Source organism: Orbicella faveolata, unplaced genomic scaffold, assembly GCF_042242905.1.
Source record: "Orbicella faveolata isolate gen_17 unplaced genomic scaffold, um_ofav_v1 contig_25, whole genome shotgun sequence".
NCBI classification, from domain to species: domain Eukaryota; kingdom Metazoa; phylum Cnidaria; class Anthozoa; order Scleractinia; family Merulinidae; genus Orbicella; species Orbicella faveolata.
Window position 1 is genome coordinate 10649449 of NW_028301553.1, and position 72089 is coordinate 10721537.

General features: G+C 39.2%; 3 protein-coding genes, 2 long non-coding RNA genes and 3 pseudogenes across 5 annotated transcripts in view; 4 read left to right on the forward strand and 4 right to left on the reverse strand.

The window, feature by feature from the left end:
• Positions 1-14097: 14097 nt before the first annotated feature.
• On the reverse strand, positions 14098-15401 carry LOC149108912 (trace amine-associated receptor 1-like; annotated as a pseudogene).
• An 8472-nt stretch (positions 15402-23873) lies between these two features.
• Positions 23874-24518, reverse strand: LOC149108913 (uncharacterized; annotated as a pseudogene).
• Positions 24519-25580: 1062 nt separating this feature from the next.
• Positions 25581-47330, reverse strand: LOC149108914 (uncharacterized). Its single transcript, XR_016208438.1, has 5 exons — positions 47242-47330; positions 27466-27616; positions 27111-27133; positions 26550-26627; positions 25581-25751 (listed from the first exon to the last, which is right to left on the reverse strand). It is a non-coding gene; the product is annotated as an uncharacterized LOC149108914 (long non-coding RNA).
• LOC149108915 (uncharacterized) lies at positions 28210-28850 on the reverse strand (annotated as a pseudogene).
• On the forward strand, positions 34192-36915 carry LOC149108916 (uncharacterized). Its single transcript, XM_089294565.1, has one exon. The coding sequence runs from the start codon at positions 34192-34194 to the stop codon at positions 36913-36915; it is 2724 nt and encodes a 907-aa protein (XP_089150691.1).
• LOC149108917 (uncharacterized) lies at positions 38164-39486 on the forward strand. Its single transcript, XM_089294566.1, has one exon. It carries the CDS (start codon positions 38164-38166, stop codon positions 39484-39486), a length of 1323 nt encoding a protein of 440 aa, XP_089150692.1.
• Positions 47331-61626: 14296 nt separating the features above from the next.
• Positions 61627-62687, forward strand: LOC149108918 (uncharacterized). Its single transcript, XR_016208856.1, has 2 exons — positions 61627-62250; positions 62631-62687. It is a non-coding gene; the product is annotated as an uncharacterized LOC149108918 (long non-coding RNA).
• Positions 62688-68818: 6131 nt separating this feature from the next.
• LOC149108919 (trace amine-associated receptor 6-like) overlaps positions 68819-72089 on the forward strand; it is a 3634-nt gene continuing 363 nt past the window's right edge. Inside the window, exon 1 of the mRNA XM_089294743.1 lies at positions 68819-72089. This exon is cut by the window's right edge and continues 363 nt beyond it. Coding sequence (XP_089150869.1) covers positions 69430-70620 — 1191 coding nt within the window. The 5' untranslated portion in view covers positions 68819-69429 and the 3' untranslated portion in view covers positions 70621-72089.

Below are 72089 nucleotides of genomic sequence, written 5' to 3' on the forward strand. Positions count from 1 at the left end.
TTGGCAAAGGTTTCCTGGGAAAACCGGACCTTTGTATGAAAAGTATTTGTTGAAATATTCTGTGTAAACAGTTTTGTTTTCCACAAATTCATTATGTACTCAAACTTAACAGCCAAACACATCACTAAATACAGTTTACTGTAACGATACTTCAGGAGGAATATTTCATATCCACTTTATGTCAAACAAAAATGTACCATTTTCTTTATTCCTTTTCGAGCAAAACAAGCCATGATCGAATATTATAGGAATACTATTAAACTTAGAAAACGCAAAAGAGGCTTCGATATAGAAATTGTCCACACTTGTACAAAAGGCTCTGTATCTAAATTGCTTTTGGACACTGTTTCCCTATTTGCTGCACCAAGTTTGTCCGGTTGAGGTGAGAAGTAATTCTTCCCAATGTTTACACAAGCTGGAAATGCCCGCACAACTACAGGAACACCTGAATGCCTTACTACTGTATATCCAACCATCGAAACTGTAGGAGGTAACTCTGTCAGACTTGTCATCTCCTTTGCCGTTACTGGCGAAGGGAACCTTGTTTGATCTGGAGGTGGATTTGTAGGAAATTGAGCTTTCTTCACCGGCTTCGCCTCCAGCGATTTCGCGGCAGATACCTCCTGAGTTTGATCTCGACTCAATCCCCGCTTTATGTGAATCACGGCGTTTTTAGATACCCCTGCCCTCAACTCGTCTTCGAGACTTCTAAGATTTCACATCAATTTTTTCGATCTTTTTCAACTTTGGGTAGCATTTTCTTGTGCAAACATATTACAAGTCCTCGTGGGAAGTTTTGTAATTGACCGCCTAAAATCTTGCAGAGTTCCTCGCAAAGCGCCCAAAAACCGTTATTCTATCGCTTGTTTCGAGAAATTCAGCGCAGAACAAGTACTGAATCGAGTTATTCTGAGATAAGACGGCTATCTTCGGCGTAAAAGTTACAAACATGGCTAGAAAATCTTTACTTTGCCAAAATCTGATCAAGGAAAAACCCGCTTGAAATTGATTTGTCGGCTTTTCCACGCTTCATTTCTTACGCGCGTCGTGATTGGCTCTTGCTATACAATAGGTGCTCTGACATCATGAACACGACCTCGCACAGAGTATATCAGATGGGAGAGAGAGAGAGGGGCCGCGAAAGACCTCGGACGTCTGAGAATCAGGCTGTTCTCATACAAGCTCTGTAATTTAACAAATATTTTCTTTCTAGCTCGAGTATTTGAGCTATAGATCTGACATTCATCTACATTATCTCTACTTTATTTACTTTAGAACTGTTCATTTTGTTTTTCGATTTGATATTTTTATAGCCAAGAAATTTATGTGAACGCGTCCATACATTTTTTGTAATAGCGGAGCATTTAGCATCCATTCCTTAGAAATTTTGGTAACCTATCAAGCCGAGTACGTCACCGTACGAGCGATGTCCGTCCATCCGTCCGTCCTTCCGAACAGACTCTTGGGGAGGCGGAGGGTAGTCTCAAGGTAACCCGAACGGGGGAGCTTAAGAATGCCATCTTTTCTTGGCGAGTTAATGAAAACTCATCGCTAGCTATATCGTTACGTCAGCAAACGATGGCGGAGTTTATAATATAATCTTTTCAAGAGAGGGTTTAACTGAGGCAGAACGTGGAAGAGAATAATCGGGGGCAAGAATTACTAGTAACAGGAAAAGATCGCGAAGGAGAGCAGGTGCGGCGAGGGCTAGAGAAAGGAGGCGAAATAGTACTGAAAAATGCCGTGAATTAGAGCGAGTCGGGCTGAGAGAAACGATATGAAACAATGCCATGAGGCAGAGCTAGCGAGAGCTTGATAAAGGAGGCGAAATGGCCGACAAATTGTCTCAGAAGCCTACAGAACTTCCCAAGTTAATTCGCGCGTCGAGATGTGCAGCCGTGCAAATCACATGATTTTTACTGTGTTTAGAGAAATTACAGAACGCTAAATACAGCAGAAAAGATGGTTGATTCGTTGATCTATCGAAAAGATTAGTTCAGTTCCGTCTTCACTACTTTTGCTGCAAGTTTCTGCCTGGAAGGCCTAGCCAGTGGCAGAACTTGCGGTAAGCGACTGATCTATTGTTGTGGTGTTTTCTATAAAAATTAAGCTTATCAAGTTGCCTCATCTTCAATAGGTATTTTTTAAAGTCTTTTTCACTTGAAGCCATGCTGCGCGACATTTTCTTGCTTCACTCCAATGTTTTCACATAGCTATCTGCGGTTTGTTGGAATCAATTATGAATTCAGGGTGACTGGCCGCGTCACGCGATTGTTTTCATTCCAACGGCGAATTTAAGGCAAAAAATTATGAGAAACACAGGCCATAGCGGCGTACTTAAAATCATTTGCCCAGAGAGATATATTTTGATTTTCAAACAGGTAGGTCTATAGTTAACCCGTACAAAGTGTTTTTATGGCATTTAAAGTTATAGCCCATAGCAAAATATGGCGATATTTTGGCGCTATAATTCGTATGCAACACATTGCCAAATTTTGCGAGTCTGTTTGAGCTCGTTTCGTTCTCAAAAATAACCTCAATTAACCCCTGGCGCGTTGTCGACTTTTCTTCTGAAATATTCCTTGCACAATCGTCTTTTGGAAAGTCCCTGATATATTGCGTACGTAATTTCTACAATCTTGGTTAGGCTTATTGGGTATAGTTTATCAAAATTTAACTGGAAAAAATAGCAAGACCACACGCCGAACAATTACATGATCATAATTGATCAATTTTTGAGTTTCTGATCCAAGAAAAAATAATTATCTTTTTCCTCTAAGGTCAGTTATTGCAATCAGGAGCTCCGCTTAACTTTTAGGATTGGCTAAATCTATATATTACACTGCGTTAAGGGTCGCAAATTCTCGGAGTTATCCGCAAAGAAAACGCAACTTGAAAGTTTATACAAATTATGTGCAATGTAATTTGACGCCTCGTCATTAGACTGTTCTTTTCGCAAAGGAGTTTATCATGATTCGTTTTGGCTCTCTCGAAAGAGATTATTCGCTTTCCAAAGGAGATATGACTGTTGAAAAGGGTTTAAGATCGCAACACGGCAAAGATGTTCAGCTGCACAATTAGTTCGGATAACCACGACCAGTAAACGAACTTCGTACAATTTCTGCTAGCATGTACAATGCCTGACAATGTAATCGCCATAAGGTTGTAAAAAGACCTGGAAAATTCACAAACAAATTCTCCATAAATGCGTAGACAGTTGTGCTTGATTCTTGGACCAAAATGGTTTAAACTTACAACTTGCGATTGGATTAGGAGGATACTCAACGAGGCAACTAATGAATAGTAAATATGTAAGTGGAGCTCTTGAGCTAAAATATCGTGATTCTTTCATTTGTTATTATTGTGTCCAATATGCGTACTCGTAACGAAGACCGAGTAAACGCTCTTAGAGCGTCTAGTTTTATTGATTGACAGGAACAATATTGAAAACTATCTAACCTTAATCACGTATCAGCTCCACTAGTAGAAACTCAATTGACCCTATTCATAAATGGCTGCCAAGTTAAAATTATTTTTTATGCATTTAAATAAGTCCAACTAACCTCGTTTGAGTGTGACTGAAAAATTGTTTTGAATTATCAACTCAAAAACGAGATTACAAAAGAATTTTTAACTCACAGCCATTTATGAATAGGGTGTATAAGAGACCAGATACAAATAAATTTGTCAGCTTCCCATCGAAGTAGCTCAATTTTGCAAGCCACACATGTACGCATTGCGGACCTATCTTTGTTAATTATTGTATTTTATTTTCGCCATTGAAACTGATTTGTCGCTTGGTCGTGTATAAATATTGTGTTATTTGCGCCCAACACATAGATTTTCGTTTTTCCCAAACAGAAATACTTTGAGATCCAGCATGAGACCTGTTGTATGTTTAATAATGATATTTTAAGGCTGTAAAGTAAAATAATCGAAAATTGAGGTACCGGATATATTTTTATACTGTTAAATATGGTTCACAAAACCACTATATGAACATATCTGTGATAAGTTTAAAACGAAGAATTAGTTAGAATGGCCGTTCCACATTTGCGTGAAATTTGAAGTGAAGTGAATTTATTTTAAGACTTCAGTAGCGCTGCGTCCGCGCACCTTATTTCGGTAACTTTATTACACGAAAATCGCACTTTGATTGCGCTTTCACGAGGGTTAGCCGAGTGTTTTAAACACGATAAAACACATGCTGTGAGTTTTTTGAACAACTTCAAAAACGTTTGTGGTATATCTACTCATTTGTAGAATAATCCTTGAGTTTATTATTGTTTTTGTAGAGAGAATCGGCTGCAAAATTTAGCCGTGTCTTCATCAAATTTAGACACTCATTAAGAATTTATTTGTTTCGTATTTCTTTTATGAATTATAAATGAGTTTTGAATGATTCTGTAATCTCCTTGCATTTATCGATTTTAAACTGTTAGGAATCTTAAAATTGACAGGTAGCCAATTTAGTTTCGTAGAAAAATTACCGAACTTCACTGATGCAAACGTTCCCAGCGAAATGATCAGAGAAGGTCAGCATCAGTATCACGTGGTAACGTGCAAGCCTACAAAATCGCTACAACGTAAGGCAGAAAATTATGACGGATTTAAACTGTTGAATTTTGACACCTTGTCTTAAAGCTTTCTCAAATTTATGAAGATATCTTTTTAGATTGCCCGTTCTCGCCCTAAAAATCAATTGCAAAAATAAGCACCGCATGAACGTGCTGATAAATATCACTTCTGCGTTGTAAGTTATAGATTTTTTTCCTTTCAATTATTTCCTGATTATCGATTCGGTAATCTCCTTGCATTTATAAACGTTAAGCTTTGCGCGAGTCATAGAACCGACAGGTAGCAAGCTTAGTCTTTTAGAGAAATTAACGAACTTCACTGATGGAGATTTTCCCGGTGAAACGATCAGAGAAGGTCAACATCAGTATCGCTTTTCCAAAAACAAACAAACAAACAAACAAACAGGTCCTGTACATATAGTAGAGAGATGAAGTAAAATGTCGCTAGTGAATATATGAAAGACCATATATTTGAACTGCGGAGAACAATTTTAAGACATGATTGATCATCGCAGTCACACACACAACTTAATCAGTTGTGAAATTAAAGCCTGAAAAAAACCAAAAAAAAAAAAAAAAAAAAAAAAGAGGCTTGAACGGGATTCGAACCCATGACCTCTGTGTGCTCTACCAACTGAGCTATCAAGCCAATTGGGAGCTGGTAACTTCGTAATATGCCCATAGATGGTGAAGATGCAGGTGAATGTATGAAGAGCATGTATTTTTACTGACGAGATTGATATGGAGACATTATTGATCAACGCAATTATATAAACAACTTAAGCAGTTGTGATATTTAACACCATCCAAGAAAACATTTTATCAGTCTCGCATAAATTTGCCGTGCTGTGCAACAACTTCGTACCCGGCGTCTTCGCTCCCCTTGACCAGCGGTTTGGGAAAGCAACCAACGCGCAATTAATTAGGCTCGGACCACTTTAGAGAGCAGTCGGATATCTTTGATCTACACACACTAAAATTACGATAAAACCGATTTGGCTAACATTAAAAATACGGTCCTGAATGTACAAATACAATGATCAATTGCTTTCTCATCCATAGCAAGCGACAACGCTTTTAAATTGCTATTGCAAACATCACTGCCATAACGTGATTCACCTAGCAAAATATTTTATTCCGTTTATGAAAATTTTTATTGACATAATCTGTCTTTACATTCGAGATTCCTTGTCGCAGCTGTTTGGTTGCATGAACTAAAATATTAAAAAAGTTCAATTCAATAATAAATGAAATCAAATGAATAATGGGCGGTTGTGATAAAATAATTTTGAATGCGATTCACGTAATAAAAAAGAAGACTTGATCGTTAGAATGAAGTTGAAAATTGTATGTGTGTGGAGATATCACCTTATAAATTCGACATTTGCACATATAAGATATTGAAGAAAAGCTCATTTCAAATGCCAAATGAAGGAGCTATCAAAACGTCCATCATGTTATAGCTTATCTAAATCCACTTATTCAAAAGTTGTCGAGTTAATCCCTAATTTAGATTGGTGATTGACTGCTTGAACATTATTACTCTGTTAAATGCTATGTAATTTTTATAGGTAATGGCATAATTTCGACAAAAATTTGTAAGAAATATCTCAAAAGTAAATTTTTAAACGGCTTACGAAATTGCACGACCCGTAAACACGAATACAACTTTGTAGAAAAAGTAAACTATTTATGGCCATCCACCGACTTCGAAATGTCTTGGATGACTGTCGTCAATTTAATCAAAAAATTGGCAGGTACTATAAAATGATTTTTAATATAAAACGAAGATGTAGATTATAACTGAACAGCCCGGAAAAGACTATTGTAGACTGGCTGTTCACGAAAGTCGTTAAATTTCTAAATTTAGGCAGGCCCAAATTAAAGTTTTAATTGTGTGCTAGCGGCCACAGTCCGTTTCCAAAAAGGAAGCCGTTTTTCCAATTGGTTCGACGACTTTTTTCACACTCAAAGCCTTTGGCACTTTCCAATTGTGCACTTCATTTAAAGCGGTACTTTTCGGCCTGTCTGATACCGCAATGGATATTGTAATAAAAGTGTTTTTACTTTTACTATTTTCCATGTCAAATGATAGAGAGACAAGTGGTCTTGTTGCATATAAAAACAAATGTGAATTTCTGGTGATACCATTAACTCCTAACAAGATAGCGGACAATTATTTGAGGCCAATAATTGTATCTTGCTTCCCGAATCTGAGGTAAGTGCAAATTTTCACCGGCAAATATAATTTCAATCCTTGGAAGCTTTTGCTTTCTTGCAAACAAATTTCTGATTCATCTTCCTTGTATTTTCACGCTTCTATTCTCATCCACTTGGTTGCGTTTCTCCGGTTTCCATCAACATTTACGGCAACAATTTCCATCTCTTCATATTAGTTGTTCGATTGCCCGAGCAAAATGCCAGTTTACTAAATAAAGATCAATAAATTGTCTAACTAAATTTCTATATCAGATGCAATAAAACGATATTAGCTCAAGAATGTGATTTAAAATATTTTCAATCATAATATTGATATTCTCGGCCCCCACAAATAATCACCTTTAGGAGATTTTCGAGAAGTTATTCCACCCCCTGCACGCGAAGATATCGTCTGTCAGGCAGAAAAACAAAATTTGTACACCCCATAAACTAACCCGCCCAACCACCGTGGCCAGATTCCTTTTCCATCAACAAGCATTGTTTTCCAATTTGTTTCAACGAGTTTTTCAGCCATTAAAAGATACTAGTACTTTCAGGTGTGTATTAACAATTCATAACGGTACTATTAGGTTTCATGAGGGTGTGATTGAAGTACACAGCTATCCTTCAAGTAAAAGCCATTGGAGAATTTGCGAGTTGTCCTTTTTTAGCTACCCTTCAAAAAAGTGTTAACATGATTCAGCGACAAACGTTACTGCTATGTGACAAAATAAGAACTAGTTTTTTTCTTTTTTCTTTGGAGCAGAATGTGAATTTCTGGCTATATGGACAATGCACTCGATCTCTCCAATGATTTTTCTTTTCTTTCGTGGAGGGCGACTGTAACACAGGTTACTAAAACGCAAGAGTTGTTAACGTCTGCCTGAGCCACTAACACATAGAAAAAATTCGGTTACGTAAGTAATTCATACGGTGTGTATGAACACAAAACAAAAGACTATGCACGACGGTGGACGTTCAAGATAAATCTTGGCAGCTCTGTTGGCTCCTTTGAAATTGGCCGGGCTTTATAACCATTCCCCTTTATTAACTCTCAATTAATTAACTCCTGACATACTGAAAACACCCTTTTATTCTCATAAAGTGGTGAAGATGGATGTTTCGATTAATAACACCAAACATATTTCTTGTAGACCTTTTGTTTACAAACAGTAAAAAGTGACAGAGATGCTAAAACGAAATTCTAAGAAAAAAGTCTTCATATCAATTTGTGGATTAGGCATTGCCAGAAGGGTCGCAAATATGGTAGAACAACAAGTTTCGTTTCCTGGAAAAAAAATCTTTTCATAGTAAAGTGGGAGGCTATAGAATCCGTTGAGTTTATTATAAGCGGTGGGTAAAATATGCAAATAAATTGTTTGGTGTAAAGTAAAGGGACCGCAAACTTACAAAAACACAAAGGAAATCCAGTTTTCAAGCAACGTAGATAAGTATTAAATTTAAAGATAGAAAGGTGAATCACGTTGTCCTCAAAAGCAGATGAAAGAGCTAGTACAGAAAAATTTCTAAGTTTGCAGCTAATTTTATTCTTCTTAAATGAGTTAATCAGATATCGGCAGCTCGTGCGTTGGCTGTTTGGTAAATTGAACATCACAAGTCCTTATAAGTACTAAGAGAGCGATTTACTACATGGAGTTATTAAAAAATTGATCATGACAGGTGAAATAAACTGACTAATATATAACATTGAATCGAAAGTGTAAATTATTAAGAACTTCACCGAGAAATTCAATATTTAACAATTATTTGCGAGCGTTGGTGAATTTTTACCCAGACGACGAAGTCGAGTTTACTGAGCCTGAGGCGAATAAATTGTTTAATTTGACTACAAAATAGCGGACTAAAACAAAAGGCCACGGACGTAATTGTTTGTTTTTATACACGTATGCAGCCGCTGTTTTAATTCTAAGCCTATATGTAAATCGATTGTGAATCGGTTTGCGCATCGAGTTACGCAGTAAAACAAACAAGCGAAAACCACGAATAATAAATTGATCCGGTACCTTTGATTTATCGTTGTTGACTTCATTCACAGTTGTACTAATCGTCAAAAAATAATTAGCTCCAGTTTGAAGAACAATTCATTTCGGTCACTGGATCCGACCTGCTGGCGATCAGCGAAACCACTGCGTTTGAATACGAGTTCTTGAACACATTTAGGTCCAAGGGCGATGTAGTCAATTAGAAAATTCCTGATGCTATCACAAATCCTGGACTTGGAGTGTTATCTTTCGAAGAAATGAAAATTTCATTCAGCAACTGTCTGCCATGCATGTTTACTTGCCAAGATGTCAGGTAAACATGCATGTTTGAATTTTAGTTCACGCGGTGACTCGCAGAAGGACACCATGATGGATACCATGCAGACCAATGAGGGTGCAAGTGTAACGATTTGTTAGAAAGCGTCGTCCATTATCGTACATGAAACGGCCCTTAGATGAAACGGTTCACCATTTTCCCCAGTAATTAGGCCGTTTGCATTGTGGCGATAATGTTGTGCTTGATTTAGACGGTAAAGAGCTTTAGCCACATCAATTAGGGTTTAGAAGTACAATTGAACGGACATTTCTAGCTGATGTTGGCGACATTTTCCCTAAACTTTGATGCGAGTAGAGCCTTTCCGTGTCTTATCAGATTTAGGCGTACACGGCTTAGCTAACAATCAGTGTTGTCTATGACAAACCTTGTCGAAAGCTAGCGCTAGGGCAGAATTATATCAGTAACATGTCAAATTCTGTGGCTATGTTTTTGCGGATACAGACAGATTATATCTGTATATCAAAAGAGGGAAAGAAAGAAAATCTTATTCGTAGGGGGACATTGGAAGTTGAACCAGAGAAATTCGATTCAGGAGTCAGGATACATTAACTTACCATTACACCATCAGAGCGCTGGTTGCCAAGAACCCGATTTTTTTAAATTTACATGCTGTCTGCAAAATGTACATATATTACAGTAATAATAATGATAATGATGATGATGACGACGACGTGAACCAAGCTTGGAAATGTTGCGTCGTAAGTCGAACTTTTCGACCAATCAGTCCAATTCTCATATTCGACTCTGGAAGTTATACTTAACATGATTAATCAGCAAACGCTTCAAGCTGTGTGGCTATGTAAGAAGCGCGCAACACGCGCTCGTGGAATAATTAGAGAGATTAAGCATGACGTTAAGTCAAACGGGAAACGGCAAAAATGAAACTTTTGCCCTCTGTCTTCAGATGTCTGTACAGTAGAGTGAAAATATTTGTATTTGCGGTGAATAGTAGAGGACATTTTTCTATTTTTGTGTGATTTATTTAAGGATTACAAGAAAGGAAAAAAAATTAGAGGTAATCTTTGCCGTTTGCCGTCTGCGGTAAACGTCATGATTAAATTCTCTAATGTTAAACGTCTCTTGCATTTGCTGAATGCATATGTCGTGTTTCAATATTATTCTCGGTAAGGGCAAAGCAAAAAATACCAAATTGTATCTAGGGTAAAATTGAGCCACATGTCATTTTCTAGCTTAAAAGACAATCTTTTCTAGAACATTGACGATTCTTTCGGAGCCCAATGTCATTGCAATTTGTTTTCGAGAACCTCGTTTCAAAGCAATTTTGATTGACAGTAGTTCAATGTTCTAAAGGTGTCGTTTTGTTTCTTCAATAAAGGTATCGCGAATCAATTTATTTGTACTTTGGTCTTTTAAGTTGGAGTTTTAGACAAAAAATGTTAAACCCATTTCTCCTAAAAGTAAAATGTCTCAACTTCAAGAAAAGTATATTTTTTCCTTTTTTCTTTTCAAAGTGAATTTTATTTTGTTAGACAAAAAAAAAAAAAAAATTGTACTACATCAGGCGACAGAATTTTCCTTACTTCATCAAACAAGCTTCAGGCCATTTCAAGTTTTTCAAGTGCAGGAGAGTTATGGCCGCACCACTGTACTCCCTACCCAAAACAGTGGTACACTGGTACACTGGTACACTGGTTCACTAGAAGCTCGATTTCCGTCGCTCTCTCGAGTCCGCTCTACGCTGGAGCGCGAGCTCCTTTCCCGAGCGGCGGCTGGTAATTGAGCATAGGTACGCAAACACTGCAATAGCGAAAGAATGCAGGCATTCCATCTCCCATTTGAAACGCCAATGCTTATATTGTAATATACTGAGAGATCAGAAACCTAAGGCAAACAGTCAGTGCTACAAGAAGAAGAACATTATGGTGCATGCAAGTTCAGTTAATATAAATACCCTTTATTCGTCAGACGTATTTTCTATTTGTCCATTTGGCATTTCCCCCTTCCCCAGGAAACATAAGCTTATTTTAAAAGATAACTATAGGTGTTTTAAATTTATCCCTCATAGGTTTGATTGAAACAACCGCAGACAGGCGTGAATCCTAAAAATTGAAACCCCGTGTGATCGACAGAGGTAGTTGGTTATTTAACGCCCCCCGCATCCAAACGAGAGTCATTCTTCATGTACAGCATGGGCATAAACAGCAACGAAACAAACATCAATTCATCCAACTCAACATTTTATTGCCGGTACTCACCGTATGTATCATCATGGATGTTACAGTAATGATATCAAAAGACTGCCCAAACATTGGTAAAGACGTGGTTTTCATTTTTGTAACACAATAGGTTACCACAGCAACAGTAACACCTGCTAAAAACACCCTTAATGTTAGCTTTCAGTACTTATATTTAAAAAACAGGAAGATGAAACCCTTCTTAAGTTGGAAAATATTGGAAAATTATTTTCCAAGTTGTGGGTGTAGAACGGTTTCACTCCTTCAGTCCGTCACTTCTTGTTAGACATTTCGAACCCCGGGGGGATAGAAGGGGGCGGTGGGGGGCGGCGGACTCCCATATGCAAAGGTCGGGAATGTTCGTCGGAAGATCTGAATTAAACCCTCATAGGAGACTACAATAATGTTGAGTGACAGTTGTTCCAATTACGAGTTGTTAGAACTCTACGCAAGCGCAAAGTATTTTTCTACGTCTTTAACTCTCCATTCCTCCCAGTCTCTCCCTTCCTTAAATCGGAGCCACTTTTCAACTCATCTTGGCGCATCTTTCTTTCTGTACTCTCAATACCATGATTATGTTCGTTCTTTAGATCACTTTAAAGAGGTTCACATTACTGTACATTTTCCTATCCTTTGCACTCTATGAAAACCACTCCACATCAATATTAGTTGCCGCAGACAGACTGAAAAAAATCCTTATCCTACATAATTATAAGCTTTAGAGACTAATAAATTTAAACTTCCACACAAACTTATGCGAGTGATTATGGGTTTAATAAATGGTTAGTCAATCATACGGCATGTTTGAACTCGTTTGATTCAACCGTGACTGTACGTTAGAGCACAAAGACGGGAGGCCAAAGTCAGCATTGTTAGCATGACTTTTCTTATGTGAAATTTAAGAATTGCCTCTTTGGACAAGTTTTGTTTTCAATTTCTACTAGCAAGGATTCACTTATTTTATTCATCTCATAACTTTAAATGTATGTACATTTCACAGTCATTTCCAAATCAAACCTCAGTAAAATTAACAACAATGAAGAACAACCCTAAAAATAGAATAAAACAGCGCTGTCTCGATACAAGCCATGGTGCTTATTACACAATATTTGTACAACGCATGATGATCTACTTGTGCGAGCAGTTGTTACCGTTTGTTCTTGAAATTGTGAAATGGTGTTTCTCTTAACATGTCTATACACTATTTAGAGCTAGATGAATGTATAACATACTTAACCTTATTTGTGCAAGTCTGAAGGTATATATAATATACAATACTGCATCAATGATTCAAAGTGGTATACTTTTAAATGTCACACAATGGACGGAATTTTTTTCCGTACACACAAGTGCCTATGAGCCTTCATAGTTTTGCAAGGAAGGTGAGAAGTTGTTTTCAACAAATCATTAATTTATTCAACTTCAAAACCCTCTTGCTAAACAAATAACTTTAAAAATCGGTTAAGACGAGGTTCTGGAGGTTCTGGAGGGAGGTTTAATGATAGCTTAGAACTGATTAAGGTTTTAACTGTGAGTTGAGAAATGATGTTTTTTTAACTGAAAGCTGAGGTCTAAGGACTAAAAAATAACTGATAGCTGAGATATGGGCTGAAATCCAGAATAATAGAAGAAATCACTGAAAATGTATCTGCTAGCTGAGATTCCTGTACCCTAGACTAGACCCTGTTAACTGAATGCAACCAGTGCAGTTTGGTGTTGCAAAATGTGAAAAAGTCTTGCAGGCTCCCCATAATGGCATAGGATAAAATTATAGTGTTGTGAGGGAGCATTGACTCTTTTATCGATTTCTAATCGTGGTTCTTTGCCAAGCTAGAAACTAATTAGTCGTGTCTGTTGCTCCTTCATTTACCCTAGCGCAGCCTCATTTAATTTAAGCAGGGAACACACTCGAGCCTAGCAGTATTCATTTTTAACCTTAGTTTGTAGTATTTTAATTCTTGTTTTAGTTTTTAATCTTAGTTAGCTTACCGCATAGGTTTTTGTCCTTTTTATTGTATTTTCGATTTTAATGTATTTTAATGGTTTAACATTTATTTTCTCAGAGGACCCTTCTGAAAACCACCTCCTGGTGATTGGAGGCCTCCTCTTAAAATATTATGTATTATTATTATTATTATTATTATTATTATTATTATTGCGCTATAACAGTGCAAACGCAATCTAAAAAGGCCCCAAGGTGATGCTCTTCAACGGCAATATGTGCTTTGTGAGGGCTTTGTAGTAACGATAGCGTATTGTACCGTCTGTTTCTCTGAATATGTGATCTCAGTATGCTGAAACTATGCATTGTTTCTTAATCTAGACGGAGAGAGGATATTGCTTTTGGAATCTACGTGCGAGAATTTGTTCCAATAGCTGAGGTGTCAAACTCGGCGATTAACAACGGCATTGAACAACTCGTTTAGACTTCTGTGAACCTGAGAATTTTAAATTAAACGGAATTCGCAGTGAAACACGAATACGAAATACAAATAGAGCGCCTGGACATAATAATCCCAGACAGTTAAAGAGAAACGTGGGATAATTAAGCTTCACTTGATTAGTGAATCGCAAATGGCTGAAATGTTTGTAGTGCCGTCTAGCCTGTTACTTGCAGTTTTCAAAATCCTGTATCAAATCGAATCGACCGCTGCTCAGCGATGCGTCCTATGAGGCCCTGATAATTGCTGTCAGCGTTTCTGATTTTCCAATTATTCCATGTCAGTTAGCAACGGGCAAATTCCACTGCGTGTTGCTGGAATCACAGGATTTCGATCTTGGTATATTTAATGCAGATCTAAGCCCACTAAAGAGCTGCTGCATGTATCAAGCGTAGGAGCAGATAAAGACTTTTTCAACATAAGCACACTGGGTGTCACATGAATAGAAGCATGAGTTAGATTACAAGATGCTGATCTTGTCAAGCGTTGCGTACGTGTTCCTACTTTCTGCAACTCTGACGACCTAAATGGACCCTTTCGCCTGACAAATTGAGTGTCACCAACTGATGACGACTTTGCTTGAGGTTTCTTCATCCCTAACAGCTCACGAATAGCGTTCCTAAATCGGTGGTCTCTATAACAGTAAAACAGTGGATTAAATAGAGAGTTTAAGTGCGTCGCTATTTGTGTTAACCTGATAGGCTCATTTGTACGAAAAACTGGCACAACATGTCCTAAGATGCCAAAAAAAAAAAATGCTGGGATAAACGAAGATATTATCGCAGCGGTTAGCAAACCAGTTGTCTTGGCAACTTTAGACTCTAGTTTTGCTTTCATTAGAACGCCGATTTGAGAGATTCCGTTTGGTTTACGATTGCGTATTCAATAGAAAACCTTTCCATAAAAAAATGCAACAAGAAATAAGCAAACAGCTTCTACAGCAGTCCACGCGGTCAAAATGCGTTCCATGATTGCACGATCCGCAAAGACCATAGTCGTGGCAAAGGTTGCAACTGTTGGGAAGAGCGCAGAGAGCCAGGTACCTATCGTAATCTTTTTGACCCGGCCATTTGTGATGATAAGCTTGTATTCCTTCCATTTTTGTATCGCCACGTACCTCTCCCAAGCAATGATAGTCAAGTAGTGCATAGTAGCTGTAAAGAGTAAAGGCCTGAAGAAATGATTCACCGCATATAACATACAGGTATACTCAAACGAAACTTGACGTAATGAAAAGAAATCAATTGTGGCATATGTAGGCATAAGTACAACGCCAACTAGCAGATCCGTAACGGCCAGGTTTGACAACACAATGTTTGAGGGTTTTTGCAGCTCTCTTCTTTGCTTTATAACTAGGATTATGAGTGCGTTCAAAAGAACGGTGGGGAATGAAACCATGACCGTTATGAGGCCTATAATCAAGTCAAAAGTTGAACCACTGACTTCCCATGACACATGCGGTGCGTATGGACAATGAAACGCTGAGTGGGATGAACTGAAGTTTGTTTCATTGTTATACAGGTCCATGATGTAAATTAAGGAGGGATGCAGGCGCTTTTAAATAACCAACCACCTCTGTCGATTACATTCGGTCTTCAGTTTCAGCATTTACGCCTGTCTGCGGTTGCTTCAATTAATCCTGTGAGGAGTAAAATTGAAACAGCTATAATTATCTTTACAGTAAACGTATGTTTCGTGACTGCTGTTCCTGTTTCGTGACTTCCTTGAAAGTAAACCATATTCTAAAGGGACCCTTGATCTATGTTAGTGAAACGACCCAAGAGAACGGTATACAAAGGCATAAATATTGTATTTCGTCACACATATCTTTGTTTTTGTGTGTGGGGACCAAATGGACAAATAGGCAACGTGTCTGATCGATATAGGATGTTTATTAATTACACTTGCATTCAGCATAATGTTCTTCTTCATATAGCATTGACTGCTTGCCCTAGGTTTGGGATCGTTCAGTTCCTTATAATAAAGTTGTGAAGATATGTGTGACGAAATACAATAACATATTGTAATAAGCATTGGCCCTTAAAATAAGAGATAGTCTGCCTGCATTCTTCCACTATCGCAGCTTTTGCCTCTGCTAATCCGTAGGCTTAATTATCAGCCGCTGTTTGGGAGAGGAGTCCGTGCTCCAACGTAGACGGGATTCGAGAGAGCGGCGGAAATAGAGCCTCTAGTGAACCAGTGTACCAGCATTTTGGTTAGGGAGTAAAGTGGTGCGATCATCACTTGAGATACCTGAAGTTCTCTCTTTTTTTTAAGGAAAAGTAAGCAGACTTTTCTTGAAGTTGAGACCTTTCTTTGCTTTTAAGAGAAATGGGTTTAAACTTTCTTCTTTCATATTCCGACTCAAAAGACCAAAGTACAAATAAATTGATTCGGGATACCTTAACTGAAAAAACCAAAAGACACTTTTACAACGTTGCTTTTAAATGAGATTGTCCAAAACCAATTGCAACAATTGGGCTACGAGCGAATCGTCCATGTTCTAGAAAGAATAATTTATTGACCCTCACCCCACCCGTAAGGTTTTGTCAATAGTTTGAATAGACGATTAACTATAATGGGCTAAAACTGCCAGTAGCTGTTCATTCATCCTCAACGGAAACTTTGATTTGTCGATTGTGTGTCCATGATTTTTATGTTATGTCTCAGATTTAATTTAAAATTATAGGCACCTCTTGTTAAAAATATGCTATCTCCGACGGTTTTTCCACGAATTAAAGAAAAACTATAAAAAATATATATATATATATATATAGGACTTATAATGTCTGATCAACTCAGACAAAGAGAGTAAAATGAGCCGCAAACTTAGAAACGTTCTTTTAGCTAATTCATTTCCTATTAAAGAAAAGATAGTTTGTCTTTCTATCTTTAAACTTTAATACGTATCTAGTTGTGTTATGATAAGTTTGTGGATACCTTTACTTTATATCAAATAATGTTTTGGCTGCATATTTTACACTTTCAATTTTATCGCTTCACACTTTGCTATAAAAGTGTTTTTTTTTTTAGTTTTGAAAGCCATGCTGAGCTATCTTTAAAATACAATTATATGCTCAGTTCAAACCATTCTGGGACGTGTGCGACTTCCTCTTTATTGAAAAATGGTTTTGGTCTAATCAAAACACAAACCGTGCCATCTTGTCATTCAATTAAGGAAAAAAAATGAAGGAACTGGTTCATCTGCGTTTTTTTTACTCTTCTGGAAATACCTGATCAGCAAATTAATATAGAGACTTTTTCTACTACCTACCATGAACAGTACTGTTATGCGTTGTTTATTTTTTGTAAGTAATTGTTGAAGTGAGAACGGTAAGTCAGAAACAAGATCTTCATGAGTGGGAGAACACTTTACGACTTCTTGGCAAAATGCAACAATATTCTTCGTCTCAATATTCATATTACATATTATTCATATTCTCCGTCTCAATGTTCTCCCTTACGTTGTGGCGATTTAGTGAGCTGACACGTTATCAAGTGATACCGATGTTGAATCCTTTGGAGTGAGGTCAACTGCCTTTAGTACCAACAATCGTAGATTTGAGGTAGAGTAGCAGAACATTTCGTGTCAAAATTCTCCTAAACTAATTGGAGAAACAGCATGTTTGCGAAAACTTGAGGGACTTCCCGAATTGTACCGTAACAGGCGAACAGCTTCACGTACTTAACTAACCTGTGCCATTCTTAATAGTTTACATTCTTGATATATGTATTGCGTTAAGAATTATATTAATAGCTGTCATAAACATCTGCCAATTTTATAACTAACTTCATCTGAAAAGTTTTACTCTAAATATTCAGAGTTAATGAAACCGAAACTAACGAATCGATATAAGAGGCAAAGAACTGAAAAATGATCGGAACCAAACTTAGGGTGGATAAAAATTTTTAACATAAAGTTTGTGGATAAATCTTAATTATGTGATTGTTTAAATTAAACCAGGAGCAGTAATTTCATGCGGTGCTTATTTTTGTAATTGACTTTTAGGGTGAGAACGGACAATCTAAAAAGAGATCTTCATAAATTTGAGAAAGCCTCAAGACAAGGTGGTAAAATACAACATTTTCAGTCCGTCTCAATATTCTGCCTTAGGTTGTAGCTGACACGTTGTCAGGTGACACTGATGTTGACCTTTTCTGATCGTTTCACTAGGAACGTTTCCATTAGTAAAGTTCGGTAGTTCCTCGACGAAACTAAACCTGCTACCTGTGGATTTTATGATTCGCGACAAAGTTTAAAACCGACAAATGCAAGGAGATTACGGGATCAATAATCAGGAAATAATTGTAAGGAAAACAAATCTATAACTTAGAACACTGAAGTAACATTTATCGGTCAAAATTGCTCCTTACCTAACATTCAACGATAGTAAAACTGGCGATAGTGTGCCCGTAAAAATCTTTGATTTTTGTCGATTTAGCCAGAAATGATCGTGGGACTAACATTCATAAAGTCGCCTTTCGATGCAATTTGACGCCAAGTTACTTTCTAGGTACTGAAATCAGGGCAACTGAGTAAAATTCTAATTGCTCCAATAATTAAAGGGTTGCCGACTCAATTGAAGTGAATGGAACGGCCTTTAGCGCCAGCGATGGTTACCGCTTTTAAGTGTATAAATGGAGAGTAGCGGAAAATTTAATGTGGAAATTCTCCACGCTAATTGTAAATACTGCCTGGTTAAAATTACTGGGGCGCTATCTTTACTGGGTGGCGCAGATTTCGAAATTCTTATTTAATAGGTGATGTCTTTACGATAATCTTATTTTTCCCGGTCATTTCGCAATAATTTACTTTTCGGATCAATTGATCAGACTCAAATTACCTTATCACACCTGTCAAACATTTAATTACTTTCGTTTCGTAAATAGTATTATTAATATCTATATCTCGGCTTTTCTGATGATATAATTATTTTTCCGTTGCTTGGCTGATTTTCATGGGGCACACGTTTAAACTAATCAAATATATATATATATATTCTGTCAGGGGTGTTTAGAGTCGCCTCAAATGTAATAAAACAGGGGCTTCGAGCAGTTAGAAGGTGTGTTGGCCAGCTAAAAGATGACTAGTATTTAATTTCAAAGCGGGCAAAAACTTTGTTAATTTCCTAATTTACCTAATTTGGTTGATCTCAACCTTAATATTTATAGTTTAAGAATTCAAAAAGCAAGTGAATATCATGAAATTCACAATAAAATCCGAAAACAATTGATTAGAAGAAAATGATCGAAATCAAACTTCCAGTTAATAAATTTGGTTTTGAATTTTTAACATGTGTACGAAATCTTCGTATGTGACTATTAACTCTTGAGCGGTGCTTCCTGTGATGCTGATTTGTATTTTTATTCTTTCCTCTGTCCAGAAATATCTCTTTCGAAGAAAGATTTCACAGCTGGGCGAGATGTGATATTCCACTCTGAAAATTTTTGATAATTCATTTCTTTCTCCGTTTTCTCCTTAGTTTTAGATTTGATTGAGAAGATATATCAAAAGCTCAAGACAGTGTTTGACCACATTTCCAAACACCTCGAATTTCGTCAAAAATACTCCGCTGCGAGTCGGATTTTTAACTCTCTTCTCAGTGTTTGGTAATGTGGTCAAACACGGTCTTTCGTGTTTGATATATTACATATTACATGCTATTTAGTTTGCTGGCGGTAGTGGGCTTTGGGAATCGTTTCCCTGCAGTCAATTTAACCAAAAATTGTCGATAAGTAAATGATGCTCGTAAAGTCGCTCAGCGATACCATTAATCACAGAATCCTTTGCAACTGAATAATAAATCCAAAATGGTTCAGTCAGGTTAAAGGATTGCCGAATTGCTTGGGAGCGGCCTGTAGCGCCAACAAAAGTTGCCGCTTTTAATCAAAAATGTAAATGGAGAGAGGTGGAACATTTCATGTGAAATTTCTCAAGATAAATAGGGAAGACTACTTGTTGGTGAAAACTTTCTTGTATCGCTAAAGTTGCAAATAAGGGCGGTGCAGATTTTGAAATTAATTGTAGCTTGACTGTCATCATATTAATTTGGGTATATTCATTTTTTAAGGTCATTTATACTAGTTTACAAATTTAATTGTATTTCACCTGACGATCCTTTAATTATCTTTATTTAGTAAATAGTACTATTAATATTTATAGGTTGGCTTATGTTATTTTTTGTCGCTTGCTCGAATTTCACGGGGCACACTTTTACGCTTCTGATATTTCCGCTAAGTTATATGTTTGTTATGGTTTATAGTCTGCTGCCACGATATCAGAGTCCAGTTAATAATGACCGCTCTGGTCATCTCACGGGGAACGTTTCCGACTCAATTATGTTATTGCAGGCTAGATTTCATTAGACAAGGCGCTTGTTTACATCTCTGGTACATTCATGATTTTTTTCGTTTGCTTTAAATTGCATGCCTCTTTCAGCATAAATCGTTGCACTTGTTATCACCATGGATGAAATTTGTCGTAGCACCAAGCCATCTAAGGAGCTGCTGCATTTATCATCCGTAAAGACTGCATCCATCCGACTTAATTTTAGCCTTCCTTATTGCCTTATTTACCTATCCATTCATACAGGAACTAGCCACTGATAGTTGACTTAAAGCCAAATTCGATGTATTAAAAAATCCCTACTCATCTCTTTGCCTGAGAGGAATAAAACAAATATGCCGTGCGCTTGATACAACTTCTTGTTATTCTCCAAAGCCTTGGAGCCAGGTATCAAAATTGGCCTATTTCAACACTGTGGAGGTTCTGTTGACTCGGGTTTGTCTACGTTAATGTTAGTTGTCGGATGAATGACCATTTTGCCTGTCTACCTCATTACTAACTAGCAAACACAGATATCAGTGAGTGCATCTTGCCTTTGTGTTCGCCGGTGTTGGATAATTACACAAACAAGATATAAAATAGATAAAATCAAATAACTAATTAAATACCTCCAATATTAGACCTTTTCTTGTTCTTTATTTTTATTATTATTAGTTTACAAACACAATATACGTAGGAAAAACTACACAAAATAAAAAGAGGAACATAGTAATATTACAGCAAAATATTTACAGTACAATATGATAATTAACACTACTTACATCGTTTAGTTTACAGTTTGTAAATTTCCGGTATTTTTGGTGTTAAAGTTTCGAACAAAAGGCAGCTATACTAACGCTACACTTGCCACATATTTACAGTATGGTAAACATTATATTACTGACCAAAAAAAAAAAAAATGAACACTATATACATCGTTTACTTAGTTAACAAAACAAAGAAAACACGTCATCAATGCATGCTAAATAATATGTTGAAAGGATTTTTGGAAAGCAGTAATATGCTTGTTTTTAAATGCTATTTCTTTCTGCATATTTAGTTTTTTCTTTTAGAAGTATGAGAAAACTGTTGAAAGAGAGCTTTTCGTCGTGTAGTCAGCTGCAGTATGTAGAAAATTTCGCAATTTTACAACTATTTATTTTGTTTTTGGATTTGATTGATCTTGTCAAGCGTTTGGTACGTTTTCCAGCTGTGCACAACTCAAACGACCTAAAAAATAGGTCCGCAATGCGTACTTGTGGCCTTATGCTTAGTTTGATTCCATTCCGTTGGCAATCACTGTAAAGATAAAGGTGTAGAAATAAGTGAATTATGTAACATAGACTTTTTTATATTTCTAGCATTAACATAAACAAGTCGTTAAAACAAGTGGGAAATTTATTGCAGAACACTATTTACTTATTTACTTTATCCTCTGATAATATTTAACTCTTATTTCCTATGGTGCATAACACAACAACAGTGTCTCTTTATTTAGCCCCATTTTGTGTAGCATTCGATTCTGTTAAGTTTTGCTATCTTTTAATTTACTGGAATCGGTGGTATCTGTCATGCTTGCCCTTTTAGATCTTATCACGCACGGTTTTACAGACTCGTGAACACCACTTAATGGTGTATTTATCGATTAATTAACCTTGTATTTCCGTTTTCGTGGGAAAAATCTGGACATTTTCAGGCGCAGAGATATTGTGTGCAGACTGTTTAATCTTTTCTTGTACAAGTTTTTTCGTTGTTTAAAACTTTTAAAGTCTTTAAAAGAATACTCAAAAAGTCTATATTGGGTTCTTTTCTGTAAAAAGCTATCGCTTTTGGTATCATTGAGAATTGTGATTGAGAAATAATTGTGATAGTTTGGGTGGTATTTATTTTATTAAGATTGACGTTTCCTGTCAAATGGTGATAGAGCGGCTTTCACTATTTCTCTTAGAACAGGAAATTTGCGGGAGTAAGGAATGACCGAGTTTGTATTCGAGTTCGAGTTGGACCTCGAATTCGATTTCGAGTTGGACCTCGAGTTAAAATTTCAAACGCAAGTTAATAATTGGCAATAAATACCTCTTACTAACCGAGTTCGAAGGTCATACTGTAAGTTACGAAACGAGTTTTTCCCCATCTATTTATAGACCAAGCGCGAAGCGCGGGGGCCATAAATCAAAGGGGAAAACGAGGATCCGTAACTTACAGTACGGACCGAGAAAACGAGGTCAGTAAGATATTTATTACATCTCTACTGTGTGTCTGACGGGCTCAGGAGCTATTTTTATTCACGCGGAACGGCTTCAAATTTCTGACGCACCTCGAAAGCAAAACGACTCAATTTGAAATCATTGTTAAGTGACTCTTAAATCGTTAGTAGGTTTTAATACACAATTTTAGAAGTAAAAGAAAGTTTTTTAAACTATTACTTGCTAAAAATGTTAAGAAGACTTGGTGGTAAATCTCGAAACATTTTGGCAACAAAAGTAGATTTAAATTTTAGTGGGCCGTATAGGAGAATACGGCCCGCTAAATTAACCAATCACAGCGCGCGTACTAACTGAGAGATACAATAATTAATGTTAAAAATCAACCTCTTTCCAAGCAGCGAAGGGTAACTGAGATATAGGCAGTCCCGATGGACAAAAAAAAAAAAAAAAGATGGATTGTATAAGCAGATGCACAAGCTGGGTGAATGTGACTGTGACGTGAAAGAATTGAAAGTTGCCATGAAAAGTACGTGAAGAAGGCGTTTTATTATCACCTTTCTAGTGCCTTTTAACGCATAATGAGCTCAAGGTAACAAACAATTTATTATTCAGTTGTTTTTGCCGTTTAAGCAATACAATTGTAGGCACACACCAAATATAGAGCAGGGATATAGATTTTCATGTGTTACCATTTGTCACCGCGGATGAGTAATATCACATTTTCCTCTTATTAGACGATTTCATATGATTCTGAATAAAAACAAATTCTTTTTAATTACCTTTATACATTTCATTTCTTTCTCCAAACCAGGAAATGTGTGATTTCACATAAGATGCCAGACTTGGACAACGTTAAAGCCACGAGTCACGACTCTTGTCCTTTCTTAAGAGAGATGAACACTGCTTTCTTTTGATTTGCACCCATTTTTACTCGGGCTTCCTTAGGAAAGCCCGAGTCATGAAATGTAAGCCCTTCTTGGTCTCCAAAAGGGGGTTCATGGTCCAAGGCGTTCCTAGCGTAGACCGTGGAAACTGGGGATGAGAGTGCAACAGCTTGTGTTATCACGTGCTCGCTCTTCGTCAACAACATAATTTACAGGGTGCTATGTTTTGTGAAGAACGTTTTGGAGAGAGTCACGCCTTGCACGTTCATCTCACATACTAAGATGTCGATCTTTTCGGAACGGATCGGTCCACGAATTATTTCGTTGAAAGCCTGTCAAATAATCAAAGTTCATGCTCATTCACACGAGATAACAAATGAGCCCTGCACGAGTTCAAACAACGCAAACACTGGCAGAAAACCTTGACCATGCACTTTCAACTAAGAGTATAAAATGGTTTATGAAGCTCACTTTTTGATAGAATTCGGGATAAAAATGAAGAACTGTTTTTATTTTTTTTCTGGGAAAGCTTTTGGGCACTATACTTAAGGATTACAGAAATTTTGAAATTCTACGGTATTAGTCGAGATTTTAGAATAAAAACTAGCGGTAAAAAACGACGTTACGATCTCTCGGAGATCATTTTCAAGTTGAAGAAAAAACGAATGAAATATACATATATAAGTACAAGTCAGGGCTTGAGAATGTCAAACGATAAAATATGTAAATGCAAACGCTAAAATGTAAGTGTTAAAATAATAAAATACTACAAAGAAAACCTACACAAATAACTTTGCACAGATTGAGTCTGACTGTTTGTTCAATGTTGGCGTAAGCTCCTTTATAAAGAGCATTTCGTAGATCAGGCAGTCGAATTTACTTTGGCACTTTCTCAAGATCTTAAAATCACGATATATGTCACTTGGGACTGTTCCATGCTGCTCTTTGATGTGATTCCCGATTGAAGACGATCCTTTGTGTTCCTCAACGCGTTGATAGAGGTGTCGGCACGACATAGTTTGCATCACACAAACCACACTTGTAGTAGTAAACAACGCGTTGCTGGTTAATGATAGGCGGCTTCTTTTCTTTTGGTTTGATCTCGTGTCCGATCTTGCGGCTTGTATACACAGGACGAATATCAATTCCAATTTTTCGGCCTAGTTCCCCATGTCGTCCTCGCGCGGAATTGGCCGATCTCTGATCCTTGAATGATAACACTATTCTGACAGGCGTTTCATTCACGTTACGTGCTCGAGTGGAAATTGGATCGCCAGAAACTTTCTTGGTGACAAAATTACTGATGGTCGATTGTATCAATTGCGTAATAATTCCAGGACCCAACGCATATATATTTCATTCGTTTTTTCTTCAACTTGAAGATGATCTCAGAGAGGTCGAAACGTCGTTTTTTACCGCTGGTTTTTATTCTGAAATGTTTTTCAAAAAAAATACTTATAAGAATTAGTCAAGATCGTTAGGTATATCTAAGAGACTGTCTCTCTATAAAACCACCCACTCAATTCCGCATCAAAAATACATTTGCGCGAAACTCTGGCAGCCGAAGCATTTTTTAAGGTAAGAGTGAAAACAGGTTTGGTTTGACTAGAAATGATTTTCCAATCGCGTTCGGAACGTCGCGTCAGGGCCTTTCGCAACGTCTTCCGTGGAGCTGTAAAATATTTGATTCGCAAAATCATCGCCAAAGAAAATGCTTGTAATAAGTCGGTGGAAACCTCAGCCCACCTTGGATTTTCGTTGTAATAAAAATTATGGTTTGTTTAGTAGAAAGCCCTCGAACTACTCGACAATGCCGCATAAGAAGAAGAATTATGTCAATATAAAAAAGACCAAATCTGGCTTCAGAACTACACCTCAATGTGCGGTTGCTATGACAATATCAAATCGGAGACAGTTGACATATCGAAATCTCAGGAGGGTGACAGAAAATAGCTACGAAAAATGTTCTACGGGCAAGTGCGCCCCGTCTATAGACTGATCAAAATTAATATTAGCAAAATTCAACTAGTTGTTGAAAAACTAGTTTCAAACGAGGGCGCTATCACTCGCGCTTGATTTGCGATAGAGGAATTAAAAGTCTCAAAAACCCTGCGTTTGACCTTTTCTCAACAGGTACCAGGTAATGATAAAGATTTGGATTAGCAATGGGGATGAAAATCAATTCTCGCCATCGTAAGACTTCCGGATGAACCGTTTTTGGAATGAAAAGCGGATGTAATATTTATGAAATAAAGAAAACATGCACCGTGTTTCTATCGAGTTACAGAGGCGCGAGTGAAAGTTTGGGAGAACGAAAAACGCAGTGGGAACACGAGCCGTTAGGTGAGTGTTTCCACAGCTTTTTCGAGTTCTTTGGGCTATTTTCTAAACAATATGACAAAACAGCAAGCATCCGTTATCCTACTTTATTCAAATGTTGATTAACAGTCTTGACACTTTAACCTCATTTAAACAGAAACCCTTCACAATTAGTCGTTGTTGTTAAATAAATGGACGACGAATCTTTTTCCCCAGCTGACATGTCGTCGTTTTTTCTAGAGTTAGTAGAAAGTGAATGATGCGCTAAGGAGAAAAGAAAAACCAACAGAAATTACAACATGTTGCTGGCTAAGGTGTGATAAATAAAATCTGAAAAACTTGCTTGAGATAATCCTCGTTGTCGCTGTTGACGTGATTCTAGCTTAGCTTTAGATAAGAGCTGTTGGATTTTACTCTCTTTACGGGCGTTTGTTTTATTTTCATTCTACAGAATTGAAGTAAATTTGGTTAAATTTCTAGCGTCCCACGTTTATAGCCGGTTTCACCTTTTTAATTCAATTTTCTTCAAGTGTAGATACATGTTTATTAGTAAAACAACAAGTTTAAAATAGTAAATCTGGTAACAGTAGTCGACAGACAAATAAAGGGGAAAACGCAATGCAACTGCATAGAAATCACAAATATAGGGAATTAGGGTCAATTTGCGTTCGCATCTAAAGAAAAAGCATACTTTTCAGAGGCCGCGCAAAAAGCTAAACTGCTTCTAGACAAATTCCCTACTGGAGAACTCAGTTATAAATTGGGTTATTTTATTTCAAGACTATTCTAGTTAGTTGTTTTCTCTCTCTCTCTCTCTCTCTCTCTCTCTCTCTCTCTCTCTCTCTCTCTCTCCTTTTCTTTTCTTTTTGTGTATGCATTTGTGCTATCTTGCTGGCCTGTAATTTATTTTCATTTAACTCTGATGCGAGCTGGCTGCCTGGCTCCGCTAGCCCCTATGGTTATTCCAGCCAGCCAATACTCTAATTTTATTGTCCATATTTTGTGTAATTATTAGACGTGAGAGAGAGTACAAATAAGGATTGTTGTTGTTGATGTTTTTACCTAACGCTCCAGGAGGAGTACGAGGACGTCGTCGAGTACGTCGTCGTCGAGGACGTCATAGAATACGAGTACTCGTCCCTGGACAGTTGAAAAGATATTAAAACAAAGCAGTTCAAAGAAGTTAAATAGATATGTTCACTACGTTTAAGTTGCAACATTTAATTATAATTTAATAACCCTCTAGCTTAACGCATGCAGAATGTGGGCGGAGTTAATGGGTTATTATTGGATCCTGAACAGAATGGCCCGGATTTGAGCGTTTTTGGATTGTACTTTTGTACTAGTCAGGAAGCTTTTTTTCATAGCATTTCTCTCCGCCCGGTAGAAAACACATTAAAAGAAGCCGATTGAGCTGATAATGGTAGCTGTCCAACCAGGAGTATTAACACTACTTATATCATGTTTCGGAAACCGAAGGCGGACTCGTTTCATCTCCACCTGTTAAACAACTTTACTTTTAATTAACACAAGTTACTACTCTCTTTGAAATGATCTTTTTCATTAGTAACGTTTTTGTTGTTGTTATTGTTGTTTTATCGCTTTGTTAACCAGATTACTTACCGGCCCTCCAAATGATCCTCTCTCTGCATAAGGCGTTATCAAAAAAAAAAATGAAAAAAAAAAAAATTATCATATTGAAATAATTAGGGGAGCTAAGAATTATTAAACAGAACGGTTGTCACTTTCTTGATTTTAAGTGTGACTTCATATTATAATCTTCATTGCAACGTTAACAGCATTTATTTGATAATTCTATTTTGAAAATGAAGAACATGTAAATTTGAAACTTTTGCGCTCTCCTTAAGTGCCAGACTGAATAGGAATGGACAGAAGTTGGTTTAATTTAAACCCTGGCGGTTTCCGCGAAACAGGAAAAAAAAAAGCAACGAAAACAACAGCCTCATCGACAGCTTACCATTTCAGGCGCTTCCTTCAAATTGTCCGTTTCCTGCAACATGTCTGAAATGCCATCATCGACATCATCATTTTTCAGGCTGTAACCAGTCGACAAGCAAAGGAAAACAATGAAGGCAACAATTCGAGCAACCATACTTGCTTGGAAATATCTGCAATTGATATTTTACCAGAGAAACTAGTGGTTATGATTCGAAAACGTAACAACGTTGCGAAAAATGTTTTCTTTTTCTTTGCATTCGTCATTAGGTGAGATTAAAGCACAGCAGGTCCCTCCTATTGGCCTGTATTAACGTAATAATTCATTAAAAAGCTATTATCTGCATAACATCAAGCTCAAGCTTAAAGAACTTTTTTATACATACTAATATTTCGAAAACTCTTTTGAAATGAGAACTGAAAATGGTGGCAGTATAAAGGTTATGTTCAATAGCATAAAATTGAATCTGGTGTCTCTTTTTTATTATGCCAAGTTTCAGGCTCGTACTAGGAACGCTTCCCTCTAAGAAAATCGAAAATCTATGTAATGTGTTCGGTCAAAACGATGCACGATTTATAGACGAAACGAAGATCAATCAACTTCAACTGTACGAGTTGAATTGAGCGGTATTGAATTGAGCAATCTATATTACGAAGAGGGGGGGGGGGCAAGGGGGGGTCTTGTCACGAAGTGACGATAGTAAATTTTCGATTTCACGAATCACGAAACAAAATGTTCACTTTTCACGATTCTCAAACATGTGCACGAAACTGTAATCAAAATTTGTACAAAAAAAGTGCATTCTCTAACTTTACCAATAATTTACAGCTGTTGGAAAGGTGATATTGGAACTCTTAATTTGTTGGTTTTACTTTAAGAGACCTCTTAAGAGAGATATCGGACTTGGACAGCTCTTCCACTGCGAGTTGTTACGGCTCTTAAGAAGGTCAGAGTATCGTCGTCGTTGTCACTTTCCACGGCATCGTCAGGTCCACTGTCTGTGTCATACTGCACATCATCTTCTGGAACTTAGGGGGGCTTCAGACACTTTGGGATGAGCGAAGGTGACTTCTTGCTCTTGCTCTTCTTGTTCGTCGACGATTGGTAGAACAGCTGGCTGATACTGTGCAGGAGGTTCAAGGTGGATCGTGTCCTTTGGGCTAGCAGAATCTGCTGGACGATACATATTCAAAGGCAAAGTGGCAGTCTTGAACTTCGTTGTTCCTTGCCTTACAGTTCTCTGTCGAACGCACTTGCCATGCTGAACTGCCCATTCTCTCATGATCTGCTCTCGGGTAGAATTAAGTGCCTTGTTTTGTCAAGACGCGAAAGTTTGGAAATGTCTTTCAGTGGAATTGAACTGTCTGAAATTGGATAGTAGGATGTTGGGTGAGTGAAATAATAGGCTGCTCAGCTTGTGATCCTTTTGATGCTTTCGTAAACAGTGTTTCCCAGTTTACGGGAGTAGTTAAGAGATGTGGGGCATTGATCCTTGAAATGAAAAAAAACGGTACTATCTCTTAAATAAAAACACGAAGAAGGCAGCAAAGTTTAACATCTATATTTCGAACGCTAAAAAGTAAAAGTAACATAACCAAAATATATTATTATATCAAAAAGTAAGCAATTTTGTTTTGGTCGACTAGTTTTTACAGCAGACCGAAATCTACACAGACAGAAAAAAAAAATGGAAAATGATAAATTAATCACATATGTATATTTGCCAAAATTCTCCCTGCAGGAAAGCAAGACGGGGGATATTTCAAGAAAGCAACACTCACCGGTATTAAATACGGCACTTCAGTAACAAGCTGCATACATGGAGCAAACCATTTTCAAATCGACTTTCAACGGACAGGTTTTCTTATTGGTGCTTTTGAGGTCAATATCTGAGTATCTTCAATCTCGGTGAATAGAGGCAGGGTATTTACCGAGCCGCGAAGTGACATCGCTACAATCAACTCGCGACTGTGGATTTAAATTTTCAAGAAATTTGAGTTTATTCTGCTCCGGTTGATATTCTTGTATTTAACGGTGATACCTAGTCATTGCCAGCAAGTACATGTAGCATCTCTATGCGGTCATTTCACCGTTGTTCTTGCTATTGCTTTTCTGAATACTAACAAGTTAAGTATATGTTTTTTTTTTCCTTTTTTTAAGAAAGGGAGCGCAGAAAAATTTACCTTCTATTTAAAATACTTCATAACGCACACTGACAATTCTTTCCTCCAGGGACCATTTTGAGTGTTTTCGGGAAAATTTGGAAAATTTTGCAAAATGTCAGAGGAAATTGAAAAAAAAAATGTCTCATTAGTTATGATCCAATACTGACTGATTGTGATCTTCTTACGTGCGCACCAAACTAATACTGGGAGCGAGAAAAAAACTGCCAGTTATAATGGTTAAGAATTGATGTAACAAGGGTTTCAAAACTTCCGTTTTTGTGCCCTCGGCGTTCGCTAATAAGAGCGAGTTATCGCGGTAAGTGAGAGACTATCTAGAATACAATTTAAACTGTAATTGGGTACTCATTGCTGCCCTTTTTGAAGGAGGGTATGTCTACGTGGGTGTTGTACAACTTACCGTTATTGCTCCAAAGAGTTTGCTTGGTGCGTCTTGCGGATTGGGTAAAGGTAGCTAAGAGGGAAAATTCTGTACAGGGGACAATCAAGGAGCTAGGGGAGATATATAGTGTATATTCAAAGTGTACAGCATTCTTTATTTCTCATAACAACGAGACAGTTGCTTGGAAATAAAACAGTTTGTTGTCTCGCTTGCATAAGGTACAAGGTTTTCCTGAAAATATTGCACACTGAGAAAAGAAAATGTGCGCTTTGAGGCCATCATTCTTCTTTTTTTATACCATCAGTAGAACGTCTTTAGCACGGACACTAAAGGGACAGAGAAGAACTGAGTGTCTGCGTTTAAAGATAAGAGATTGTAGGAATTGATTTTGTCTGGAAGAAAGGGAACTGTGTGAAAGGTGTCGGTGTAAATACGAATAAGTCCGTAAGATTAGGTTCGACTGAGCCAAAACTGAATGCGCTAAAAATGTAACTCATATTTCGCGCCGTGTACAAAAAAATTAGTGTAATTAAAAAGTAATAATTATCAACAAGTTCAAACCGAGAAAGCGAAAAATAATTAACAACTTGGACCGCCCCTTGATTTTGTATTTTGGGAAAACAGAGGCGCAATTTGTGTGATATTAATTGTGAAAAGCTCACTTGGGCCCAATTTAATTATAGTGTTAAATATTTTTTGTGCTCGTTTCACATATCCAATGGAAATCTGTTTAGATGTGCCGTTTCACGAATTTCAACTTAGTATTATTTCCAAAGGTGGTTATAACCGCAGTTCTATAAAGCCACTCGCTTCCTGATGATGTATCATCGTTATGGAACATAAACAAAGAGGAAACAACCCGTATAAAAAGGTAGCAAATTACTACAGAGTTACGTCAGACCATAACATTCAAGCCTGAAGGCTTTTTAAGTATATGGTTCGTAAGAATATGGTTTCTAGACGGCACGAAACCCGATTCAATGACAAAGTTGCAAGAAATTGTAGCAGCTCTCCACGATGATATTGCTTTTCTCAATACCCAGCTCTAACAGCCTACTCGAATTATCACACGCAAAACATAGTTGAAGTAGAACGTTCATTCAAAGGGGCTACAGCGATACTTCACAGTGCATACTGACAATTTTTTTCTCCGGGGACGGTTTTGAGAGTTTTGGGAAAATTTGGGAAGTTTGCAAATGTTGTGGGAATTTGAAAAAAAAAATTTGCGTTAGTGTCATTCAATAAGTGGTTCTGACTGACCGTGATCTTCTTACTTAAGGAAAATGATCTTGTGCACACTAAGCCAATACAGAATCCCAGACAGCAACTGCCAATTATTGTGGTTAAGAAATTGAACTGGTTAAATCGTCTAAATCGTTTACAGTTATGTAACAGGGATTTCAAAATCTCCGTTTTTGCGCCCTGGGCATTCACTAATAAGACAGAGCTATCACTTGTAAGTGAAAACGTATCGAAACAGCAATTAACACTCTAATTGGGACGGTACTCATTGTCGCACCATTTTAAGGAAGGTATTTACAAGGGTGTTGTTTAACCTACCGTTCTTTGTCTGAAGAGTTCGCTTGGTGCTTCTTGCGGCTTGAGTAAGGAGAGGTTTCTGTTCAGGTGACAGTCAAGGAGGGGAAATATATAGTGTTTATCCAAAGTGTACAGCATTCTTTTTTCATATAACAACGAGACAGTTGCTTAGAGAGAAAACAATTTGTGGTCCTGCTTGTGCAAGTTACTAGGATTTACCTGAAAATAATACACACCAGGGAACGGAAATGTGCGCTTACAGGTCATCATCTTCTTTTTTAATATATCATCAATAGCACGTCTTTAGTACGGACACCAAAGGGACAGAGAAGAGCTAAGTACCTGCGTTTTAAAGATTAGAGACTGTAGAAATTTTTACTTTGTATGGGACAAAGTGAACTGTTTGTAACGGAGAGGTGTCCGTGTAGTTAGGAATATGTCAGTTAGGATAGCTTCGACTGAGCCAAAACGGAATGCGCAAAATATAGAGCTTATAGACCTTATATCTCGCGCTGTGCCAAGAAATCGATATAATTAAAAAAGTAATATATAATTATTGCAAACTTCAGATCGAGAAAGTGAAAACTAATTGACAGCTTGGACCACTCCTCGGTTTTGTATTTGAAAAGAGAGAGGCGTACTGTCGAGCGCGGTTTGGGCGATATTGTGAGAAAAGAAATCTAATTTGGGCTCAATTTAATGGGTGTTAAATTTTTTCTGTGCTTGTTTCACGTATCCAATGGAACTTATATAGCTAGCAAATCACTAGTTACTTCCGACCACAAAATTCCCGATTGAAACTTCAAATACAGAAATGACTTTAATAAATACACGAGTAAACACTGGTGATAGATTGAAGTACTTCAAACCGAGAGAAATTTTCTAGTACACGTACTCCGCCTTTCGCCACAGCCCCCACGGCATCAAGAAAGGCTTTCTCAAAGGCGAAGCCCCACGACCTCTGAGAAGGAACTCTTCGAAGCCACAAAACTTAATTACACAATTCAAACGTAGATTATGCGACGGAGGTTACCCAGATAAACTTTTAGATAAGGCTCTCTCGTAAGTTAACTTAAGCGCAAGAAATAAACAAAACTCGGGCAAAAAGAGTTAAACCCTTTGTAACAGAATATCACCCATAAAAATATTCTAATGAGCAAATGGTATTTAAAAGAAAATTAATCAGTCTCTGCTGAGAGGGATCTATTAAGAGTCCTCTCTGCTTTTATACAGAGAGGTGAGGTCTTTGAAAAACGTATTTGTGCGAGCAAAGTTTTGAAGGGGAAAGTTTTCCTTTCTTGACCGAGGGCGTCTCTTTGGCCGGTCGACATTTTATATCATCAATGTCTAAACCATTTTAACCAAAGGTAAGTTTTCTACTCAAGGTCTGATGCACTGGCGAATCCCGGAGAGCACTGACTGTTTGCTGAGCTGAAAAAAACCTAAAAATTGATAAAACAAAAAGGGTCTACTCGTATCGCCTGTTGAGGATAAGAGGACATAAAGAAACTGACACCACCCCTCCCTCCCCCCAGAAGCATATTTATTTTGTCGCAAGGTATGTTGGGAAAAATAAACGCACAAGGTTCGTTTTTGTCCGCCATATTGTTTTGCTTTTTTGTGTCTGATGCGTACAACTTTGTCTTCTCCCTTGTGCGGCCGGTAACACAATGTACATACGTTCAATTATAAAAGTAAAATTATAAACTTGGAACACTACTTCCATTTGCTAGGATAAATGAAACAAACGCACCAAGTGAATCATTTCCCAGCCGTTAAATATGCGAAATAAAGTAGAATCTAAGAGTTTTTTTTTTTTTGTCTCAAGCCAATCAAGAGCCAAAGGCTTTTTACTCAACGCAAAATAATTCTGATTTAGATTGCTTAATCACAACCAGAAGCCAATTCAACCATTAGTTCAAATACAGACTTATTTAGACATATTTAGTGGCGGAGGTCCAAATATTTAAGAATCACAACCTTGCCTACGATCGGAAATGCACCATCCTCATTGACTAATTTCTTTTAGCGAATAGAAATTGTTCGTTTTCTATCAATTTCCAAGGGTAATTAAACGGTAGCTAACTACATTTTCAACAGAGTAAGAAGAGATTTCACTACCACCCCTCAAAACATCAATAAATTAGCAACTGACGAGATTTGCTGAAAGAATGGAGACTGCAGTCCTGCTCGTGAGAAACTATGGGGAAAAAAGCATCCCTACAACACGACGGACTACTTGCTTAAGTCGCATCATTGCTTGCAGAACACTAGCTGTTTAGCCTGACGACTCATTGGTAAACATAGACGCTGAATTTCCTTGCGTGAAGATCCAACTGACAGCGAACAAACCGAAAGAGCGCCAAGACGAACAACTGTTCAAAGCTGAACTTTCTAGACTAGCCGTTTTGTACTAGAGATCGGACGTGACATTGCGTGACAAGCCGAACATTCTAGATAAGTCGTTTTGTATTGTTTTGTAACCCGGATGTGACGTTGCACGAATTGTTGTACCCCCCTATAGGGGTTGTAGAAACATGTGCTCGAAGAATAAATATGGAGTCCAAACATGGTGACCCGCGACGTGTTTGATCGCTAGCCTCGAGTGTTGTTTGCGTTCGTTTGTCGCCAACGCCGATCGAAATGAAGACGAAACAAATTGATCAGCTGAAGAGAGCTCGCACTGGGTTGAGAGGCTGGATGAAAAGGGATTTTGACGCTGTTAGAAAAATGATTGAGTCCGACTCGCCTGAAATTGCTCGCGTGGAAGAAAAACTCGATTCGATTGTTACGAGATTGCAGAAAGCCGAGGATCTGCAGATGGAAATCGAGAAGCTCTTGGACGATGACTTGCAAGTAGAAGATGAAGTGGACGCCCAAGGACCATGGTTCGATATGGTAAGAGAACGAATTCATGATGTGAAATTATGGTTAAAAAACAGCCAAAAGCAAAATACAAGTGAGAAGCCTGAACCCATTGCACCATCACCAAAACATACATCAAGTGCGCCTAAAATGAAGTTGCCAAAAACCGACCTTAGGAAATTCTCGGGCGATGTGTTGGACTGGCCAGAATTTTGGGACATTTTCAGAGTAGCAATACATGATAACGTTGAAATACCTACTGTGCAGAAGTTTGTTTACTTAAAGTCCCTGCTATATGGCGAAGCCGCAGGATACATTGCAAACATCAAAACTGAAGAGGCAAACTATGAAGTTGCTGTACAACGCTTGACATCACGCTATGGCAAGGATGAAGTGCAAAAAACTCGCCTAATGACTAAACTAGCAGAAATGAAAGCGCTTGAACAATCCAATAAAGCTATGAGAGATGTATTGGATGAGCTTTGTGCAACTGTGCGAGCGCTTGAAGTACAAGGAGTTACTACTGAACAATATGGAACCCTTTTGATGCCTTTGATTGATTCAAAACTTCCCAACGATTGGAGATTGGTGTGGGCCCGAGAAAAAGCTGGCTTATCAAAGGAGGATGTAACATTCTCGAAGCTGCTGAAATTTTTGGAACAGGAACTGGAAATTCGAGAGAGTGCTGACCAGACTGTTGAGATAGAACAGCCATCTAAACACCACCAGTCTATCGAAAAGGAAAAACCTTTGTTGCCAACTGCATCTGGTTTAATGGCTAAATCTGTAACATGTACCTTCTGCAAGGGTCCACATAGTCCTAAACAGTGCTCTGTACCTATGTCAGTTGATGATCGCTTTAAGAAAGTGAAGGAAATAAGGGCTTGCTTTCGTTGTGCTCAAAGTGGACACCGGATGACTGCATGCAGGTTTCGAAAACCACGCCCGTGTGGACGAGGATCCCATATCCCTCAGCTATGCAAGACTGGCGGAGTGAAAATTCCAGAAGTTCAAAACCCCACTCCGAGTACGGGTAACCCACCAAGCCACCCAAGTCGGAATCCTGCTGCCCCTCCTTATACACCAGCTAACCAGAGTCATTTGCCACCGTTATCTCAACCTCCAACAGCTGCTGTAATGTCTTCCGCTAAGAATGCTGACATCAAAACTGCTGGCGTGATGATGAGAACTGTGTGTGTTGTTATTGGGGCTGTGGCTGTAAGAGCATTGTGTGACACTGGGGCCACTTTTACAATGATGTCATCATCTTTGGCTGCAAATATACCAAAGAGAGTTGTTGGAAAACGTCATTTGCGGATTGAGACACCTGGAGATGTGCTGGAAGGCGAATTCGATGTTGTTGAGGTGACTGCAAGAGGAATAAACCTTCCAAATACCTTTACCTTCCAAGCTGTAGTGATGGATGAGTTGTCTGGTGTCTTTGAGAGGGTGGAGCCTGAGTCCTATCGAGCCCTTCAAGAGGTTGTTGGTGGTTGTCCAGTCCTTGCTGATCTCGTTGGCCCTGGTACAGATAGTATTGGTATTGTGTTTGGAGAAGATTGCTATGACACCATTGTCCAAGGTATGACAATTAAATTGAGGAATGGTCTCAAAGGAACACCGACAATTTTTGGGTGGGTCCTTCATGGTGGAAGTGGATCCATTCCATTTGCGGGTGTGGCTGCCAGAGCTCATATCCATGCATTTCGGGCTTCTGTTCATGAACAACTGCAGAACTTTTGGACTTTGGACCACCTTGGTGTTGCACAGGAGGAAGTGTTGGAACGAGACCTTGAGCTGGAGGTTAAGAATGCTATCCAACGCAACGAATCTGGGAAGTATGTTGTGTCGTGGCCTTGGAAACCTCAAGCTCAAAAGCATTTAGCACTTAACAAGGCCCTTTATGAAACAAGGCTTCGTCGCATGGTGAGAAAGTTGACGCCTGAAGAGTACACAGCATACGACATTCAGTTAAAAACACTCCTCGAAGAGGGTCACATTGAGCTGTTACCAGAAGCCTGCATTCCTCAGTCCTATCTTCCACATCGAGGAGTTGTTAAGCTTGATCGGGAGACAACTAAACTGCGTATTGTGCATGATGCCTCAGCTAAGTCTGAAGGAAGCCTTTCTCTTAATGATGCCCTTGAGAAAGGACCAAACTTGTTACCGCTGTTGTGGGGCATACTTCTCCGTTTCAGAGTTGGCAAAGTCGGTGTTGTAGGTGATCTTGAAAAGGCATTTCTGCAGCTGTCGCTTCGTGAGGAAGACCGAAATGTTTGTTGCTTCTTGTGGCTCAACCCACAAGGGGAGATTGAGGTGTACAGATACAAAAAGGTTTTCTTTGGTGCCAAATCATCACCATTTCTTCTGCAAGTAGTCCTGAAACAACATTTAGAGGGTTTCATCAGTGAATCACAAATGGCTTCCAAGCTTCTTCGCAACCTTTATATGGATGATCCAGTGAACTCAATGGAGAACACTGAGGAAGCAAGGGAGTTCTGACACGAAGCAGTGCGTATCTTTAAAGATGGTGGCTTTAACCTGCGGAAATTTCGGTCCAACGATCAAAATCTGCTCCACGAGTTTTCAGACAGCCAAGTGCAGCAACTTCACAAAGTACTTGGGGTTAGTTGGGAGTTAAAATCTGATGAACTTCTTCCACTTGTTGATCTGGAAGTAATAGTACCCAAGAAATTTACGAAGCAAGAAGTGTTGTCCTGTCTGTCTAAGATTTACGACCCATGTGGGCTAGTGAGCCCGGCTGTAACTCCACTGAAGATTATTGTCCAAGACTGTTGGAAAGAGAAGCTCGGATGGGATGAGGAGGTTAACCCGGATTTGCGAAGGGTTGAAAGGGTTGTCAGGAGGAAACCATCTGAGAGTAAGCCGCTGGTTGGGAATAACACCCTCTCAGTGCAAGGACACAAAACTGTCACTTCACGTTTTCTGTGACGCCTCCTCTAGAGCCTATGCTGCGGCAGCCTACATTCGTGTTGCAGATACAAATGGGGACGTAACAGTGAATCTTGTTGCTTCGAAATGTCGACTTGCCCCACCGAACGGAGACACGATACCTCGCCTTGAACTTCTTGGTGCCTTACTAGGAGCTCGACTTCTCAATTCACTGAGATTGGAGTACAGCGGTGTCTTTAAGATTGATGATGAATTCCTTTGGACAGATTCCAGTGTTGCTCTCTCGTGGATAAGTCAGGAACCGCGTGTGGGTGGAGTGTTTGTCGCTAACCGTGTGGAAGAGATTACTGCTGTTGGTGGAGTGTGGTCGTGGGTTCCAACAGATGAAAACCCTGCGGACTTACCTACTCGGGGTATGACGGTGGCTCAGTTGTCTGACTCCAAGATTTGGTGGAGCGGCCCGGAATGGTTGAAACGACCTGAGGCAGAATGGCCGAAGCACCCAAAGAATGACACAGATGCTGCATTGCTGATGATGGTTGTAGCTGGTAATCAAGAACCGAAATATGTGAAGGAAATTGTTGACCCACCCCGAACGAGCAAGTACCTTCGCACTTTGAGAAGTGTAGCTTGGATGCTACATTGGCGCAAGTCTCCTAAAAGTACCCAAAATATGCTGACCTCAGAAGAGTTGCAATATGCCAAAATGGTCATCCTGAAACAAGTGCAAAGGAAGTTTTTCTGGAGGAATTAGTGTCAATGGAAAATAGCCAACCAGTTTACCGCCAGTCCAGTCTGCGGTCCTTACACCCGTTCTTGGAAGGAGGATTAATCAGGATGGGGGGTCGTTTGCAACAAGTGGAGGCGACCTTTGAGGAACTCCATCCAATGCTGGTTAAGAAGTGTGGTGTTGTCAACCAATTGGTGCTTCATATTCACGAACAAATGCAACACGCTGGTACTGCAACAGTTATTTCGGAACTGAGACGCCAAGGGATTTGGATCCTGCGCTCTAAGAAATCAGTCTCATCAGTGATACGGAAGTGCAGGAAATGTAGCAGGTTCTTGGCGGCTCCTGCATCTGAACAGACACCTCCTTTTCCTACGTGTCGTGTAACTTGCAAGCGTCCCTTTGAAACAACTGGCATTGATCTAGGAGGACCGTTATACCTGAAGGATAATAGTAAGGTCTGGTTCGTAGTATTTACCTGCATGTCAGTTAGAGCCATTCATTTGGAACTTGTAACGTCGTTGTCTGTAGAAGCGTTGACTCAGGCACTGCAGAGATTTATGAACAGAAGAGGTGTCCCACAGTTGTGCATAAGTGATCACGGATCAAACTTTGTGGCGGCAGCTAAGTGGGTTAAAGAGAAGAATCTTGACATGAAGTGGCAATTTGTGGTGGAACGCGGACCTTGGTGGAGAGGAGCGTGGGAGAGGTTAGTGGGCATTGTTAAAGGCCTGCTACGTCGCTCGTTGGGCCATGATGTGCTTTCCTGGGAGGAATTAGTAACCGCTCTAACCGAGGTGGAGAAAGTCATCAACCGCCGGCCTATCACTTACTTGTGGGAGTCGAGCAATCCTGATGGTGGTGTTCCTTTCCCTTTGTGTCCTGAAAAGTTCCTGTTGCCACCGCGAGAAGACATCAGGGAAGAAGAAAGAGAACTAAACATCTCTGATGAATTTCAAAGGAGAAAAAAGTGGCTGTCCTCCATGAATGACATATGGAAGAAAGAATACTTGCATCAAGTGCTGGGTTCACAAGGGGAAGTTTGGAAGACTCAGCCAAATCCTTTAAAACAAGGAGAAGTTGTCCTTGTTGCTGATGACAGAGAGAAACGTCTAAATTGGAAGATGGGGGTTGTCCGGCAGCTCATTCTTGGCAGAGATGGAAGATGCCGTGCTGCGACTGTCCAGGTGAAGTCGGGACTGCTAACCCGACCAATTCGCAAACTGTACAAATTGGAGCTCTGTGCTGAATCTGACAATCTCCCGCCCATTACAAGCTCACCAGAGAGTACTGAACAAGATGGTGGGATGTTAGACAGCGAGGCCGAGACGATGGAGGATGAAGATGAAGAAGCTGAACCTGAAGTCACCCTTCCACAGAGGACTCGGAGAGGAAGAGAGATTGTTCGTCCAAGTCGCTATAAGGACTGACCAAGTCGATATAAGGACTGACCAAGTCGCTATAAGGACTGACTAAGTCGCTTTAAGGACTAAGTTACTTTAAGGACTGATTAAGTCGCAACAGGCTACTGCAAGTTGCGAGGTGGAGGATGTTGAAAGCTGAACTTTCTAGACTAGCCGTTTTGTACTAGAGATCGGACGTGACATTGCGTGACAAGCCGAACATTCTAGATAAGTCGTTTTGTATTGTTTTGTAACCCGGATGTGACGTTGCACGAATTGTTGTACCCCCCTATAGGGGTTGTAGAAACATGTGCTCGAAGAATAAATATGGAGTCCAAACAACAACCACCCAAACCGACCCAAACTAACGACCGCTTAAAGTTCAGGAAATTTTGATAATATTCCAGTGAGTAACTAACATACCCGCCTTCGTAAAGTGTTCCGATAAATTCACGTAAACCTCTTACCTGCCTTCAAGATTAAATTTTTTGTCCTTTGTAGCGATCCTTGAAACCTAGGTAGCACTAAAACTGCCGAATTAGGTGTCCTTCACGCTCGACACAGATGAGGAACGTATAAATGTACCTTGTATACAAACATACAGCTGGAAAGAAGAGCTGGCAGTTTAAATGCTACCTAGGTTTCAAGGAATCATACGCTAAGTACTGATCAGTATGTGGTGGTTTCCTGTAGACACTGGTGGCAGGCGCCATCAGGTTCTCTATAAACTAACGTGTCGAGAAAGGTGATCTTGGTGTTATTCTCGATCTCCATGGTGAAACGGATTGATGGTTGTTGACTATTTAGGTGTTGCAGGAAGTCGTCAACTCTATCCCGATCCAGGATGGTGAAAGTATCATGTACGTAGCGCTTCCAGATCTTAGGCTTGCAAGGTGCGGACTCTATTGCTTGTTCTTCAAATATCTCCGTGTAGAGATTAGCATTAACCGCTGATACAGGGCTCCCCATGGCTGCGCCGTCTCGTTGTTCGTAAATCGATCCGTTGTACTAGAAGTACGTAGATCTTAATACGAAATCCAAGAGGTCCGCGATTTGAACTGGTGTAAGTGTCGTGCGGTCAGCCAGGTCTGCGTCGTTCTCCATTTTTTGTAGCGCGGCTTGTACGACGCCTTCGATCACCACCCTCAGTCAGTAAAGCGCGGTATTGTGAAGTGTCTGTACGACCGGGGTAAACGTCTCGTGACCAAACCATCAGTAATCGCTGGAGAAAAGAAACATCTGTCATCTGTACTTGTTTCCAACGGATATCCCTCCTCTTTTGTGCAGAAGATCACAAAGGCACGAAAAACCCCAAGAAGAGAGCCCGTCGCGGAATTTAAATCCACCGTCGTTTTACCTTATGTCCAAGGAGTTTCGGAGTCTCTCCGCCGCTGCCTAGAACAACAAGGCATTCGCACCGTCTTCAAATCCGACACGACACTTCGGTCACACTTAGTGCGACCAAAGGACACCGTCAACGCGGCTAAACAAGGTGGTGTTGTCCACAGGATTCCCTGTGAGTGCGGCAAAGTCTACATCGGGGAAACAGGGGGATCTATGCAGGAGAGGATCAAAGAACACGACAGGGATGTACGACTCGCCCGTACCCAGGCCTCCGCCGTTTCTGAACACACCCACGAGACCGGCCACTATCCTATCTGGAATGAGGTCAAGTTCATTGATCGAGATCCTCACTGGTACACACGTAGGGTCAAGGAAGATATTTACATAAGACTTCACCCTAATAACATCAACAGGGATAGTGGAATTGAAATTCCTGAAGTATGGATGCCCACGATCAAGAAACACAACAACAGGAGAACGGTACAACAGCGGACCACTGAGGGAACAGCTACTCGCGGAACAATGGAACAGTAGGAGGATCGAAATGCACCAATTACAGCCGACCTTTGTGATATAAATGATACCGTGCAATCAGTCGACCTTACCGCCTGAAGAAGACTAGCAGTAAGCAGTCGAAACGTCGCGATCTACATCTCAAGTGACTGCATCGTGAGACAAACGATAATACACATTATTATTGCATCTACCACGATGAATGACATCAACCTTTTCCTCGACACGAATTATTTTATTTTATTTTTCATGAGGTCAACATTCCTAGAAAACAATGCATCAGTGTTACCCGCTGATGTCCTGGATTTTGCCATATTGCTTGCTTTTGGCAGGCAATAGCTTATATTGTCAGATGTCATGTGAACTTGGAGTAGCCAATGTACTGCATTAATATTCTAGTTTTTGAAGTTTTCAATACAGTTTTCTCTAGCTATTACCAACCTGAGAATCGAAGGCCCAGGAATTTTTTACACACAAATAAGTTTATACAATTAGTTATACATGTATTTATAATCCATCAAATATTTTCGCTCATACGCGATTGGTCTAAATGTGTCATGTGACTAAATATGCCCCAGCTAAAATTGGGGAATGTCAGAGTGATTATTATTATTATTATTATTTATTTATTTATTTTGTTTTTCACAACTTTTTACAACTTACAATAAGATACAATACTAGTATTCTCTATTTACATTACGGTGCAATATTTACTCTGCTTACAATACGGCACGATTCTTATTCTACTAATAATAAGATGCAATACTAACTCTATTTTATACGAAACAATACTTACACTACTTACATTTCGTTGCATTACGCTACAATACAATGCACTATATTGTATTATATGACATGACTTTACTGATTAGAGTACAACACAATACTTTAAATACAGGACGTGATATTACAGTCCGCTACAATTGCATTTTAAAGCGTAAATTAGAATACCCTCCTACTTATATAATATTTACTTATAACAATAGAGCAGCCACACTGCCTTGTCAATAGTGTTATTATTAGGTTGAAAAGAGGCATACGAGACAGGTACCAAACGAATGTTGAAAAGTTAACAATTCTCCAATCTATGAATCTTCTCTTGAGTTCTGCAGATCCAAATGTAATACTACGATTATCAGTTGAGTAAGGCACGAGGGAAGTTTGGTTACGCAGTTTTGGCTTTAAAATTATGGTGTTGTCACGGGCAACTTACCTCGTTTCCGTTGGCAACAATATCAACAGCCGTGCGTCGCCTGTCGCGTCGCCTACAATTTCGCGCGCTTTGCTGCCGATGACGTCAGAGGCCGACAACTTGTCAATGGATCCGGAGCCAGTTGCTCGTGACAACAACACACGATGATGACCAAACTTTTGTCCCGCCTTACTCAACTGATAATCACAGTATCTAGCAAGTAGGCAGAGGAAACGAGTCTTCTAACTGAAGAAAAATGGCTTAAAGCGTAATACTATTGCTGGACTAAAACTTCTGGTTACATTTTCATGGTTGTTGTTATCCACTGTTTAAATTCTTGCCAAAAAGCGACTTTACACTGCAGGACCAAAATAAATGAATCAAGCTTTCCACCTCGGTTTTGCAGAAGGTGCACAGGTCGCTCACCAAAATGACCTAATACTTCAATACGTGTGGAAACCAATGTATCTTTTAGATAATTAAATTTGGGAAATCTATCCAAAGTTAGCTCAAAAATACTGGGAATTCCGCAAAATTTGGATTTTAGATTTTTTGCTAACGGTAGTGATAACTAGCACAGCAGTTCGCTTGATAAGCATTATCCATTCGTTGTCATCTTTTAACACTTCTGCGGTACCATTACAGTTGTTTAGCCATTTCAAATGCTATTCTCAATACCCACAAGTTGTTAGAGGAAAAAAAAAAGCAAAGAAAGAAAGAAATTGGCTGCTTATTTAAACAGCCGACCCTAATTACCATACACAGAACACAGTTTAAAGAACGATTTTTAAAGAAAGAAGACCATGAATAATTCATTGATAACTTATATTAAAAACTTTATATATGCCCGGTTGAAATTTTCTTAGACTAATTTAAAAGTATAATATCTAAGTCTGGCTAACTAAACTAATTAATAATTGATATTGTATTATAAGAATAAAAGCCGATTATATTTTATTAAAGCTGCTTTTCAAGGATGCGGTGTCTCATTCAAAGCTGTACTTCTTTAAAGGAAAACATCGATAACTTATAGTGCCCAATGATATCTCAATTTCTGCCGGTGATGTTTTTGGTATTTGGAGGGAAAACTGAAATATTAAAAAAAAAAAAGTGGCTTTAGGCCCGGTTCAGACGCCGTACTTCACATGAGCCGAATCGAATTCAATGAATTAATTTATAAGTTCCTGTGAAGTACGGCGTCTAAATCAATTCGAAACAGCTGATTAAATTCAGATCGACTCAGCTGATTTTTGCCTGGCTCAGCCGGTCGGTGCGTACTTCGGCTTAGGTATGAAGCTGCTAAAAGCACGGTTTCTTTACAAGTGGCAGTAAAGGAGGGGAAGTAATTTATTGTATATTTAATGTGCGCAGCATTCTTTATTTCACGTAACAACCAGGCAGTTGCTTAGAAAGAAAACAATTTATAGTCCAGCCAGCGCAAACTTACGAGCTTTTTTTCCGTCCGTTTTTATTTTTCTACTACTAACGGCAACACGTCTTTAAATCAACCAGGTAAACATTGAATAGACTCTGCCGTTTTTTCTGGGACAAAGTCAACAGTCCGTATATGACGGATATACGTGTCCGTGTAGTTATCAATGTCTCGTATTGAGCTACGTAGCTTTGCGACTCCCTAGCTGCCAATATAATGCGGTATTGCCATCTCAAAATCGCACTTAATTTTCAAAATCACGCTTACTCACGCTGTATTCATCGTCCTTGGCGGGAAATATAACATTTAAGAGGTTGGTTAGTGAGCTAAGCACTTTTGCATCTTAGGCAAGTCAACAATGCAAGGCGGATAGTTGCTGGATTAAATTTTCATATACTCGAAAGACATCAATAATGATTCAAGACAAGCTACTATTGCCACTTAGGCAAACTTTTTAATTTATTTTCCCACTTAGGCAAGTAAGCAAGGCGGAAAGCTGCTAGGCGAAATTTACATATACCAATCACTATTCAAAGCGAAGCAAATTTTGAAAATGACTATCATCGCCATTAGACCAAAAGTGGCTTCAAGCTAGAACTACTATTCGAAGTATTCAAAAAATCGTTAACGCCATGGTTTCGTAAATCGCCAACCACGACAAATTGTGTCATTGAACGATCGAAATTTCTTTCTGGAATCTGAATGTATTTACGATAACACCTTTGTAACTGCCGAAGAAGATTAACGCCAAACGAATTTAAAGAGCAGTTTTTCGCCAGGATATGAATCCATGACCATTACGTTTTCTTTGGCGAAATGATTTTCCTAAACTGATCGTGTTCTAGGACCAACGGTCTGGTGTAGCCATTTTCTTTTTATTATGCTGTGTAAATAAAAGCGGAGTACACAGGAGGCAGATTCAAATAAACGCGCAAGAAGTTTCACATATCGTGCCATATTTCCTAAAGAAAACCGATTAAACAGCTAAGTGAGGTTAGTTGTAGCATAACCAAATCCCGGTGCAAGGACAATATTTAATAACAAACTGATTATTACATACTATACAACGATAATACTAACACGCTAGGCCAACTGGTCTCTAACCTTGTGATCACGTGTGGAAAATTATTTTGGCGTGCCAAAATAATAATTACCAACGCAGGGCAGAAACTACCAATGATTATGATTAAGGCAGTGAACTAAATAAATTTATTACAGTTTTGTAAGTTTTCATAAAAATAAAAGTATCACAACATCCGTTTTTGGGTGCTCGGCACTCTACGTGATCTACACGCGATCTTCACGCGTGTGTAAGAATTAGTGCTATATACATAGGGTGTGACACACTCTTGTCTTCATAGCAGTTAACTGGGTACTCCATGTAGCACTTTTCTAACGGACACATTTACAAGAGTGTTGTGAAACTTACTACTCTATGTCTTAATAGCTCGCTTACTGCGTACTGCGGCTTTGGTATAAAGCAGCTAAAAGCACGGTTTCTGTACAGGTGGCAATGAAGCGGTTGAAATAATTCATTGTATATTCAATGCGTGAAGCATTCTGTACTTCACATAACAACCTGACAGTTTCTCAGAAACAACATGATTTGAAATCCAGCCAGCGCAGCTTATGAGGCTTTTCTGTTTTCATTTTTTTTCCCTACTACTAAACGCAACACGTCTTTTGAAGTACAAGTAGTTGGTAGAGCGTGTATGAATTCGAGTTTAATTAATTTCGGGTACAAAGTCAACAGTCTGTAACAGAAAAGTGTCCGTGTAGTCATCAATATATCTGCAAGGATAGGTTCGAATGAGCTAAAACCAAATCCGTATTTTCATGTTTTAGCGCTGTACCAAAAGTTGATGTAATTAGTAAAATCACCCTGACTTAAACCATATTCACCGTGCCAGGCGGTGAATAAAACATTTGCGAGGTTGGTTAGTGAGCTACGCAACCTTTGCCACCTAGCTAGGCAAGTAAACAATTAAGGTTGATAGTTGCTGAATAAAATTTCATTTATTCGAAAGAAACTACTATTCAAGGCAAGGGACATTTTAAAAATGACTGTCACCGCCATTGGACCAAAACTGCTTTTAAGAACTCTTATCCAAGGCATTTAAAAATCCGGTTAACGAAATGATTTCGTGAATCGCCAACCACGAGGAATTGCGTCATCGAATGACCGAAATTTATTTCTAGAATCTGAGTGCAATTAACGATAACACTTTCGTAATATGCCGAAGAAGATCAACGCCAGTTCTTAATTTCAAGAGAACCTTTTCCTGAGGACATGAATCCGTGAACTTGCGTTTTCTTTCGCGAACTTAACTATTTTTCCCGAAATTGATCATTTTCTAGGACCAAAAGTCTCATGTAGCCATTTTCTTTTTAATATCTGATGTAAATTAAAGCGGAGTACAGAGCGAAACAGAAACATAAAAGCGCAAGAAGAATTGAAGTATTGTGCGATATTTTTCCTATAGAAAATCGATTCAACAGCTAGGCAAGGTAAAATGTAAACTAACCAAATCCCAGCGTAGGGACAAAAGTTACAGAACGTTTTAAAGATTAAAAAAATATGGAGTGATTGTAGATATATTGCTCTCGGAGAAAACAAAAATGTTTGGAAATAAAGAACATTCGCAGAGACTTTTTTGTTGTTTATATGTCAAACTTGCTACTGTCCAAATTTGCCGAGGGCAAACGAAGAAATTCCATTTGACTTGTAGCTTTCAAAGGGAACTAAACATATGATTCGGACGCTAAAATTTAAAGGTCGTGAAAAATTCGACAATTCATCTTATTTCAAAATTCTTGGTATAGTGTGATGGCCAGCTCTAGAAGCTTGATATAAGGATTTGGGTACCTACAGTTTAAACCGGACGCGCCACATTGCTTGGAAGCGAGACACCTCTAAAGGTGCTCTAAAAGTATACGGTAGTCTTAAAGAGACCTTGGCGCACCCCGATCTTTAGGAGTAAAGTGCTTGTCGCAGCGTTCAGTTTGATTCTTCACCGTATAGACACCCTTAACGTATGGACACCCCGTCAGCGAAGTTAGTAGCCACTCAAAAAAACAATTGCAAGACGGAAACTACTAAAGTAATAAGGACGAACATTTACAATATTCACTCGGATTTTGTTTCGTATAATAGTATTATTTAAGCTTGACCACCTGCCATTAAATCGCAAATTAAATACTAAACCCACTTTTGCTATTTCAATGATCGCTCAGTTGGTATTGTTAACAACGTCCCCGAGATTTTCTGAAAAGACATTTCAAAACAGACATTGTAGCTTACCGTTCTCTATCTTCAGAGTCCTCTTGAGCCGGGCTTGTGCTTAGCAAGTTTACTGGGTGTGAAATGAATGGGCTAACAGGTATACAGAACTAGTAGACTAAGTTCTAGGTCATGTGGGTCCATGCATATTCGGTGTTACCAGCCACATTCTTCTTCCACATAGCAACCACACAGTTGACTTTAGGACCATGCCAGGTTTCTATAGTCAGAATGTGAGTTCCTTGGCAGGCATTATAACCCTTAAGCTTAAGATCAAGATCGAAATTACCAAACGCAGAACTTAAAGAGCTTTATTATCCTTGAAGCGAAGAACTTCGAAGAAGATTATCACTAATTGATGCAACTTTTCTCTCACAATAGAGACAATGTATTAATTAGCCAGACACACCGTATCACAACAAGAAAACTAGCGTCTCCGGTCGTTAGCATATTATCCTTTTATATCTTTTTAACGGGCAATGTGCGAGTCCTTGAAAATCCTATTCCGATAAGTGCGACAGGATTAAAAGCTTTACGGGAAGCTCAGAATTCTAGAGTTGGAATATCCGAAGAGTTCTAAGTCAAAGACGGACATGCATATTCAGTGTTATCAACATTTTTCTTCGATATAACAACCGGACAGTTGTTGAGGAAAACGTTTATGTTGAGCTTATGTCTGGGTTCTGGAGACAGCATGTGTGGCCCTTTGCAGCAATTAAAATCTCACATTGGGCATGAGGATCTAAAATGCCAGTCGTAGTAATTAAAGAGTTGTAGTCTATGTAGCGTTGAACCTTAAAAAGGTTCTTATTATCGACAAAAAACAAATGAGCCTGGTAGACTACCACAACACTGAAGAAAACAAGCTTCGGCGAGCTTGTTATACTTTAATATTCATTAAGAAGATAACCGGGAACGCGCTCAGAGTTCTGCTGCCTGGCTAGTTCGGTCCTATTCCAAAAATAAGAACAAGATGAGACGTTTTACTTGGATCTCCGTAACTATTAATGTGGTGTACATGTACGTGTAGGTAGCCACTAAAACGGCAAGAAGTTAACCCATTTCATTTTAAGAATTCGGTTGTCTTTTAAATTCGCCGTTTATTCAGTGCCCAAAGTTAACAATTACTTGAATTCGTTCGAATTCATTTCGCCTACGTCAAGTACAGATCGTCTTAAAATTTATAATTCTACCTGAGCGAACGCTCGTAGCAGGTAATTGGTACTGGTTGCCGCACCTTTTTAGGGAATGCTTCTACAAAGACGTTTATATTTGCATATCTTCGCGCTTTACCAAAAGTTGGGTGATGTTCTTTGGGATCCGTTTCTGGTTGGTTAGGTTGGTTCGGATTTTTCGCGTGTTACTGGGGAAAAGCTGTTTTCGGTTGGCTTAGTTGATCAACTTTTCCAACCAGTCTCAAACCAGGTCGAAACGGTTGAAAAACATTTAAGTGATTATGCCCGTGTTTTCACGCGAGATGCTTACCTTTAACTTTACTGAAGTGAAATTTTGAATCGTGTAAACACAGCAGCAAACCTCGGTAAATGGCGCAAAATCAAAATTAAGCCAACCTAGGTTTGCCGGCAGTTGAACGCCTCATCAGGCATGGTTTAGCTCACTAACCGACAGTAACCGAGGAAAAGCAGACGTTGTCGCGATATCTCGGCAGCAAGTGTTCACGCGTGCAGCTCGTAAAGAAGAGAAAAATAGACAAAGATTCCTCCTAATGTAAGTAGGTTTCAAGTCAACGGGCAAAATAGCTAAATAAACTCATGTTTAGGCAAAGAAATCCCGGACTCCTGTTTCCCGTTCATTGTCAAGTGCCGTAAGCGTTTCCCATCTGTTAGAAGCTCAGTAGCTTAGTAGCAGTGTACAGGCAGGCGCAACTAGAGGAAGACCTACCACAAATAGAGAGAGAGAGAGAAAAAAAAAAACGTAAATGAGGTCTGTGGTACAGAAAAGCAAATGTTGGAATTTAAAGCAGTCCCGAATAAGAAAAAGTACGTACCGGTAAACATTTACGTAGCCTGGGCTCCGTGGCAGATGCCGTTTCAGCTTTTTTTGCGGGAAGAGGCTCAGCGAGACATCAAAATTTCCTTTCCACTATTCATCTACGAAGCTTTGCATTTAAGGAGTGTTTGGCTGGACATCACAGCAAGCAAACTGACAACGATCTGCGTTCGGCAATGGAGTAAAGTCAAATTTTATAATTTGCCAATAACAACATTGCAGCACTTGCTTTCCGGGAAAACCTCAAACCGTGCGTTGTATGTGGCCTACTTTAGTTAATTAGTTTCGTGTAAACAGCCCCTCTAATAACTGCGGTTTAGTTACGAAACCTTGGTAAGCAGTAACCGTAGTTAACCCTCTCTCGTGAAAACACGGCATATGTCGCGTGATTTTGGCTTGCGTAAGGACTATTCAGGAGTTACCGCGTTTCAAATGAAAACGGTTGTAAAAGTGTTCTTTTGACAAATGTCACACTGCGTGAAAGCCAAAATATTCTACAGTATTCTAGACTCGAATATGTGATTGTGACGCAATAGAATCCTAGAGTATTCAAGCCGCGCACAACACGTGACGTACACCTGCAATATTCGTATCGAATATGGTGGAATACGCTTCGTTCATAATCGTTCGTGGATTTTTGTTAAAGTATACCATACATCTGTCGTACTCCTAGAGTATGATGGCGAACCCTTTTTAAACAGAATTTTATGAAAGAATATAACAGTTTGGGTGCATAGCATTCTCCTGGAAACAAAATTTAGACTATGAATTCAAAGTAGGTGCAACCTGCGCGTGTATACGTTTATCCTTGAATACGTGATCGATCTTGACGCCAAAGCTATAGAATTTTAGAGTGTTCATGGCGTGTACAACCGTGACGTAGACCTGGAAAATTCTTATTGAATATGGGCATATTGCAGGAGCACGACCGTGTATTTGTTCGCTGACCAGAACTTTTTTGGTTCATGTAGTCGGCGCAGCGTATGTGTTTTGTTAAGAAATTTACACACTTTGTTGTAACTTCGAAATTCCCTCATTCGGTTTTGACCGACGTTTTCGGGGTAATCACTACAAAACGATTTCTCTTTGTGTTACTCGTCTTGTCTGAAGTGGTTAAGTGCTGTAAAGACGTCGTTAGGTTGTAATAAACACTTTACGCAATTTTACCTCTTACGAAAAAATGAATTTACGCAACTTTTTAAAGTTAGCGTACGCCAATATACGCTTTGATGAACCTTTCTTATTTTACTGTGGCTATAAGACCGGCAGCCGGTCAAGATGTTAAATAGACTAAATGACCGGCAGTCAGACTTCGAAATTTTTTATGAAATGCAACAGGAGGCGAACACTCAGTGGAGGAGCTGGAGGAGGTGGAGGAGGATGAAAGGAGCAGCCACACCCCAACCTCCAAACAGCATTCAACACCAGTCTCTATAGTGCATAGAAGTGATAAAGGCAAGCGTACATGGGAACATAGACACGCACCACGCTCTCCTAGGAGACAGAGGCATGCCATCCAAAGTGACTCTGAATAGTTTAAAATACAAATAGTTCGAAGATAATTTTTAAAAAAATCTGAAGAAAATAATTGATTTATTAATACATTTTATTAATACGTGTAGTTCATGTTGAAAATGCTGGTGAGAGCATACCTTAAGGTTGCCACACAAAGTTTGCATGCCAAATGCTACAGTGGTTTTTTAGACTTTGCCTCCCAAATACTTTATTATGCTTTTTCATAACACAGCAGCATCTAGTTATAAAGTTTGCATACAAAATGTTATAGTGGTTTTATTTTTTATTTATTTATTTATTTATTTATTTTTTTAAGACTTTGCCTCTCAGATGGTTCCTTATGCTTTTTCATAACATAGCAGCATCTAGTTATAAAGTTGCACGCAAAATGTTATAGAAGTGTTTTTTTAGACTTAACTTCCCAAATGCTTCATTATTCCTTTTCATAAAACAGCGGCATCTAGTTATAAAGTTTGCAAAAAAAATGTTATAGTGTTTTTTAAGACTTTGCAGCTCAGATGGTTATGCTTTTTTACAACAAAACAGCATCTAGATATAAAGTTTGCATACAAAATGTTAGATTGTTTTTTTAGGTTCCTTATACTTTTTCATAACACAGGGTCTGTCGTTGTTGTTCAAATGTTGTTGTTTTATAGTGGTCAATGCGCTTAGCTACAGCTAGCAAGTTCACAGGCATGCCACTTTAAATGAAGGAAACAAATATATCAACTAAACGTAATAGGCTTAAAAATCCTAACCGGCGGGAGGCAGACCAGTTGGCTATTTACAAGCATGACCGAGGAGCTGAACTAGGGTCTACCGAGAAACAACTCCAGCTAAGTGGTCAGAGCGGGACTTGAACCCGCGACCTCCGGATTTCAAGTCCGGCGCCCTAAGCACTCGGCCACGCTGCCTCCTGGTTAATGTAAATTCTTCCATAGTTCAATGAAAATAAGCATACACGAACAATTAACATTATAAAGTTATTTTTTATTTATAAATATTGTCCTGGTAATTTTTTTTCTTTTGGGTGGGTTTTGTTAGGAATCCAAGGAATCAATAAAGAAATTAAAATGTGTGTTAAAATCGGTAGTTTGAACACAGTTTGGGGGATATACAAGCTTTGATATGGGTCCTCAGTACTTCACGTTGGCGTCAGTATTCGATCATGAACAGGTTTCATTCTTCGCACGAGTCTCGTGTTCCAGTCGAACATCACATAACACCTGATGTGTGTCGTTTAGAATACCTTAAAACCTCACCTAGGCGTCAGTATTCGATCATGAACACGTTTCATACTTTACACGAGTCTCGTGTTCCAGTCGAACACTACAGAACACTTGAAATGTGTCGTTTAGAATACCCTCAAAACCTCACAAATGCGTCAGTATTCAAACATGAACACGCTTCATGCTTCGCATGAGTCTCGTGTCCCAGTCGAACACCACAGAACACTTGAAGTGTGCCATTTAGAATACCTTAAAACCTCACGTATGCGTCAGTATTAGAACATGAACGCATTTCATACTTCGCATGAGTCTCGTGTTCCAGTCGCACGGTTCGGAACACTAGCGTGTTGTCTGACTGAACTACGCGGTAGTGTATATTACCTGCATAAAACCCGTTCTAGACGACGCAAGACATCTTTGGCTGTGAAAAATGTGACATAACTTTCGTATTCATAGCGTGCGGTTCTCGAAAATTAGAGCACACTTGACGTATCCATTAGTATTCATACGAGATATAAATGGTGTCTATGGAGTCTCTATAAGCAGAAGAGACTCGAGGTGAAAAAGCTATTAAAGAGTGCCGAAGTTGCTTACTGGCAAAAATTATTCAAAGAAACTACCAACCCTAATGAATTCTGGAAATTGACTAACCAAGTTTTGAGAAAACACAAAGTCAAAAACATTGGCCCAATCTGTCATCACAACCACAACGAGGAGATAATAACCAATAACCTACAGAAGGCTGAGCATTTCAATGACTTTTTTGTGAATGTCAGCGAAGACCTCACTAAGCAACTCGATCCTTTGGACTTCTCATCCTTAAACACCTTTATCACTAGAGTCACACCTACCAGGGACAACACCTACATGAGCTGGGATCTGGTGAAAGAAAAACTGATGAAGGCTGCTAACCCCAAAAAGGCTACTGGTCCTGACCATGTATCCCCAAGGGACCTCTCTATAATTGGTGACCCTGTTATCCATAGTCTATTACCAATTTTTATGAAGAGTGTCAGAGATGCATCTTTCCCCTCAAGCTGGAAATTATTACGTGTCAGTCCCATATTTAAGAAGGGATCACCAACAGACGTAAACAACTACAGGCCAATCTCCCTTCTCAGTATCCCAGGAAAAATCTTAGAAGATGTTGTCTGCTATACCCTGAACAACCATATGGATATACAAGGTTTGTTATGCCACAAACAATGGGGATTTCGAAGAAATTATTCAACCGAGAGCCTTTTCCTTCATCTAACTGAAACATGGAGAAATGCACTGGACAAGGGCCTAAAAGTGGGCGTACTTTTCATTGATTTTCGAAAAGCTTTTGACACCGTAAACCATACTATCCTACTAGAAAAGCTAAAAGCCATTGGTGTATCAGGTGACTTGCTCTCCTGGCTTGACGATTATATGTCTGCTCGTAAGCCGAGTTTGTCCAATTATCAGAATATCAGTCCGAGCCCAAAACAATTACGTATGGAGTTCCCCAAGGCTCAATATTAGGGCCCAAATTATTTTCTATCTTTGTAAATGACCTTCCTAGATCGATAACTAGTGGTAATGTATTCATGTTTGCTGATGATACCACAATTTATACAATTGGCAAGGACTTCGACAATATCATCTTGACACTGCAATGCATTTTAGACCAAGTATACACCTGGTGTCAGTCTAACAGATTAATAGCCCACGAATCGAAGTCTGAAGCCCTGATAATTTCAAGTCAGACCTTTATTGGTCCCTTGCCACGTTTGACATACGGCAATAGCACTATTGAGTATAAACAATCATCTAAATGTCTTGGGTTAACAATTGACAACAAGCTATCATGGCAAGAACACATCAAGAACGTTTGTAAGTCTTTCAGCAACAAAGTAGCAGTCTTAAAACGGAGAAAGTTCCTACCAAAACCAGTTCTGGAAACTATTTATTATAAAACAATTATCCCCAGTGTTCTATATGGTATTGCAATCTGGGGATCTTGTCCTTCAGCCTTGTTAGATGACATAGACCGAATCCATTTGAGAGCAACAAGAATTATTAAGAGCCAGTGCCCATAACTATGGACCAAACAACGGCACAAGTCGAAAAATCGATTTTGCTCATTTTTTGCCCATAGATTGGCCCTAGCTAGTAAGCAAACGGACCATAGTTAGTTTCTGCTAATGCAGCTTTTTTGGGGAGAAATTTGCGAAAAACGATTTCGCCCCGATTGAGCTCAAAATCTATTTCCTGTTATGCTAAATTTTCTGAAAATTTGATTGCTTTGCGCGTCGCACAGCAGCCACTTGAGAATCTTTCAATGGTCTTTACATTCAGCTCAGGTCTTCATGGTATGACTGAGCGAAAAATAAAATAAATCGAGGTTTCTTTTGAGCCCGAAACGAGATCGAACAGGAACGCAAAATATTACGATGTGTTGCAAACGAATTATAGCACTAAAATATCGCCATATTTTTCTATGGGCTATAACTTTAAATACCATGAAAACACTTTCTACGGGTTAAGTTTACACCCACCTGTTTGAAAATCAAAAAACATCTCTGGGCAAATGATTTTAAGTCGCCCACCTTAGCCTGTGCTTCTCATAAATTTTTCCCTGAACCGCCGTGAGAATGTAAACAATTGCGTGACGCGAGCGGTCACCCTGAATACATAATTCGTTTCCAACAAACCGCAGATGGCTATCTTAGAACATTTGGGTGAAAAAAGAAAAACACAATGGACCACTTTTAACTTTAATATTTTGAAAGTCATCGCTTTAGAAATTTCGTTAATTAAAAGCGCCAATTAAAAGCAATTTACTTAGAGTTCGGGTGTTATTGCTATGTCGTTTTAAGCTGTCGTTCTTTCTTTGATCATTTTAATATCAAGGACGAGTTCTAGAAAGAAAATCGTTCTAAGTTCATTTGTTAAGCGTAATGACAAGTTGATATTGTTGGTTTGTAGCCTTACGTGATCTGAAGGAACGCTACAGTGATTAAATTTGTATTTCTCGATTTCGACGGATCGATTTTCGGTTAATCCTTTTTATTTGTACCAGCACATTTAGTGCCTTTTCTCCTGCTAAAAAGTCGGAAAAAGTAAAGTAAACAAATCCTAAAAGTTTAAATCATAAATAAGAGGCATCAGCATTGCGAGTGTCTCGGTGAGCTGTTAATTTGAACAATTACTGTGCTGGACGGATTGCTTTCCAGGTTACGCACGTACTATACATATAGTTCATTGTGCGCGAATGTTTCTGTTTCAAACAACTGAAATGCTCAATGCTTTTTTTTCTTTTTTTCTTCAGTCTTAAAACTTAAGGTTAGAGTTAGGCTAAACCCTAAACTGTTTTGGCGGCCAACCTATTTTTGGCTAATTGCTTAATCAAATTATATATATATATTTCACTGAAATTCGCTCTTCGGTGACCGACTTCCGCGAACAAAACAAGATGGATGTTCGCTGTTCATTTAAGACTACAATCCTGGTCAAAAGTGTTGGGATAGTTACGGCAGATGACTTCACAGGCAGCCTCTCTTAAGACCAAAACCGCGCAAGCCCGCCTACTCCCCTCCCCCCTGTCAATGTTGATAAAAATCTTGAAGAAAAAAAAATCCTTGACAATAGCTTCAGAATAGCCACGTTTCAAGAATTGTTCGCCTCCTAGAACAGTATTCTCGAATTAAAGAGACGATAAGATAGATATTCACGTCTTATTCCAATAATAACGATTTTTCTGCAATCGCGTTCGGTTCCAACACAACTGTCTAACCACTTTCTATTGTCCCTTTTTCCTTTTTTCCCACATCCGATCTAGTCTTCAGAATAGCTTCATTTTCTTGCAACATTGCTGGGGGGGGGGGGGGGGGGGGTTCAATTGTACTTGCCTCTATTCATCGTTTGTTCTAAATCGTTAAGGACGTAGTTGAAATCGTGGGTTTTAGCGCGCAAAAAGGGGAGGTGTCCCAACAACTTATGGCCAGGATTGTAGGTTTACACTAGAGGAAATTGTTCCGGAGTCGTGATGAATCTGGAACGTTTTAGTGCCGGATTGATTTTGCCGTTTACACAAAAGTGGACGAATCTGAAATAAAAACTCCCCGGTTTGGTCGTGTCTCCGGAGATTTTGAATCCGGAATTTAAAGTGGGAACTTTGAATCCGAAAACTTTTGAATCCGGAGAGTTTTGTCGTGTAAACGATTTCCTCTCGAATCCGGATATTTTTCCGCCTGTGATCTTTTGAGTTTGCGGTGGAACGAAAATGGCGGATTACATGATCCAGTCGTAGTGGAGTCGTAGACTCATTGATGGCCATTTAATGGCGGTCGCTGGGTGATTATCTCGTGCTGTTTCAGGTGTAGGTAATCATTTTTATAATGGGTAATGCCATATTCCTCAGATACCCAATTTATACTTTACTGCGCAGATGACGACGATGGCACGATCGAAAACCTCGACGGTTCTAGATATTAAGTAAAGACCAGAATAAATACCTGGAGGGACCTGACATGATGGACAACAGTACCGTGCTCAGCGAGTTGAAAGAGAACTTCAGACTGTCTCAACCTACCCCTAGCCTTATTTTCGGAGGCATTTTGTTTCTCGTTGTCGAGGCAACAAGCTGCTTGTTAACCATTCCATCATGAACGTTCCCGGAGTTATCGTCGTGTGTAAACGGTTAAGAATCCGAATATCCTTTCACTGTAAACCCCTAATAATCCGAATACTATAAAATTGATGAATCCGGGAACTTTTACGAATCCAAAAAAACTCCTTTAGTGTAAACCTAGTCCTAGATCGACCACTGTAATGTTTATTTGTCTACCAGTGTTATGATCTGCAAATTTCAGTTAATTGATCAAACAACCAAAGTAGAAAAGATGGATTTTTTTCCCAGTAGGATTGAAACTTAAACGCAATTTCTTCCTCGGCTAATTCAATTCAAGAAATTCCGGGTTTTCTCATGAAGTTTGAGCATATTGTGTAGGTACAAATTTTCTACACAGCACGCAGTTACTAGTTTATAGAATTTATGGTATTTCCACTTGACTTTATTTGTCAGTCAATGATTCAATTGCCATAAACCATAGAGGATTGGTTAAGTGTATCTTTAAAACTGCCACTGTATTGTAAGTTATCAGGGAAAATCAATAAAGTAAACAAATGTTAAAATCATTTCCCGGGGCACTGTAGTAACGTTCTTTACCGGGGATGCCGTGGGTGTAGCAATGCAAATGAAAATATATATATATGTCTATATACTAACTTAAACAAAAAAAAAAAAAAGACGAAAAAAAAAAAATTCCATTATTTTATCCACACAACGTTTCAAAAATTGCTTTCATCGGATTGCTGGAAACGAATATTTAATCGAGAGTGGCTATCCGCGTCACTCAATTGTTTACATTACAACGGCGGGTTTTGGGCAAAATCTATGAGAAACACAGGCCATGGCGGGCGACTTGAAACCATTTGCCCAGAGATATTTTTTGATATTTTAACAGGTGGGTGTATATTTAACCCGTAGAAAGTGTTTTTATGGTATTTAAAGTTATAGCCCATAGAAAAATATGGCGATGCTTTTATGCAATAATTCTCTTGCGACACATTGTAAGATTTTGCGTGTCAGTTTGATCTCTTTTCGGGCTCAAAACTAACTTTGATTTATTTTATTTTTCGATTAGTCATACCATGATGACCTGAACTGAATATAAAATCCATTGAAAGATTCTCAAGTAGCTGTTCTGCGGAGCGCGAAGCGATCAAATATTCGGAAAATTCAGCAAAACCGGAAGTAGATTTCGAGCCCAATCGGGTCGAAATCGTTTTTGGCATATTTCTACCAAAGAAAGCTGTATTAGCAGAAACTAACTATGGTCCGTTTCTATTCTTACTAGGACCTATCTATGGACGAAATACGAGCGAAATCAATTTTTCGACTTGTGCCATTGATAGGCGATTTAGGTCCATTTTTATAGGCATTCACTCTTAACAATCTACCGCAGTACATCCACAGTGGTCACATCACGAACGTTCCACATTGGAACCCTATTCTCTCATTTTACATTAAGAGACTTTTAGTTATTACCTACAATATTTATTATGGAAACAGCATCGAACCCCTAAATAACTTACTAGTGAAACCCAAGACTACTTATAACTTTAGAAAATCCTTCAATGTTGAGGTCGATAGACCAAGAACAGAAGTGGGAAGATTTTCCTTTAAACATCGTGCTGCGCTATCTTGGAATCTCCTTCCCGATGACATCAAGACCTGTTCTAACCTGGATTCTTTCAAGAAAAAACTTAAGGCAAATAAGAACCTTCTAAAATCTATTACTTTCACTCAAGCGTCCTGCTGTATTTCAAACAAATCCCTAGACTTCAAATACTTTTAAAATTTTATTGTATATTGTTACTACCTTATCTATTTTTAGCTATCACTATTTATTCAGCCATTGTTTTAATTATGTAGGATTACGTATTACGTAGGATTTTATTAATTTATAATTTTAGATAGTGCAGGTCCACCTCAGGACTTAGCGTCTTGCCAATTTTGATCTTTAACCTGCTTTATCAAATAAATTATGTAAGTATGTATGTATGTATTCGAAGACGTTCAAGTCAGAAGTGGCGTCGTGCATCTCGTGTTGCAGTCGCAAACTCTCGAACAACTGCGAATATTCGAAAATGTTCGAGTCATAAATGATCACTACATCTTCGAAGAACATCTAATGCAACATTAATCTACCAAAAAGTGGCGCGTATGATTTATCGAACACTTCGAGTCATTCACGAGTATTAAATTTGAATACGGAAAAACAGGCCGGATTCCGATAGAATATTCCAGGTGTTTTTCGGGTCAGCCGCAATCGAATACGTCAGAACATTGCGGTATACGCGGCGTGCGCCGATCCGTATTCGAGCGAATTCGCGCCCGAATATTTGGCTTTTGGCGCACTGCACGAAGATTTAATTCATGGCCAGAGTTCCATTGAAGGATGAATTTCCAATCGTTTTCGTTGTTCATCAATGGACGTCTTCGACTGTTATAACCCCTTGATAATCGACTCGATTTATCAGAGCCTTGTTTTGAAAGAAGCACAAGGGTTTCGGTAAAAATCACTGGCACTGAAAGGCTAATCAGCAATAATAATAAATAAATGAAATACATTTCATTATTAGGCAATTTGATATCGAGCTATTTTTAATTCTCAAATCAGAAATCATTTCTGGACCCAGCTGCACATCCCTTATGTTCCCTTAGGCCTCATGATGTGTATTTACACGTAGCAGAACAAACTCGATTGAATCAGATTTTGTTAGACTGATTTGGAATGGGTTTAAGGAAGCTTTTCCATCATTGTAAGGACAGTTCCTTCAAGTAGAAGTGGTTTCCCACACAGCCGTTAATAAAAACGTGGGATGGTGGACTCCCTCTCCTCATGTTCTCGTATTTTAATTATTAATCTTACTCAAGGACAGCACGTACAGCGTTTTACCATTTTAAGAATCACTGCCTGGAAATATCGAGAATGGCTGGCCAGGTTAGAAAAATCAAAAAACCTGAAACTTTGCCTAAAGAATGCTTTTAGGGATCCACTTTCGAAAATATTTTCCCGATTTTCTTAGAATTTAAAGTCTTCGGGAAATTCGCAAAAAACGAAAATATAGCTTTTTGCCTCATTAAATATGCAAAAAATATCTGGAAAATTGACAAAGTTCTCGGTATTCGCATTGAAACAATTTACAAAACTAGAACTCGGGGTAAACTTAGCATAAGAGCTTTACTTTTCTTCTATCTAACAATAGGAAGTTTTAAATTTTTCAAGCATTTTGAAGGATTCCGTCGACCGTTGAAGAATTGCCTTCTAAAGCCCCTATGAAAACGGCAAAAATTACGTAGTTTTACGGGCTTAAAACGCATCTTGGTATGTCCGATATGGAACTAAAACGAGTACTGTGCAAAAGAGTGTCGTTTCTACTATAATAATATGGAAAAAAATTTCTGGGCAATCGAGGTTCACACAGGTAAAATGCAAAAGTTCGCGACAGTCTCTTCTCCAATTTGCATAATGCGGTATGTTCAAAGAACTCTATTGTTGAGCACTCTAGTCTGTTTTTGTTCTATTTGTGGGCCTTGCTTTGTGGGAAATATACAAAAAGAGAGTTGATCCATGTCGTTATTACAACATTGTTTCATTATTTCACGCAAGGTACATAAAACTACAGACAAAGCCCAAAATATAAGTTCAAACACGCTACATGTATTACGTGACTGGCGTATTTTCAGTTAGCTGCAATTGGAATTACTAGATTATTGAGGTTTAGACACTTGCTTATAGTAGAGACATAGCAGGGTTTGTCTTTCCCGTTTATATACACTCGATTAGTCTGCAAATATTCGAAAGGAGACTGATCTTTTAAAGTATTTTTTAACCATTGAGTGTCGATTTTGATCTTCATGGAAAACGGATTAATCAGAGGACCCGTTTAGACTTTTTCTCCGCCCCCACTAACTGCCCCTGGGTCTCCGAGGTTGACGTCTATAATGATTATCTTGAATTGACTCCATGTTCACTAAGAAATTTATAATCCGATGGTGAAAAAATATTCAAGGTACACCAACCTCTATTAAGCGACCAACCCCTATTAAGCGGCCACCTCCCATTTCCCGGAGGGTAGCCCACTGTATTATATGTAAACCAAAAATAATTGCACAGCGGGAGAAGACCTAAGTACGAGTTTAGCGTTACAGTATTTACGCAAGGCATGTAGGTAGCGGTGGTCTGGTAAAAGATGACAACAGGGGCAATGGTTAACTATTCATTCTTTTCATTTCTTAATTTAGTCTCTTCCTACTCAACAAGATTGTGTGCTCCCTGTGGTTCCAAGCCTTGCGGAGTCTTACGTATTAGGATAGAAATTGTCCTACTCGTACCCCCTAAAATGGGATGACAGCATTGCGTGACGAACAAACAACGAACCGCTATAAGCAAGTATTCAAGCAGCAATTAAGCACGGATCAAACGATGATCAAACGTAATATTTTGGTGTAGTGCAAAGCAACCAACTATCTACAAATCACTTCGCCGTTTTTGACTTAGATGCAGTGGTGATCTTATGTGTCGAAAGAGGGTCACAGATTCATGGTATTCGACCATTAAATAAGTTGACAGTTGGCGATGACGCTACATCGGACGTTGTGTAAACAAAAGCAAACTTCTGCTTTATGTGCGACGAATGGTGACAGAATCACGTCAAATCGGCTTTTGGACCTGCCTTTTACAGCAAATAAGGTTAGAACATTTCGAAATTATCAGCTCTGTGTCTATTTCATTTTAATATAGCTCAAGACATGTGGCGCGTGCTAAACTATATGTCTAACCCGTAAATTGAAATTTGACGACGGATGGACAAATATCTGCATTTTTAACGTACTTTGAAAAGCTCTCGCGTCGCTCACAATCATTTGCCCAAAGAAACTTTTACAGGAATCTGTAGACCATCCTTCTGCGATTCAACCAACGGAAGCTTGATCCATTTGAAGGTTTCGCACATGGTGAAAATCAATTATTTTTACGAAGTCCTTTTGAGTGAATGAATCACATCTCTTCGAAATTTAATTATTTTGCACCCCGAAAGATAACGCAGCATTCCCTAAAATCAACCCAGTACACAATTAAACATTGCCCAAAAATATTTGAGTGTTTTAACGACGGAAGAATGATGTGGTTTTGCATGCGAGGCTCTCAAACTTGTTTATTAAAATGGTGCGTCAAATGACGATTTTAACGGAATTTTTTAATTTGCATATTTCTTTGAAATAAAAGGGTATTTTGCCAAAAAAACTATCCAGTAGTTTTTGTCATACCCAAGCCTATCTACCATAGGAATATGAGCGAAAATCGAATTTTCGACCCTTGCCGCGAAATTAAGAATTTGTCTGATTTTTACAGGCAGGCACTCTTAAATGTGTTTCGAAACGACTCGTAACGAAATGAGAGAAACGACCTACATCAGCATTCTGAGTGCTCGACCTTCAACAAGCACTGATCAGCGGTTTTCCACATTAGATACCAGGTTCTCTCGGTGCTCGCGCCATTTTTGGCGTCCTTTTTGAAAGGTGTGAAATGTTGAAGCTTGCATCGATCTCTTGGTCCTTTTTCACTGTTTAAAAACTATACTTTGGCGGACAAAATTCAGTTTACCTTCACTTCTCCTCTGTGCACGATTTCAAGCAGTTTTTGGTGGCATGCAGCTGGTGAAAACATCGATACATACGGAGGTACGAGTCAGCAACAACAGGTAAAACGTAAGCCATTGTTGTCTTCCCGGGTTGTCTTGTACGTTCGAGTAAGTTAAGCTCAAGTTTCCAGGGTAAAGTTCAGTTGTAAAGTTTGCTTAAGATGTGTGGAATTGCCTCTGGTTGTAAATGTTTTTTTTTTTATCAAGCAGAAGCTATACATTGGAAGTTAATGTAACCTTGATTTCCAAAGGGACAGCAATGTTGGTGAATTAAACCATTAAATCAAACTACTGTGTAAAATTTACTGATTGATTTATTATGATATTTTCCTTAGTACTGCAAGCTTGATTTGAGGTTTCCCAGTGTGGATTTACAAATAAACTTAACTAACTTTTATGCGTATTGCATTTTAATTGTAGGATGAAGTAAAATTGGTAATGCCTTACATGTATGTATAATCCCTGGCATCCTTACTTGAAGGAAAAAAGGAAAACCTGTGAGGAAAAACCCTGGCTTACAAGATACATGTATGTATTCATGACTATTTAGGGGGCCATGGAGACTTTTTAAGATCTATTTTTGGAAGAGCTTTTGGAAAAATTATATTGGCAAGCAAATTTTGGCACTTCACTAGTCAGTCTCTATATATTTTATATATAAACAAGGTGATTTGCAGATCTGTTTTCAGTGTGCTCAGTAGTAAACTAGAGCGTGATTATAGCAGATGACGAACTGAGCAACTGTAAATTTGACTTGACATTTTATTACTATTTAGTGTCGTACTACACAACTTGTGTGCAGCACTCATCCGATAAAATTGCCAAATGCGAATTTACATCATTACACTGATTTGAAATACACATGCAACCGTTGGAAATATGATAGCTTTAATTTCTTCATATATCGCCCAGAGAAAAAAACCCAAAATTTTTGACTAATACCTTATCATAAACTTCGCTCTGTTCAATCTGCATCAAAATAAAACTCCAGTTTGAGCCTGGAAGTTTATTGTTGAGGGGTTTACCAGTCATTTGAGACCAATTATACTTCGATGGGTTAATTTTCAAGGTCACGACGAAACAGCGAAACAGCTAAAATTCTAACATTTCGAAAGAGGAATTGACACTGTAAAATAAATTTGTCCGGTACCTTTGATTTATCGTTGTTGACTTCATTCACAGTTGTTCTAATCGTCCAAAAATAATTAGCTCCAGTTTGAAAGACAATAGGCCCTTTGCAGCTGGGGTCACGTGACCAAAATTTTCCTAAAAATTTTTTGTATTATGGGCTATAACTAAAAGAATGCCAGAAATGGAAAGAGCGCATCGAAAATACCAAAATGGCCAAGTTTGAGGCCCCAGGAAAAAACGAGTAAGTTTATACCATAGTTTGAATTTTCGGAAAATTTAGAGGATTCGTATGGAAAATGTTGCTGGAGAGCAAGGTCTTGCTCTCTAGCAACATTTTTCCATACAAATCTTCTTATTCTTTCAAAAATTCAGACCATCATAAAATCTCATTCTCTGATGATGGGGGCCTCAAACTTGGCCATTTTGATATTTTCGACATGCTTTTTCCATTTCTGGCATTCGTTAAGTTATAGCCCATAATTTTATGAAAAGTAGGTCACGTGACGGCTTAGCTGCAAAGGGCCTATTCAATTCGGTCATGATCACTGGATCCGACCTGCTGGAGATCAGCGAAACCACTGCGTTTGAATACGACTTCTTGAACGCATTCAGGTCCAAGGGCGATGGTAGTCAATTAGAAAATTCCTGATTTTATTACAAATCCTGGACTTGGAGCGAAATCTTTGGAATAAATGAAAATTTCAGTCAGCAACTGTCCGCCATACATGCTTACTTGCCAAGATGGCAAGTGCCTCGCTACATTTTAGTTCAAGTGGTGACTCGCAGAAGGACATCATGATTGACCGTCATGCAGACCAATGATGGTGCAAGTCTAATGATTTGCCAGTAAGCGTCGTCCATTATCGTACATGAAACGGCCCTTAGATGAAACGGTTCGCCATTTGCCCTGTAATTAGGCCGTTTGCATTGTGGCGACAATGTTGTGCTTGATTTAGACAGTATTTGTATTTCTTATTTTAGATTTTAATACTTTTTATTTCTTTAGAGGACCTGCCTGAAAACCACGTATTTACGTGACGGGCGCTTCCTCGTTAAAGATTGTTTTTATTAATATTATTATTATTATTATTATTATTATTATTATAAAGAGCTTTAGCCACATCAATTATCTTTTCGACCTATCAGTGCAATTCTCATATTCACCTTTCGAAATTATAATTAATATGATTAATTGGCAAACGCTTCAAGCAGTGTGGCTATATAAGAAGTATTATCAAAAACTGGATCATTGGATAGTGCAACTCGAGAGTTTTCATTGATTAGCCCTTCATGAGTTATAGGCCATGCTCTACAAATATGGTAAGCGTACGCGTGTTTTTTTGGGCGTTTTTTGTTTTTAAATTTTAGTTTAGTTTTCTATAATTAAGGGCCGTTTTTTTTAAAAAAAAAACAATTATTCCACTTGCGCTTGATTATGCGATCATAAACGTCTTTTATCACGTGCTGAATGCATATGTCGTGTTTTAATAGTATTCTCGGTAAGGGCAAAGCAAAAAATACCAAATTGTATCTCGGGAAAAATGGAACCACAACACATGTCATTTTCTGACTTAATAGACAATCTTCACTAGAACATTGACGATTCTTTTGGAGGCCAATGTCATTGCAATTTGTTTTCGAGAACCTGATTTCAAAGCAATGTTGATTGACAGTAGTTCAACGTTCTAAAGATGTCTTTTTGTTTCTTCAATGAAGGTATCCCGACTCAATATATTTGTACTTTGGTCTTTCGTCAAAGTTGGAGTTTTTGACAAGAAATGTTAAACCCATTTCTTCTAAAAGTAAAATGTCTCAACTTCGAGAAAAGTGTATTTAGTTTTCCTTATTCTGTTAGAAGAGATGCCAAAAATTCCTATTACATTAGGGGCCAGAATTTTCCTTACTTCATCAAGACATTCATTACCGCACTACCGTACTCCCTACCCAAAACAATGTTACACTGGTACACTAGAAGCTCAATTTCCGCCGCTCTCTTGAATCTGGTCTACGCTAAAGTGCGAATTCCTTTTTCGAGCAGCGGCTGGTAATTGGGCCTAGGTACACAACGCCTTTGGGTTAGGTAACGCAAAAAGCTGGAATAGCGAAAGAATGAAGGCAGACTATAATATCTCCCATTTTAAGTGTCTGTACGGCCAACAAGGTTTTTGTGGTTTTGGTATCTCTATAACATCTAAAAATGTATTCAAACCAAAAAAAAAAAATGAATTCCGATGCTTTTTTACCGTGAAATCCAGCTTTAAATTTTCCCACTTCGACCACACCTAAGGAAGTTGACCGCGTAATGTTAGATTGGTGACGAATGACGTCACCTCAGGAGCCTATCAAAGCTGCATGTTTTTATTTTGCTTGATTAACGACCGCATTGTTTCACCAACTTCGGTTTGTTTGTTTTTTGTCGACGAAAACTCCTAACCACTACTGAAACAACAGTGACCTGAAATAGCAGGATTTGGCAATTCCTGACATGACGTCACGACCCATTCAGAAACCCAAACTCTTTTTTTCCACTGACCCACGGTCAACTTCATTGGGCGTGGCTGAAGCAGAACCTTAAAGCTAGATCTTAGGGCGTAAAAATATCGGAATCTAATTTTTTTTTCTTAGAATACCTTTTTACACATCATAGAGATACCAAAACATCAAAAACCCTGTTGGCCGTATAGACACTTTAAAAGGCCAATGCTTATTATAACTAGATGTCGAGGAAAAGGTTGTTGTTATTCATCGTGGTAGGTGCAATAGTAAAGTGCATTATCGTTTGTCTCACGGTGTAGTCACTTGAGATGTAGATCGCGACGTTTTGACTGCTTACTGCTGGTCTTCTTCAGGCGATAAGGTCGACTGATTGCACGGTATCATTTATGTCACAAAGGTCGGCCGTGATTGGTGCATTTCGATCCTCCTATTGTTCCATTGTTCCGGCGAGTAGCTGTTCCCTCAGTGGTCCGCTGTTGTACCGCTCTCCTGTTGTTGTGTTTCTTAATCGTGGGTATCCATGCTTCAGGAATTTCAATTCCACTATCCCTGTTGATGTTATTAGGGTGAAGTCTTATGTGAATAGCTTCCTTGACCCTTCGTGTGTACCAGTGAGGATCTCGATCAATAAACTTGGCCTCATTCCAGATAGGATAATGGCCGGTCGCGTGGGTGTGTTCAGAAACGGCGGAGGTCTGGGTACGGGCGAGTCGTATCTCCCTGTCGTGTTCTTTGATCCTCTCCTGCATAGATCTCCCTGTTTCCCCGATGTAAACTTTGCCGCGCCCACAGGGAATCCCCTAGACAACACCATCTTGTTTAGCCGGGTTGACGGTGTCCTTTGGTCGCACCAAGTGTGACCGAAGTGTCGTGTCGGACTTAAAGACGGGGCGATTGCCTTGTTGTTCTAGGCAGCGGCGGAGAGACTCCGAAACTCCTTGGACATAAGGTAAAACGGCGGTGGATTTAAATTCCGCGACAAGCTCTCTTCTTGGGGTTGTTCGTGCCTTTGTGATCTTCTGTACAAAAGAGGAGGGATATCCGTTAGAAAAAATAATACCACCAAAGACCGTCAACAGCGCAAGTTTGAGAAACTTTTGCGAGAGAAACAGTCTCCTGTAACTCCTACAACTTTTGTTGACAAAACAAAGTGGGTTATCAACTTGTCATCCAGGACCCTTAACGAAGCTGAGGTGTCCTTACTGAAGAAAGGTCTAAATTTCGCCTTGACTCCTACGAGCGTCCCAGCTACCGAGATCATGGCCAAGATTGAGTCAGCAGTCAGGCTACTAGATGCGGGGCGAGCAGACACAGTCAGGAGATCCGTCAACACCATCCTTCAACAGGCACAACCACCCACGCCCAACATCACGAAGGAACAGCAGGGGGCTCTTAAAAGCCTAAAAGAGGACAACTCCATCATGGTTCTTCCGGCCGATAAAGGTCGCGCCAGCCTAATCCTGGACGCTGACACATACCACGCAAAAATGTCAGCGATAATTGATTCCGGACCGTACCAGCTACTCAACAAAGATCCGACAGACCGCTTGACCTGGAAGCTATCTGAGAAGCTGCTAGCCCTGAAACGGAATGGACACATATCAGAGGCGGTTTATGATAAGATCAGACCCCGACACAAACAACCACCTAGGATCTATGGTTTGCCGAAGATCCACAAGGCCGACACACCGCTTGGGCCAATTGTGTCGTGTGTCAACACCTTTGCATACGACCTGTCTGCTTTCTTGGCTAACGTATTATCTCCTCTTGCAGGTAACTCGAACTTCACAGTGAAGAACTCAACTGACTTCGCCTCCACCATCGCCAGTGAAGAGATCCAGGACCACGAGATCATGGTGTCTTTCGACGTAGAGTCACTGTTTACCAACGTACCGATCGAGGGCGCCGTACAAGCCACGCTACAAAAAAAAAAAAAAAAAATGGAGAACGACGCAGGCCTGGCTGACCGCACGACACTCACACCAGTTCAAATCGCGGACCTCCTGGATTTCGAATTAAGATCTACGTACTTCCAGTACAACGGATCGACTTACGAACAACGAGACGGCGCAGCCATGGGGAGCCCTGTATCCGCGGTTATTGCTAATCTCTACATGGAGATTTTTGAAGAACAAGCAATAGAGTCCGCACCTTGCAAGCCTAAGATCTGGAAACGCTACGTAGATGATACTTTCACCATCCTGGACCGGGATAGAGTTGACGTCTTCCTGCGACACCTGAACAGTCAACAACCATCAATTCGTTTCAACATGGAGATGGAGAACAACCGCAAGATCGCCTTTCTGGACACGTCAGTTTAGAGAGAACCTGATGCCCGCCTTACCACCAGTGTCTACAGGAAACCAACACTTACTGATCAGTACCTAGCGTATGATTCACACCACCCTCAGTCAGTAAAGCGCTAAACGTCTCGTGACCAAACCATCAGTAATCGTTAGAGAGAAGAACCATCTGTCATCTGTACTTGTTTCTAACGGATATCCCTCCTCTTTTGTACAGAAGATCACAAAGGCACGAACAACCCCAAGAAGAGAGCTTGTCGCGGAATTTAAATCCACCGCCGTTTTACCTTATGTCCAAGGAGTTTCGGAGTCTCTCCGCCGCTGCCTAGAACAACAAGGCATTCGCAACGTCTTTAAGTCCGACACGACACTTCGGTCACACTTGGTGCGACCAAAGGACACCGTCAACCCGGCTAAACAAGATGGTGTTGCCTACAGGATTCCCTGTGAGCGCGGCAAAGATTACATCGGGGAAACAGGGAGATCTATGCAGGAGAGGATCAAAGAACACGACAGGGAGATACGACTCGCCCGTACCCAGACCTCCGCCGTTTCTGAACACACCCACGCGACCGGCCATTATCCTATCTGGAATGAGGCCAAGTTTATTGATCGAGATCCTCACTGGTACACACGAAGGGTCAAGGAAGCTATTCACATAAGACTTCACCTAATAACATCAACAGGGATAGTGGAATTGAAATTCCTGAAGCATGGATACCCACGATTAAGAAACACAACAACAGGAGAGTGGTACAACAGCGGACCACTGAGGGAACAGCTACTCGCCGGAACAATGGAACAATAGGAGGATCGAAATGCACCAATCACGGCCGACCTTTGTGACATAAATGATACCGTGCAATCAGTCGACCTTATCGCCTGAAGAAGACCAGCAGTAAGCAGTCGAAACGTCGCGATCTACATCTCAAGTGACTACATCGTGAGACAAATGATAATACACTTTACTATAACAAACTTAGAGTTCAGAAACCCGAGGCAAAGAGTCAGTACTACACGAAGAAGAACATCGTGGTGCATTCAAGTGTAATTAAATACCCCATATTTACCAGGCGTATTTTAGATTTGTCTAATTTGGCATTTCCCCCCTCACCCCAGAAAACACAAGCTTATTTTAAAGATAACCATAGCTGTTTTAATTTTACCCCTCATAGGTTTGATTGAAACAACCACAGACAGGCGTGAATGCCGAAACTGAAGACCCCATGTGATCGACAGAGGTAGTTGGTTGTTTAACGGCCCCTGAATCCAAACGAGAGACATTCTTCATGTACAGTATGGGCATAAACAGCAACGAAACAAACGCCAATTCATCTGGCTCAACATTTTATTGCCCGTACGCACCGTATGTATCATGGGAAAACGATGGCTCGGTTTTTTACTTGATTATAGGCCTCATAACGGTCGTGGCTTCATTCCCAACAGTTCTTATGAACGTATTCATAATCCTGGCTATAAAGCAAAGAAGAGAGCTTCAAAAACCCTCAAACATTCTATTGTCAAGCCTGGCCGTTACGGATCTTTTAGTTGGCGCCATAGTTATGCCGACGTGTGCCGCTATTGATTTCTTTACACTGAGTCAAGTCTCGTTTGAGTATACTTGTATGTTATATGCGGTAAATATGTTCTTCGGGCCTTTCCTCTTCTCGGCCACGTTGCATCACTTGACTGTCATTGCTTGGGAGAGGTATGTGGCGGTACAAAAATGGATGGACTACAAGCTTATCATCACAAATGGCCGCCTCAAAAAGATTGCGATAGGTACCTGGCTCTCTGTCCTCTTCCCAATGGTTGCAAGCTTTTTTACGACAATTGTCGCTACGGGTGATCGTGCACGTACAATTTTAGAAGGCGTTGCAACCGTGTGGACTGCTGTAGATACTGTTTGCTTATTTCTTGTTGCATTCTTTTATCGAAAGGTTTACCTTGGAATACGCAATCGTAAACTAAACGAAATTTCTCAAATCGACGTTCTAATGAAAGCAAAACTGGAGTCTAAAGTTGCCAAGACAACTGGTTTATTAACCGTTGCGGTAATATCATCGTTTATTCCAACATTTGTTTTTGCTATCTTAGTAAACGTTGTACCAATCTTTCGTACAGTTGCCTCTCACAGGCTTACACAGACATTGATTCAATTAAACTCTATTTTTAATCCGCTGCTTTACTGTTATAGAGACCGCCGTTTTAGAAACGCTATTTGCGAGCTGTTGGGGAGAAAAAAACCTCAAGCAAAACAGTCGAGAGTTGGTGCCGCCCAAGTTTTCAGGCGAAATGATTTAGTTAGGTCGTCAAAGCTTCATATAGTAGGAAATTGTATCCAACGCTTGAAAAGATCAGTATCTTGCAATCTAACTGGTGCTCTAGATTCTTGTCATGGAACAACCAGTGCGGCTACAATGAAAAGGTCTTTGTCTGCTCCCACCCTCGATACACGCGGCAGCTCCTTTGATGGTTAAGTTGCGCAGCAGCCACCACCCATCATGGAAACAAGCCAAACGATCTGTAATGGAAGCGGCGTGTAATATGAAGCCAGAGACGATCGTGAAGGTTACAGAGATGAAAGGATGCCTGAAATACCCCGTGAAATAAATGTGTCAAGTTCAAAATCCTGTGATTCTACCAAGACGTTGTGAAATTTGCCAACCAAGTTTGCCATGGAACCGTTTAAAGACCAGATCCGTTGACAGCGAATACCGTGGCCCCATATGAAGCATCTCTGAGCATCGTCTCAATTTGAGGCAGGATTTTAAATATTGAATTACAAGTAACCTGCTGGACGGCACTGCAAACATTGCATTCATTTGGAATTCGGAACCCAAGCTAAGCGAAACTTTATCACCTCATGTTTCTCTATAATATTTTAGGATTATTTTGTCCAGCAGCTCTATTTGTATCTTTATACCCGTGTATCGAATTCCATTTAATTTGAAATTTTCACGTTCAAAGACGTCTGAAACAGTTGTTCAACGTGCTCGTGAATCGTTGAGCCTCACACCTGATCTATTGGGACCAACTATCGCAGGCAGATTACAGAAAGAAACATTCGTCTCCTTCTAGGTTAGGAAACAATGCGTAGTTTCAATAGACTTAGTGCAAAACCTCATAGAAACAGACGGGACAATACGCTATCGTTACTAAAAAGACCTAACAAAGAACATATTGTCGTTGAAGAGCATCACCTTGAGCTGTCACAGCACAGCGGACCGTCGAGCTCTCGAGAGTGATCCCAGCTTAAAGTGAATGGGGGAAAATGCAGGATGTACAGACAGGACTAATAAGTTTCTAGATTGGGAAAGAACCACTAGTAGAAATTGGTAAAAGGGTAATTGCTGCCTCACAGTATTATTATATTATCCCATACCATGAATAGGATCCCGCAAGAACTTTTCATATTTTGCAGCACCAAAGTATACTGGTTGTATTTAGTTAACGTGTTGTTGTCTAGGTGCAGGAACCTCAGCTATTAGTTGAGTTTTTGGTGATTCCTTCTTTTAGTTTGGAGTTCAGCCCATTTCTCAGCTATCAGTTATTTGGCAGATCTCAGAACTAAGCCTTCAGTTAAAAAAAAAAACAAAAAACCACCCTTTCTCCAACTAACAGTTAACATCTCCAGAACCTTAGGAAACGCTAAATCCAGGCCTTTTTAACGATTTTCATAGTTATTGGTTTAGCAAGATGGTATTGAAATCGAAAAGACTAATGATATGTTGAAAACAACCTCTTATCTTCCTTGCAAAACTACGAGTCTGAGCTAATCTTTTCTGAAGGCTCTTCTCTATATGGAACATTTTCGTCCATTGTGTTTCATTTAAAAGTATACCACTTTGAATCATTGACTCAGTATTGTATATCTGTATATAAATTTAAACTTTCACAAATAATTTTTAAATATGTTATTCATTCATCTAGCTCTAAATAGTATATA

Excerpts from the sequence above, each read along its gene's own strand:
- LOC149108916 (XM_089294565.1), top strand. The coding sequence starts at position 34,192 with ATGAAGACGAAACAAATTGATCAGCTGAAGAGAGCTCGCACTGGGTTG.
- LOC149108917 (XM_089294566.1), top strand. The coding sequence starts at position 38,164 with ATGGGGGGTCGTTTGCAACAAGTGGAGGCGACCTTTGAGGAACTCCAT.